At 45.8% G+C, this 72,089-nt stretch overlaps 1 long non-coding RNA gene and 2 other non-coding genes across 3 annotated transcripts; 2 read left to right on the forward strand and 1 right to left on the reverse strand.

The window, feature by feature from the left end:
• Nucleotides 1-5,228: 5,228 nt before the first annotated feature.
• Nucleotides 5,229-5,313, forward strand: trnaq-uug (transfer RNA glutamine (anticodon UUG)). Its single transcript is given in 2 exon segments — nucleotides 5,229-5,265; nucleotides 5,278-5,313. It is a non-coding gene; the product is annotated as a tRNA-Gln (tRNA).
• A 6,191-nt stretch (nucleotides 5,314-11,504) lies between these two features.
• trnak-uuu (transfer RNA lysine (anticodon UUU)) lies at nucleotides 11,505-11,577 on the forward strand. Its single transcript has one exon. It is a non-coding gene; the product is annotated as a tRNA-Lys (tRNA).
• Nucleotides 11,578-39,777: 28,200 nt separating this feature from the next.
• LOC137306273 (uncharacterized) lies at nucleotides 39,778-56,210 on the reverse strand. The gene is made up of 3 exons (XR_010958853.1): nucleotides 55,974-56,210; nucleotides 49,943-50,100; nucleotides 39,778-39,829 (listed from the first exon to the last, which is right to left on the reverse strand). It is a non-coding gene; the product is annotated as an uncharacterized lncRNA (long non-coding RNA).
• Between the last annotated feature and the right edge of the window lie 15,879 nt (nucleotides 56,211-72,089).

The following is a 72,089-nucleotide window of genomic DNA, read 5'->3' on the forward strand; positions in this document are numbered from 1 at the left end:
GTCCACCTGCAGCTACTGACCGATCGTATCTCGGAGCTGGAGCTGCGGGTGGACTCACTGTGGAGCATCCGCGATGCAGAGAAACTCGTGGATAGCACGTTTAGCGAGTTGGTCACACCGCAGGTAAAGGGTATACAGGCAGGAAGTGAATGGGTGACCACCAGGAAGAGTAAGAGATGCAGGCAGGTAGTGCAGGGGTCCCCTGTGTCCATCCCCCTCTCAAACAGATATGCCACTTTGGATGCTGTTGGGGGGGATGACTTATCAGGGGAAGGCAGCAGCAGCCAACTTCCTGGCACCACGGGTAGCTCTGCTGCACAGGCTGGGAGGAAAAAGAGTGGCAGAGCTATAGTGATAGGGGGACTCAATTGTAAGGGGAATAGACAGGCGTTTCTGCGGCCGCAACCGAGACTCCAGGATGGTGTGTTGCCTCCCTGGTGCAAGGATCAAGGATGTCTCGGAGCAGCTACAGAACATTTTGGAGGGGGAGGGCGAACAGCCAGCTGTCGTGGTGCACATAGGCACCAACGATATAGGTAAAAAAGGGGATGAGGTCCTAAAAGCAGAATATAGGGAGTTAGGAGGTAAATTAAAAAATAGGACCTCAAAGGTAGTAATCTCAGGATTGCTGCCAGTGCCACGTGCTAGTCAGAGTAGAAATAGGAGGATATTTCAAATGAATACGTGGCTAGAGGAATGGTGCAAGGGGGAGGGATTCAAATTCCTGGGACACTGGAAACGGTTCTGGGGGAGGTGGGACCAGTACAAACCGGACGGTCTGCACCTGGGCAGGGCCGGGACCGCTGTCCTAGGAGGAGTGTTTGCTAGTGCTGTTGGGGAGGGTTTAAACTAAAGTGGCAGGGGGTTGGGAACCTGAGCAGGGAGAGAGAGGAAAGCGTAACAGGAAGGGACAGAAGGTATGGAGTAATAGGTAAAGTGTTAAAAAAGGAAAAAGCAGGAACTAAGCGTCACAAAACAGATTTGAAAGTTCTTTATCTGAATGCACGTAGCATTCGTAATAAAATGGACGAGTTAACGGCACAAATAACTACGTATGGGTATGATCTTGTGGCCATTACAGAAACATGGCTGCAGGGTGACAACGACTGGGAATTAAATATGCCAGGGTATTTAACAATCAGGAAGGACAGGCAGGAAGGAAGGGGAGGTGGGGTGGCTATGTTAATAAAGGAAGGAATCACTGTAATACAGAGAAATGATATTGGGACAAAGCATCAAGATAATGAAACAGTTTGGGTGGAGATAAGGAATAATAAGGGAAAAAAAAACATTAGTGGGCGTAGTATATAGGCCTCCTAATAGTTGCAACTCTGCTGGAAGAAGTATTAATCAGGAGATAGTCGGGGCATGTAATAAGGGAACAGCCATAATTATGGGGGATTTTAATTATCATATTAACTGGACAAATCAAATTGGGCAGAGCAGCCTTGAGGACGAGTTCATTGAGTGCATCAGGGATGGATTTCTTGAGCAGTATGTAACTGATCCTACAAGGGGGCAGGCAACCTTGGACCTGGTCCTGTGTAATGAGTCAGGATTAATTAATAATGTCCTAGTTAAGGATCCCCTTGGAACGAGCGACCACAACATGGTTGAATTCCATATCCAATTAGAGGGTGAGAAGGTTGATTCTCAAACAAGCGTACTGAGCTTGAATAAAGGAGACTATGATGGTATGAGAGCGGAATTGATTAAAGTGGACTGGGAAAATAGATTAAAGGGTAAGACGGTACATGAGCAGTGGTGTTCATTTAGGGAGTTATTTTACAACTTTCAAAATAAATATATTCCACTGAGGAAAAAAGGGTGTAAAAGAAATGACAGCCACCCGTGGCTAAGTAAAGAAATCAAGGATAGTATCCGACTAAAAACAAGGACATATAAGGTAGCCAAACTTAGTGGGAGGAGAGAAGATTGGGAATTCTTCAAAAGACAGCAAAAAGTAACTAAAGGATTGATTAAGAAAGGGAAGTTAGATAATGAAAAGAAATTAGCAAAAAATATAAAAACAGATAGCAAGAGTTTCTATAGTTATATAAAAAGAAAAAGGGTGGCTAAGGCAAACATAGGTCCCTTAGAGGATGAGACCGGGAAATTAATGGTGGGAAACATGGAGATTGCAAAAATGCTGAACAAATATTTTGTTTCAGTCTTTACAGTAGAGGACACTAAGAATATCCCAACACTGGACAAACAGGGGACTCTCGGGGGGGGAGGAGCTAAATACGATTAAAATCACTCAAGAGATGGTACTCAGTAAAATAATGGGACTCAAGGCGGATAAATCCCCTGGACCTGATGGCTTCCATCCTAGGGTCTTGAGGGAAGTGGCAGTAGGGATTGTGGATGCTTTGGTGATAGTTTTCCAAAATTCCCTGGACTCAGGAGAGGTCCCGGCAGATTGGAAAACTGCTAATGTAACACCGTTATTTAAAAAGGGTAGGAGGCAGAAGGCTGGAAATTATAGGCCAGTTAGCTTAACATCTGTGGTGGGTAAAATTTTGGAGTCTATTATTAAGGAGACAGTAACGGAACATTTAGATAAGCATAATTTAATAGGACAAAGTCAGCATGGCTTTATGAAGGGGAAGTCATGTCTGACAAATTTGCTTGAGTTCTTCGAGGATATAACGTATAGGGTGGATAAAGGGGAACCAGTGGACGTAGTGTATTTAGACTTCCAGAAGGCATTCGACAAGGTGCCACATAAAAGATTATTACTTAAGATAAAAAATCACGGGATTGGGGGTAATATTCTGGCATGGGTGGAGGATTGGTTATCAAACAGGAAGCAGAGAGTTGGGATAAATGGTTCATTTTCGGACTGGCAACCAGTAACCAGTGGTGTTCCACAGGGGTCGGTGCTGGGTCCCCAACTCTTTACAATCTATATTAACGATTTGGAGGAGGGGACCGAGTGCAACATATCAAAATTTGCAGATGATACAAAGATGGGAGGGAAAGTAGAGAGTGAGGAGGACATAAAAAACCTGCAAGGGGATATAGACAGGCTGGGTGAGTGGGCGGAGATTTGGCAGATGCAATATAATATTGGAAAATGTGAGGTTATGCACTTTGGCAGGAAAAATCAGAGAGCAAGTTATTTTCTTAATGGCGAGAGACTGGAAAGTACTGCAGTACAAAGGGATCTGGGGGTCCTAGTGCAAGAAAATCAAAAAGTTGGTATGCAGGTGCAGCAGGTGATCAAGAAAGCCAACGGAATGTTGGCTTTTATTGCTAGGGGGATAGAATATAAAAACAAGGAGGTATTGCTGCAGTTATATAAGGTATTGGTGAGACCGCACCTGGAATACTGCATACAGTTTTGGTCTCCATACTTAAGAAAAGACATACTTGCTCTCGAGACAGAACAAAGAAGGTTCACTCGGTTAATCCCGGGGATGAGGGGGCGGACATATGAGGAGAGGTTGAGTAGATTGGGACTCTACTCATTGGAGTTCAGAAGAATGAGAGGCGATCTTATTGAAACATATAAGATTGTGAAGGGTCTTGATCAGGTGGATGCAGTAAGGATGTTCCCAAAGATGGGTGAAACTAGAACTAGGGGGCATAATCTTAGAATAAGGGGCTGCTCTTTCAAAACTGAGATGAGGAGAAACTTCATCACTCAGAGGGTGGTAGGTCTGTGGAATTTGCTGCCCCAGGAAGCTGTGGAAGCTACATCATTAGATAAATTTAAAACAGAAATAGACAGTTTCCTAGAAGTAAAGGGAATTAGGGGTTATGGGGAGCGGGCAGGAAATTGGACATGAAGCTGAGTTCGGATCGGTCAATGCCCTGTGGGTGGCGGAGAGGGCCCAGGGGCTATGTGGCCGGGTCCTGCTCCGACTTCTTGTGTTCTTTAGATTTGTGGTTGGGATCAGATCAGCCATGATCTTATTGAATGGCGGAGCAGGCTCGAGGGGCCGATTGGCCTACTCCTGCTCCAATTTCTTATGTTCTTATGTTCTTATGTAATCTGTACCTGCCCTTTGGTTCCCATCCCCCTCCCCAACACAACTAGCAAATGCCCCCGCGAGGATATTGGTCCCAGTTCTGCTTGGGTGCAACCCGTCCAGCTTGTACAGGTCCCGCCTTTCCCAGAATCGGTCCCAATGCCTCAGGAATTTAAACCCCTCCCTCCGACACCATCTCTCAAGCCACGCATTCATGTGGTCTATTCTCCTATTTCTGCTCTCGCTAGCACATGGCACTGGGAGTAATCCTGAGATTACTCCCTTAGAGGTCCTGCTTTTAAATTTATTTCCTAACTCCATATATTCTGCTTGCAGGACCTCATCCTTTTTTTTAACCAATGTCATTGATACTAATATGGACCACGACCTCTGGCGGTTCACCCTCCCCCTTCAGAATGTCCTGCAGCCGTTCCGTGACATCCTTGACCCAAGCACCAGGGAGGCAACATACCATCCTGAAGTCATGTCTGCAGCTGCAGAAACGCCTATCTGTTCCCCTTACGATGGAATCCCCTATCACTATTACCCTCCCATTCTTTTTCCTGCCCTCCTGTGCAGCTGAGTCACTCGTGGTGCCACGGTCTTGGTTCTTGCTGCATTCCCCCGATAAACCATCTCCCCCAACAATATTCAATGAGTAATATCTGTTGAGAGGGAGATGGCCCCAGGGGACTCCTGCTCCACCTGCCTGTTCTTTTTACTCTGCCTGGCGGTCACGCATTTCCTTTCTGCCTGCGTAATCTTTACCTGCGGTGTGACCACCTCACTGAACGTGCTCTCCACGATAGTCTCAGCATCGCGGATGCTCCACAGTGAATCCGCCCGCAGCTCCAGCTCCGAAATGCGGTTAGCCAGTAGCTGCAGCTGGACACACTTCCTGCACACATGGTCACCAGGGACACTGGTAGTGTCGATGACTTCCCACATCGTGCAGGAGGAGCATATCACGGGTGCGAGCTCCGCTGCCATGACTTGCCTTCGATTAAGCTCGTTAGTGACTCCCTTCAAGGAGTTTACTCCTTTAAATTACTCTTAAGATCGAGAATGTGAACTACACTGGGGAGAGTTCACTGTCCATGTTTCTTACATCATGTTCAACAGAAACAAGAATTCTCCTCAACACGTTCCTGAGAATTTTATAAAAGGGACCCTCATCCGAACTCGATGTTAACTGTGGATAATTCAGAGTCTTACCATGAATATGTATAATGGAACACTAGCGCGCAGTGAGCCTGGGTAGCTTAGTCGGTATAGCATCAGACTTTGAAAGCCGGTAGTGATCTGAGGGTCCAGAGTTCAAATCCCTGTTCAGGCTCTAAATTTTGAAACAGCTGGCAAGTTCTGACTTTGCAGCAGAGCAACAGCTGCGGGACAGACGATGTGTTGTGAAAGCTGAAGTGGGATCTTGATCCCCAGTCATGCGCTGTCTGAGGCTGCTTTCCACCAGCAATGTGTGATTGGAGAGCGCGGGGCCAGAATATTGTTGCTGTCGTGGCCTCACTCACTCCTGGAGCTGGGGAACATCGAAAAACTGATGTGTTTGTTGCCACGGCCGCAATGCGGGTGAGAACTCTGTTTATTAACCGAGGCAGCGCTGCAGGATCCTGAAATGATCTCTCACAAATCAACTGAAACCAGTCGCAATGTGCAGCTTTGAGAGATGCTTTCTGCACCGTCAGGGCAGGAAACGGGAGTGAGGGACAGACACTGTCGGAGTCTGTGTCGTGTTTGAGTGTGAGCAGAACTGGACAGAGAAAATAAATTCTACCGCTTCTGTGAGCTGGTGTATTTTATTCATATTTAAACACAGATTAACCGCCTCAACGGCACTTGCGTTTTTATTTTTATTGGATAACGTTTTCAAAATGTTTCCTTGCAGCAATAAGACGAACGTGACAATCACAACACGACTGAAACTCGACTTTAGACACCGTTACAGGAAAAACTCAGAAGGCAGCTGCCGTCTACAAATGCTCTCAGTGCCGGAGACGGGTCCGATTCCCATTCAGGGAAAGAACTTTTACAAAATGGTTTACTGTCTTAATTACGCAAAACTCATTAAACTGTAAAATGATGACTACTTGCTCTAATCGCCATTAATCAATCAAACTTTCTGTTTCAAACTGAAGGAATTCCTCATTTTTTTAATTCATTCATGGGACGTGGGTGTCGCTGGCGAGGCTGGCATTTATTAACCATCCCTACTTGCCCTTGAGAAGGTGGTGGTGAGCCGCCTTCTTGAACCGCTGCAGTCCGTGTGGTGAAGGTTCTCCCACAGTGCTGTTAGGAAGGGAGTTCCAGGATTTTGACCCAGTGACAATGAAGAAACGGCGATATATTTCCAAGTCGGGATGGTGTGTGACTTGGAGGGGCACGTGCAGGTGGTGTTGTTCCCATGTGCCTGCTGCCCTTGTCCTTCGAGGTGGCAGAGGTCGCGGGTTTGGGAGGTGCTGGCGAAGAAGCCTTGGCGAGTTGCTGCAGTGCATCCTGTGGATGGTACACACTGCAGCCATGGTGCGCCCATGGTGAAGGGAGTGAATGATTCGGGCGGTGGATGGGGTGCCAATCAAGCGGGCTGCTTTGTCCTGGATGGTGTCGAGCTTCTTGAGTGTTGTTGGAGCTGCACTCATCCAGGCAAGTGGAGAGTATTCCATCACACTCCTGACTTGTGCCTTGTAGATGGTGGAAGTTTCTTTTCCCTGGCGCTAGGTGAGATTTCAGAAATTGGATAAGACCCAGACCTACCCCAACCTCATCACTGACACTCCATCAGATACAATGCGGCCACACTCTGCTTCAGTGAGATGAAAGCCGAGGGCAATTTCACGGTCGAGTGAAAGGGAAAAGCGTAGAGCAGCAGAAAGAAAGTGTACTTTAGGCACTACAGATAGAGTGAAAACTAGAAGGCGTAAGGCGATTAACCCAGCATCAAAGCTAAAGGTCAGACTAGGGCGTGTGGCCCAACTAAGAGTTCGATATACAAATACACGGAGTATAAGGAATAAATTAAATGCACGACAGGTTCAAATTCAAATTGGAAGGGATGACATGATAGCTATTACTGAGACATGGCTGCAGGATGGTCAGGATTGGGAACTAAATATACCGGGTTATAAGGTCTACAGGAGAGAGAGGGAAAATGGAAGAGGGGGAGGAGTAGCCTTAGTGATTAGAGATGAAATCACTTCAATGATAAAGGGGGATATAACGAGAGGTAAGCAACCAACAGAGACCTTATGGGTTGAATTGAGAAATAGGAAAGGATCTAAGACTATAGTGGGAATTGTGCATAGGACACCTGGCAGCAGTTCTGAAGTGCTACATTGTATAAATGCAGAGATTAGACAAGCGTGTAAGAAAGGCATAGTGGACTTAATGGGGGACATTAACCTTCACATAGATTGGGAAAAGCGGACTCGCAACTGTCAGAAAGGTAGTGAATTTCTTGAGTGTGTCCGGGATAGTTTTCTACAGCAGTATGTCCAAGAGGCAACAAGGAGGCAAGCCACACTAGATTCAGTAATGAGTAATGAACCAGATTTAGTTAACAGCTTAACTGTACGTGAACATCTATCCAATAGCGATCATAACATGATCGAGTTCAATGTAGTGGTTCGAAAGGGAAAAAAGTGAGTCAGCTGCTAAGATTCCAGCTGCAAAGATTCCAGACCGACTTCAATGGGATGAGACAGAGACTGTCCACAGTGAACTGGGCAAATCTGTTAATGGGTAAAACGACTGATGATCAGTGGGAAATGTTTAAAGAAACATTTAACGAGATACAGAATCGGTTTATACCCCTGAGGGGCAAGAACTCTACTTGCCAAAAAAACAGCCATGGACAACTAAAGAGGGAAGGGACAGTATAAGACAGAAGGAAAGGGCATACAAAAAGACAAAAAATGGCACAGATCCTGGCGAATGGGAAAGATACAAAGATCAACAAAGGGTCACAAAACAGATAGTAAGAGCGACAAAAAGAGAGTATGAAAAGAAACTTGCAAGGGATATCAAAACCAATACAAAGAACTTTTATAGTTATATCAGGAAAAAGGGGGTGGTCAGGAGCAGTGTTGGCCCCTTAAAAACTGAAAGTGGGGATATTGTCATTGACAATGGGGAAATGGCGGACATGTTGAAGAATTACTTTGCGTCAGTATTTACAGTAGAAAAAGAGGACAGCATGCCGGAAATCCCAAGAAAACTAATATTAAATCGGGGACGGATACTCGATAAAATTAACATAAGTAAAGCAACAGTAATGAAGAAAATAATAGCACTAAAAAGTGACAAATCCCCAGGACCAGATGGTTTCCATCCCAGGGTTTTAAAGAAAGTCGGTGAGCACAGTGCAGATGCCCTAACTATAATCTTTCAAAGTTCTCTAGATTCAGGAACTGTCCCCCTAGATTGGAAAATTGCACATGTCACTCCGCTTTTTAAGAAAGGGGAGAGAGGGAAACCAGGGAATTATAGACCAGTTAGCCTAACATCTGTTGTGGGGAAATTGCTGGAGTCTATAATTAAGGATAGGGTGACTGAACACCTCGAGAATTTTCAGTTAATCAAGGAGAGCCAGCATGGAATTGTGAAAGGTAGGTAGTGCCTGACAAACCTGATTGAATTTTTTGAAGAGGTGACTAAAGTAGTGGACAGGGGAATGTCAATGGATGTTATTTATATGGACTTCCAGAAGGCATTTCATAAGGTCCCACATAAGAGACTGTTAGCTAAGTTAGAAGCCCATGGAATCGAGGGAAAAGTACGGACTTGGTTAGGAAATTGGCTGAGCGAAAGGCGACAGAGTGTAGGGATGATGGGTAGGTGCTCACATTGGCAGGATGCGACTAGTGGAGTCCCGCAGGGCCTCAATTATTCACAATATTTATTAACGACTTAGATGAAGGCATAGAATGTCTCATATCTAAGTTTGCCGATGACACAAAGATTGGTGGCATTGTAAGCAGTGTAGATGAAAACATAAAATTACAAATGGATATTGTTGGATTAGGTGAATGGGCAAAACTGTGGCAAATGGAATTCAATGTAGACAAATGTGAGGTCATCCACTTTGGATCAAAAAAGGACAGAACAAGGTACTTTCTAAATGGTAAAATGTTAAAAACAGTGGATGTCCAAAGGGACTGAGGGGTTCAGGTGCATAGATCATTGAAGTGTCATGAACAGGTGCAGAAAATAATCAATAAGGCGAATGGAAAGCTGGCCTTTATATCAAGAGGACTGGAGTACAAGGGGGCAGAAGTAATGCTGCAGCTGTACAAAGCCCTGGTTAGACCGCACCTGGAGCACTGCGAGCAGTTCTGGGCACCGCACCTTCGGAAAGACATATTGGCCTTGGAGGGAGTGCAGCGTAGGTTTACTCGAATGATACCCGGACTTCAAGGGTTAAGTTACGAGGAGAGATTACACAAATTTAGGTTGTATTCTCTCGCGTTGAGAAGGTTAAGGGGTGATCTGATCGAAGTTTATCAGATATTAAGCGGAACGGATAGGGTGGATGGAGAGAAACTATTTCCGCTGGTTGGGGATTCTTGGAGTCGGGGGCACAGTATAAAAATTAAAGCCAGACCTTTCAGGAGCGAGATTAGAAAACATTTCTCCACACAAAGGGTGGTCGAAGTTTGGAACTCTCTTCCGCAAACAGCAACTGATACTAGCTCAATTGCTAAATTTAAATCTGAGATAGATAGCTTTTTGGCAACCAAAGGTATTAAGGGATATGGGCCAAAGGCAGGTATATGGAGTAAGATCACAGATCAGCCATGATCTTATCAAATGGCGGAGCAGGCACGAGGGGCTGAATGGCCGACTCCTCTTCCTATATTGTTTGGATAAGAAGCGTCTAAATGGGTTAGAGGAGCAAAGGGATCTCGGGATAGAGATACACAAATCACTGAACGTAGCGACACAGGTTAATAAGGCCATAAAAAAGGTAAATCAAGCACTGGGTTTCATTTCTAGGGGGATAGAATTGAAGAGCAGAGAAGTTATATTCAACTTAGTTGGACCACATTTGGAGTATTGTGCACAGTTCTGGTCTCCATATTATAGAAAGGGTGTAGAGGCATTGGAGAGGGTGCAAAATATATTTCCCAGGATGATACCAGAACTGAAAGGATGCATTTATCAGGAAAGACTAAACAGGCTGAAGCTCTTTTTTACCTAGAAAAGAGAAGGCTGAAGGGTGACCTGATAGAGGTCTTTAAGATAATGTTAGGGGTTTGATAGGGTAAACGTAGAGAAAATGTTTCCACTGATGGGGGAGACCAGAACTAGAGCTCATAAATATAAAAATAGAAGCTAATAAATCCAATTTGCATTTCAGGAGAAACTTCTTTACAGAAAGAGTGGTAAGAATGTGGAACTCACTACCACAAGGCGTAGTTGAGGCAAATGGCATAGATGCATTTCAGGGGAAGCTCGATAAGCATATGCGGGGGAAAGGAATAGAAGGATATGCTGATAGGGTGAGATGAAATCGTGGGGAAGAGGCTCGTGTGGAGATAAACGCCGGCAGACTCCAGCTCGGCCGAATGCTCTTTTTCTGTGCTGTATTTTCGGCATAACTCGAGAAGTGAGTGAGAGAGGGAGCAGCAATGTGGGCAATGGGATTTTGGGAGAATCTGGCCATGAACCTGGTTAAAAGTGGCCAACCACAAGATAATGTTAAGATATCATCAGCAGAACACGAACCTAAACTGAGCTCCGAGATCGAGTGTTGGAACATTTCTGGTTCAGTTCAGTGTTTCTTCAGTGTCATTTTCACGGACAGAATCAGAGTGGAAATTATTCGCTCCTGACCAGCGTATCTCGGGTCACTGGTTTGATTCCTCACTGACTCAAATGTTTATAATAACAAAACTTCAGCTTGCTTCTCTCAGTAATATTTTAAACGAAATGTTTATAATGAAAAGCACGAGGAACATTTTTAAAAGAGAGAAATAAATCCTGAGCAAAATGGATTGTAATGTTGGGAAGTATAAAGAGTGAGAGGTCTGAGTTTTATGAAAGAGCAATGAGTGGAATCCATCCCTCTGTCTGGGGACTCAATCTTAAAATTGGAGCAAAATCATTCCTTGAAGAAAACAGTGAGCACTTCAGCGCACAAAGAACGGCAGAAATTTAGAACTCTCTCCGACAAATGCCGTGGATTCTGAGTTCGTTCAAATTTTCAAGAGAGATATTCATAGATTTTTTTTAAAAATTACCAAGGGATCTGTGTCCAAGACGGGTAAATAGAGTTGAGGTACAGGTCACAAATAATCTAACTCAATGGCGCAGCAGGTTCGAGGGGCTGAATGGTCTTCTCCTGTCCCTGTGTTCCTGCAATGCTCAGCGCACGACTGGATGACAGGGAAAGGCATCAGACTCACTCCCAGACTGAAAATCGAAGGAGTTCCCCGAGGATTGTCGGCCAAACTGAGCCTCTGAAGCAAAGCTAACAGCTCCCTCTCTCCCAGTAGATCCGGAATGGATTCGTACAAAGCCCGGCTAGCTCAGTCGGGAGACCATGAGAGTTTTAATCTCAGGGCCGTGGGTTCGAGCCCCACGTTGGGCGGTTTGTGTTTTATTTCTCACAAAGGGCTCCAGGTGCAAACTCTCATCAATTGATAAAATCCAATGAAATCATCGAACACTCCACTGAGCTGTGGAAGAAAAATCATGAGCACGGTCAAACATCCAGGCCCGTCCCGATTCTAACTATCCATTCCCTCCCGGTGGGTTATAACCCTCCAGATTATCTCTTCAATTCGGGTTCATTTTTTGCTGTTAATAAATATGTTGATATTTAGAAAATGTTATGTTCAGAAAATGACAATTCTGAATCCATTGGCCTCTCTGATCCCTCCCGACCTCCCCTCACCCTCTGATTCTCCCTGAGTTCCTGATCTTCTCTGATAGACTTTGTCTCTTTCCTTCTCTGATACCCTCAGGGAGTCCATTGTCCTCTTGGATACCTTGTCAGCGCCCCTCACACTCTCTGATACCCTCTGAGTGTCCCTTTCACACTGATATGCCCGGAGCCCACTTACTCTCTGATACCGTCTGACACTCCCTTCCCCTCTCTGGGATCCCCTTACACTCTCTGATACTCTCTGACACTCCCTTCCACTCTCCGAGCCCCCTCACACTCTCTGATACTCTCTGACACTCCCTTCCACTCTCTGAGCGCCCTAACACTCTCTGATACCCTCAGATACTCCCTTCCCATCTCTGGTATCCCCTTACACTCTCTGATACCCTCTGACACTCCCTTCCCCTCTCTGAGCCCCCTCACACTCTCTGATACCCTCTGACACTCCCTTCCCCTCTCTGAGCCCCCTCACACTCTCTGATACCATCTGACACTCCCTTCCCCTCTCTGAGCCCCATCACACTCTCTGATGCTCTCTGATACTCCCTTCCCCTCTCTGAGCCCCCTCACACTCTCTGATACCCTCTGACACTCCCTTCCCCTCTCTGAGATCCCTGACACTCTCTGATAAACTCTGACACTCCCTTCCCCTCTCTGAGATCCCTGACACGCTCTGATAGCCTCTGACACTCGCATCCCCTCGCTGAGATCCCCTTACACTCTCTGATAGCCTCTGACACCCCTTCCCCTCTCTGAGATCCCTCCCCTCTGTGAGATCCCCTTACTCTCTCTGATACCCTCTGACACTCCCTTCCCCTCTCTGAGCCCCCTTACACTCTCTGATACCCTCTGACACTCCCTTCCCCTCTCTGAGATCCCCTTACACTCTCTGATACCCTCTGACACTCCCTTCCCCTCTCTGAGCCTCGTTACACTCTCTGATACCCTCTGACACTCGCTTCCCCTCTCTGAGATCCCCTTACTCTCTCTGATACCCTCTGACACTCCCTTCCCCTCTCTGAGCCCCCTTACTCTCTATGATACCCTCTGACACTCCCTTCCCCTCTCTGAGATCCCCTTCCCCTACTCCGGATCTCCTTTAAACTCCCTGATACATCCTCAGAAGATTTACAGATCTATCGTTCAATCTCGGGTTTCGGCAGCTCTCTCTGTTGGGAGAATCCAGAATGAGAGGGCTTAATCTTCGAAGTCGTGTGAAACCACTCAGACGATAAATCAGGAAGCACTTTATCACAGAAAGTGTAGTAGAAATCTGGAACTGTTTTCAACAAAAAGCTGTAGAAGTTGGGCCAATTCATACTTTCAAGACTGAGATCGATAGGCCTTTCCCAGAGAGGGTATCAAGGGATCTGTGTCACAGGCGGGTAAATAGAATCGATGGACAGACCACCCCTGATCTAATTAAATGGAACCGCAGGTTCGAGGGGCTGGATAATCTTCTCCTGTCTCTTTGTTCCCAAATTTCTCAGCGCGGGGCTCGATGGCCAGTTTTTTTCATCAAGTCTTAAAGGGTTCAGAAAACCCATTAATCTCCTTCTTGCCCAATGCAAAAGCGCTGGACTCAGATGATAAAGAGCAAGAAAGCCACATTTCAATCTCCAGTCAGGTATTTCAGTGCTGAAAACTCGTTTGTATGGTAATATGGCCGAGCAGTTTAAAGCACGATATTTAGGTTGTATTTGTCTGCGAAGGCAAGAGTTCAAATCCCAGCATTTTTGGCAATGCTTATTTTAATCTATTCTACTGATTGGTGTTGCCATGTGGTTCCTTCGACATGTGGTTCCAAGAGCACATGAGACGTTTAAAGCAGCACTTTATTAGCAGGAGGGAGGTTGTGGTTTTGGAGTCACAAGCTATGATTTTGATCCATCTACAAATTGTGGGATTTAACTGGAGCTTTAAACCAGCCCCTCAGGCCACTCAGACACCATACTTCCCATCCTGCACACCAAGGGCTAGTTTTACAGGAATAGAATTACCGCAAGCCAGAAAAGTACCCCTGAAGCACCAATGCTCGGACGGCATTGATGTGGTCGACATGGATTTTAGCAAGGCTTTTGACAAGGTCCTGCATGGCAGACTGGTCAGAAAAGTAAAAGCCCATGGGATCCAAGGGAAAGTGGCAAGTTGGATCCAAAATTGGCTCAGTGGCAGGAAGCAAAGGGTAATGGTCAACGGGTGTTTTGGTGTCTGGAATTCTGTTTCCAGTGGGGTTCCCCAGGGCTCGGTACTACGTTCCTTGCTTTTTGTGGTATATTTCAATGATTTAGACTTAAATGTAGGGGACGTGATTAAGAAGTTTGCAGATGATACAAAAATTGGCCGTGGGGTTGATAGTGAGGAGGAAAGCTGTGGTCTGCAGGAAGATATCAATGTGGGTTGGAAAAGTGGCAAATGGAATTCAATCCGGAGAAATGTGAGGTAATGCTTTTGGGGAGGACAAACAAGGCAAGGGAATACACAATAAATGGGAGGATACTGAGAGGTTTTGATGAAATGAGGGACCTTGGAGTGCATGTCCACAGATCCCTGAAGGTCACAGGACAGGTAGATAAGGTGGTTAAAAAGGCATATGGGATACTTTCCTTTATTAGCTGAGGCATAGAATATAGGAACAGGGAGGTTATGCTGGAACTGTATAAAACACGAGTTAGGCCACAATTGAGTCCGATGTACAGTTCTGGTCACCACATTACAGGAAAGATGTGATTGCACTAGAGAGGGTACAGAGGAGATTTATGAGGATGTTGGCAGGTCTGAAGAATTTTAGCTCTGAGGAATGATTGGATAGGCTTGAACAGGGGAGGCGGAGGGGAGATTTAATTGAGGTGTATAAAACTATGAGGGGCGGAGATAGAGTGGATAGGAAGGACCTATTTCCCTTAGCAGAGAGGTTAAAAACTGGGGGGGAGGGGGGCTATATATTTATGGTGATTGGTAGAAGGATGAGAGGGGAGCTGAGGAGATGGATTCAGCTCAGTGATCGATAATAAAACTCACATGTTCTGCAAATTTTACCTTCCAACCATTCACATCCATTTGGCTCAGTATTTATTTCTCTGCATCATATTCTGTTCGTGTTTCTCCTGATCATAGTAGGTATACAACAGCAGGAGGCCTTTCAGCCCATTGTGCCTGTGCTGGGCCTTTGAAAGAGCTGTCCAATTAGTCCCATTCCCATGCTCTTTCCCCGTAGCCCTGTAAATGTTTCCCTTGAAGTATTTATCCAAATTCCTGTTGGAAGTTACGATTGAATTTGCCTCCAATGTCCTTTCAGTCAATGCATTCCAGAACACTACAAACCGTTGCATAAAACGTTTCCTCGTGTTGCCTCTGGCTCTTTTGCCGATCACCTTATTTCCGTGTCCTCCAGTTACCGAGATTTCTGCCAATGGGAACAGTTTATCTTTATTTATTTTGTCAAAAGCCTTCATGATTTTGAACACCTCTATCAAATCTCCCCTTAACCTTCTCTGTTCTAAGGAGAACAATCCCAGCTTCTCCAGTCTCTCCACATAACTCAAGTCCCTCATCCCTGGGACCATTGTAGCAAATCTCCTCTGCACCCTCTCTAAGGCCTTGACATCCTTCCTAAAGTGTGGTGCTCAGAATTGGACACAATACTCCAGCTGAGGCCTAACCAGTGTTTTATAAAGGTTTATCATAACTTCCTTGCTTTTGAACTCTATGCCTCTGTTAATAAAGCCCAGGATCCCATATTCTTCTTTAACAGCCTTCTCAACTTTCAAATATTTGTGTACATAAGAACATAAGAAATAGGAGCAGGAGTAGGCCAATCGGCCCCTCGAGCCTGCTCCGCCATTCAATAAGATCGTGGCTGATCTGATCCTAACCTCAAATTGAAATTCATGTCCAATTTCCTGCCAGCTCCCCATAACCCCTAATTGCCTTTACTTCTGGGAAACTGTCTATTTCTGTTTTAAATTTATTTAATGATGTAGCTTCCACAGCTTCCTGGGACAGCAAATTCCACAGACCTACTACCCTGTGAGTGAAGAAGTTTCTCCTCTTCTCAGTTTTGAAAGTGCAGCCCCTTATTCTAAGATTATGCCCCCTAGTTCTAGTTTCACCCATCCTTGGGAACATCCTGACCGCATCCACCCGATCAAGCCCCTTCATAACCTTATATGTTTCAATAAGATCGCCTCTCATTCTTCTGAACTCCAATGAGTAGAGTCCCAATCTACTCAACCTCTCCTCATATGTCCACCCCCTCATCCCCGGGATTAACGGAGTGAACCTTCTTTGTACTGTCTCGAGAGCAAGTATGTCTTTTCTTAAGTATGGACACCAAAACTGAATGCAGTATTCCAGGTGCGATCTCACCAATACCTTATATAACTGCAACAATACCTCCCTGTTTTTATATTCTATCCCCCTAGCAATAAAAGCCAACATTTCGTTGGCCTTCTTGATCACCTGCTGCACCTGCATACTAACTTTTTGATGTTCTTGCACAAGGACCCCCAGATCCCTTTGTACTGCAGTACTTTCCAGTTTCACGATATTAAGATAATAACTTGCTCTCTGATTTTTCCCGCCAAAGTGCATAACCTCACATTTTCCAATATTGTATTGCATCTGCCAAATCTCTGCCCACTCACCCAGCCTGTCTATATCCCTTTGTAGGTTTTTTTTATCTCCTCCTCACCCTCCACATTCCCTCCCATCTTTGTATCATCTACAGATCATCGACATATACCCCCAGTTCTCTCTGTTCCTGCACCCCCTTTTAAATTGTACCATTTAGTTTATATTGCCTCGCCTCATTCTTCCTACCAAAATGCATCACTTCACACCTCTCAGTATTAAATTTCATCTGCCATGTGTCTGCCCATTTCACCATTCTGTCTCTGTCCTCCTGAAGTCTGTTACTATCCTCCTCATTGTTTACTACATTTCTAAGTTTTGTGCCATCAACAAACTTTGATATTATACTCTGTGCCCAAGTCTAGATCATTAATATATATCAAAAAGAGCAGTGGTCCGAATACTGACCCCTGGGGGACACCACTGTATACTTTCCTCCAGTCTGAAAAACAACCGTTCACCACTGCTCTCTGCTTTCTGTCCTTAAGCCTATTTTGTATCCACACTGCCACTGTCCCTTTCATTCCATGGGCTTTAATTTTTCTAACTAATCTATTATGTGGTACTTTGTCAAATGCCTTTTGAAAGTCCATATGCACAACATCAACCGCACTCCCCTATCGATCTCAATCTTAAATATACTCAACGACTGAGCATCCACAGCCCTCTGGGGTAGAGAATTCCAAAGAATCACAACCCTCTGAGTGGGATGTGAATGGCATGTTGGCCTTTATTGCAAGGGGGTTGGAGTGTAAGAGTAAGGAAGTCTTACTACAATTGTCCAGGGCTTTCGTGAGACCACACCTGGAGTACTGTATACAGTTTTGGTCTCCTTATCTGAGAAAGGATATACTTGCCTTAGAGGCGGTGCAATGATGGTTCACTAGATTGATTCCTGGGATGAGAGGTTTGTCCTTTGAGGAGAGATTGAGTAAAATGGGCTTATACTCTCTGGAGTTTAGAAGAATGAGAGGTGATCTCATTGAAAAATATAAAATTCCGCGAGGGCTTGACAGGGTAGATGCTGAGAGGTTGTTTCCCCTGGCTGGAGAGTCCAGAACTCGGGGGCATAGTCTCAGGATAAGGGGTCGGCCATTTAAGACTGAGATGAGGAGGAATTTCTTAACACAGAGGGTTGTGAATCTTTGGAATTCTCTACCCCAGAGGACTGTGGATGCTCAGTCGTTGAATATGTTCCAGGCTGAGATAGATTTTTGGACTCGAGGGGAATCAAGGGATATAGGGATCAGGCGGAAAGTGGAGTTGAGGTCGAAAATCAGCCATGATCAGATTGAATGGCGGAGCAGGCTCGAGAGATCGTATGGCCGACTCCTGCTCCTATTTCTAATGTTCTTATATTCTTATGTTCTAGGACACCCAGAGGCATTGATAAACACACCTGACCTATCAGAGCGCTCGGTAAACATGTTGGGACCTATCAGAGGGATGGTATACATATTGGAACTTCTCAATGGGGTGACTGAACACAGTGGAACCTATCAGGGGAATTGAGAAACACTCTGGGAGCTCGCAGAGTGATCGATCAGCTCACAGGGACCGATCACACCTTTTAATAAACACCCTGGGATCTATCGAAGGTTGCAAAATCACACTGGGTCCTCTCAGATGAATTGATGAACACACTGGGACATATCAGAAGGACGGTTAAATATACTGGGACATTTTGGAGGGTTGTTAAAGCTTATTGGGACTTACCCAAGTCATGGTTCAACTCACTGGGACCTATCAGAGGGATAGATAAACATACAGGGGCCGATCAGCATTGATAAAAACACTGGGACCTATCAGAGGGATTGATAAACACACTGGGACCTATCAGAGGGATTGATAAACACAATGGGACTTTTCACAATGATTGACAAACACACTGTGAACAATCAGAGATTGACAAATATTTTGGGAAGTATCAGGGGGATTGATAAACACACTGGGACCTATCAGAGGGATTGAAAAGCTCACGGGGACCGATCAGGGGAACTGAAAAATACAATAGGTCCTATCATGGATTGTTTCAACCGGTCCGGATGGGACGCATCCGAGGTTGCTGAGGGAAGTTAGGGTGGAAATTGCAGAGGTGCTGGCCATAATCTTCCAAACATCCGTAGATACGGGGGTGGTGCCAGAGGACTGGAGAATTGCAAATGTTACACCCTTGTTCAAAAAGGGTGTAAGGATAAACCCAGCAACTGTAGGCCAGTCAATTTATCTCGGTGGTGGGGAAACTTTTAGAAATGATAATCCAGGACAAAATTAACAGTCACTTGGACAAATGTGGATTAATTTAGGAAAGCCAGCACGGATTTGTTAAAGGCAAATCGTGTTCAACCAATTTAATTCAGTTTTTTGATGAGGTAACAGAGAGTGTTGATGAGGGCAATGCGGTTGATGTTGCATATGGACTTTCAACAGGCATTTGATAAAGTGCCACAAAATAGGCCTGTCAATAAAATTGAAGCCCATGGAATAAAAGTGGCAGTGGCAGCATGGATACAAAATTTGCTCAGTGACAGGAAACAGATTAGTGGTGAACAGTTGTTTGTCAGACTGGAGGGAGGTGTACAGTGGTGTTCCACAGGGCTCGGTGCTGGGACCACTGCTCTTCTTGATATGTATTAATGACTTGGACTTGGGTGTACAGGGCACAATTTCAAAATTTGCAGATGACACGAAACTTGGAAGTGTAGTGAACAGTGAGGAGGATAGTGATAGACTTCAAGAGGACAAAGACAGGCTGGTGGAATGGGCGGACACATGGCGAAGTGATGCATTTTGGCAGGAAGAATGAGGAGAGGCAATATAAACTAAATGGTGCAATTCTAAAATGGGTGCAGGAACAGAGACATCTGGGTGGACAAATCTTTGATGGTGGCAGGACAGGTTCAGAAGGCTGTTACAAAAGCAGACTGGATCCTGGGCTTTATAAATAGAGGCATAGAGTTATGATGAACCTTTATAAAACACAGTTATGGACACAACTGGAGTATTGTTTCCAGTTCTGGGCACCGCACTTTAGGAAGGATGTGAAGGCCTGAGAGAGGGAGCAGAAAAGATTTACTAGAATGGTTCCAGGGATGAGGGACTTCAGTTACGTGGACAGACTGTAAAAGCTGGGATTGTTCTCCTTGGAGCAGAGAAGGTTGAGAGGAGATTTGACAGAAATGTTCAAAATAATGAAGGGTTTAGATAAAATAAATAAAGTGAGACTATTCCCATTGGCAGATGGTTCAAGAACCAGAGAACAGAGATTTAAGGTGATTGGCAAAAGAACCAAAGGCGACATGAGGAAAAACTTTTTTATTCAGCGAGTAGTTATGATCTGGAGTGCGCTGACTGAAAGGGCGGTGGAGGCAGATTCAATCATGGCTTTCAAACATGAATTGGATAAATACTTGAAGGGAAAAAATTGAAGGGCTACGGGGAAAGAGCGGGGGAGTGAGACTAACTGGATGGCTCTTACAAAGAGCTGGCACAGGCTCGATGGGCTGAATGACCTCCTTCTGGGCTGTAACAACTCTATGATTCTATGGTTCAATGATAATCTCACTGAGACCTCTCAGACTGATTGATAAACACACTGGGACCTATCAGAGTGATTGATAAACACACTGGGACCTGTCAGACTGATTGATAAACACACTGGGACTTATCAGAGTGATTCATAAACACACTGGGACCTATCAGAGTGATTGATAAACACACTGGAACCTATCAGAGTGATTGATAAACACACTGGGACCGATCAGACTGATTGATAAACACACAGGGACCTATCAGAGAGATTGATAAACACACTGGGACCTATCAGAGTGATTGATAAACACACTGGGACCTATCAGAGTGATTGATAAACACACTGGGACCTATCAGAGAGATTGATTAACACACAGGGAAAGAGAGGAACACTGGGACCTATCAAAGGGATGGTTAAACACAGTGGAACCTATCAGAGGGATGGTTAAACATACTGGGACGTTTCACAGAGATGCTAAAGCATGTTGGGTTATTGATAGTGTGGGTGAGATAAATACTTGACAGTGTTTCTGAGATCAGTATTGTGTGTGGGTTTGATATTGCGAGTGAAGGTGAGGTCAGTAAAATGACTCTGTTGGATATTGATAATATGGATGCGGTCAGTGATGTGCCTGGGTTGGATATGTACAGTGTCGGTGAGATCAGTGAGATATGGGGGTTGGATATTAGCAGTGTAGGTAATAGACTCATAGAATTATCGAAATTTAAGGCACAGAAGGAGGCCAATTGGCCCATCGTGAATGTGCTGACCGATAAAAGCTACCGTGCCTAATTCCACTTGCGAGCACTTCAAGTGCACATCCAGGTACTTTTTAAATGAGTTGAGGATTTCTGCCTCTCCCACCCTTTCAGGCAGTGAGTTCCAGACCCCCACCACACTCTGGGTGATTTATTTTTCCTCAGCTCCCCTCTAATCCTTCTACCGATCACTTTAAATCTATGACCCCTGGATATTGATCTCTCTGCTATGGAAAATAGATCCTTCCTATCCACCCTGTCTAGGCCCCTCAGAATTTTATACACCTCAATTAAATCACCCCTCAACCTCCTCTGATCCAAAGAGAACAACCCCAGCCTATCCAATCATTCCCCACAGCTAAAATTCTCCAGTCCTGGCAACGTCCTCATTAATCTCCCCTGTACCCTCTCCAGTGCATTCACATCTTTCCTGTAATGTGGTGACCAGAACTGTGCGCAATACTCAAGCTGTGGCCTAACTAGTGTTTTATACAGTTCCAGCATAACCTCCCTGCTCTTATATTCTAAGCCTCGGCTAATAAAGGAAAGTATTCCATATGCCTTCTTAACCACCTTATCTATCTGTCCTGCTACCTTCAGGGATCTGTGGACATGCACTCCAAGGTCCCTCATTTCCTCTACACCTTTCAGTATCCTCCCATTTATTGTGTATTCCCTTGTCTTGTTTGCCCTCCCCAAATGCATTACCTCACACTTCTCTGGATTGAATTCCATTTGCCACTTTTCTGCCCATCTGACCAGTCCATTGATATCTTCCTGCAGTCGACAGCTTTCCTCCTCACTATCAATCACACAGCCAATTTTTGTATCATCTACAAACTTGTTTATCATGCCCCCTACATTCAAGTCCAAATCATTGATATATATCACAAAAAGCAAGGGACCTGGTACAGAGCCCTGCGGAACCCCACTGGAAACAGCCTTCCAGTCACAAAAACACCTGTCGACCATTACCCTTTACTCCCTTTGAGCCAATTTGGGATCCAACTCGTCACTCTCTATTGGATCCTATGGGCTTTTACTTTTTTGACCAGTCTGCCATGTGGGACCTTGTCAAAAGCCTTGCTAAAATCCACGTACAATAGATCAAATGTGCTACCCTCATCGACCCTCCTTGTTACCTCCTCAAAAAATCTAATCAAGTTAGTCAGACACGACCTTCCCTTAACAAATCCATGTTTACTGTCTTTGATTAATCCGACCAATAGATGAGATCAGTTATGTGTCCGGGCTGGATATTGACAGTGTAGGTGAGGTCAGTGATGGGTCTGTGTTGGATATTGACAGTGTAGGTGAGGTCAGTGATGTGTCGGTGTTGGACATTGACAGTGCAGGTGAGGTCAGTGATGGGTCTGTGTTGGATATTGACAGTGTCGTTGAGGTCAGTGATGGGTCTGTGTTGGATATTGACAGTGCAGGTCCGGTCAGTGATGGGTCTGTGTTGGATATTGACAGTGTTGGTGAGGTCAGTGATGGGTCTGTGTTGTATATTGACAGTGTAGGTGAGGCCAGTGGTGGGTCTGGATTGGATATTGACAGTGTAGGTGGGGTCAGTGATGGGTCTGGATTGGATATTGACAGTGTCGTTGAGGTCAGTGATATGACCGGGCTCGATATTGACAGTGCAGGTGAGGTCAGTGATGTGTCTGTGTTGGATATTGACAATGTAGGTGAGGTCAGTGATATGTCTAAATTGAATATTGACAGTGTAGGTGAGGTCAGTGATGTGTCCGGGCTGGATATTGACAGTGTCGGTGAGGTCAGTGATGTGTGTGTTGGATATTGATAATGTAGGTGAGGTCAGTGATAGGTCGGTGTTGGATATTGACAGTGTCGGTGAGGTCAGTGATGTGAGTGTTGGAAATTGACAGTGTCGGTGAGGTCAGTAATGTGTCCGTTTTGGATATTGACAGTGTAGGTGAGGTCAGTGATGTGTGTGTGTTGGATATTGACAGGGTCGAGGCTGATGGGATGTTTCCCCTGACTGGAGAGTCCAGAACTTGGGGGCATCGTCTCAGGATAAGGGGTCGGTCATTTAAGACTGTGATGAGCAGGAATTTCTTCACTCAGAGGGTTGTGAATCTTTGGAATTCTCTCCCCCAGAGGACTGTGGATGCTCACTCACTGAGGCTGAGATCGATAAATTTCTGGACTCTTAGGGAATCAAGGGATATGGGGATTGGGCGGGAAAGTGGAGTTGAGGTCGAAGAATGGTGGAGCAGGCTCGAGGGGCCGAATGGCCTACTCCTGCTTCGATTCCTTTTGTTCTTGTGTCAGCGTTATGACTGAGTTGGATGAAAGTGCAGGTGAGGTCAGTGTTACGGACTCTCTCTGTCTGTTCCTCTCTGTCTCTCTTTCTATCTGACTGTCTCTCTTTGTCCCTCTGTCCCCTTTATTTCCCTTTCTCTTTTTATCTCTCTCTCTCTCTCCCTTTCTCTGTCTTTCTCTTTGTCTCTCTCATTCTCCATCTCACTGTTTCTGTCTCTCTCTCTGTCTGTCTCTATCCCCCTCTCTCTATCCCTCTCTCTCTATCCCTCTCTCTCACTGTCTCTGTCTCACTTTCTCTCTGTCTGTCTGTCTCTATCCCTCACTGTCTCTCTATCCCTCTCACCCTCTCTGTGTCTGTGTCTCTGTCTCTCTCTCTGTCTGTCTCTATCCCCCTCTCTCTGTCTCTATCCCTCATTCTCTCTCTCTCTCTGTCTATCCCCCCTCACTCTCTCTCTCTCTCTGGTGTATCGGTACCTTTATGTGGTCCAGCAGCTCCTGTCCTTTTGCTGGCGATTCCCTATTTTACCGCAGCAGTTCTACACTGCCCAATCTCTCTCTCTCCGAGACTCTATCCCTCACTCTCTCTGTCTCAGTCTCTCTCTCTCCCCGCCCCCCCGTCTCTCTCTGTCACGATCCCTCTCTCTCTGTATCGCTATCCCTCTCTCTCTCTGTACCGCTCTCCCTCTCTCTCTCTGTCTCTATCCCTCTTTCTCTATCCCTCTCTCTCTCTCTGTCTCTATCCCTCTCTCTGTCTCAGTCTCTCTCTGTCTCTATCCCTCACTCTCTCTGTCTCTATCCCTCTTTCTTTATCCCTCTATCTCTCTGTGTCTCTATCCCTCTCTCTCTGTCACGATCACTCTCTCGCACTCTCTCTGTCTCAGTCTCTCTCTGTCTCTATCCCTCTCTCTCACTCTCTCTGTCTCAGTCTCTCTCCGTCTCTATCCCTCTCTCTGTCTCAGTTTCTCTCTCTCCATCCACCCTCTCTCACTCTCTCTGTTTCAGTCTCTCTGTCTCTATCCCTCTCTCTCTGTCTCAGTCTCTCTCTGTCTCTATCCCTCTCTCTCTCTCTCTGTCTCTATCCCTCTCTCTCTCTCTTTATCCCCCTCTCTCTTTGTCTCTATCCCTCACTCTCTCTGTCTCAGTTTCGCTCTCTCTATCCCTCTCTCTCTGTCTCAGTCCCTCTCTGTCTCTATCCCTCTCTCTCTCTATCCCTCTCTCTCTCTGTCTCCATCCCTCTCTCTCTCTCTGTATCTCTATCCCTCTCTCTCTCTCTCTCTATCCCCCTCTCTCTCTCAAACCACCCTCTCTCTCTCTCTCTATCCCCCCCCCCCCCTCTCTCTCTATCCCCCTCTCTCTCTCTCTCTATCTCTCTCTCTCTCTCTCTCTCTGGTTTGTAATGGTCCCTGTGTGCTGGCAGTGTGTTTCAGTGTCTCTGTTAATGTTACCCTATCTTGCCGCTGTTTTCTGTCTTTTCACCGATGAGCCCTGACTGTGGACTTTCCAACAGATGCTGCCAACATCTGCTTGTAGATTTCAGGAGCCGGGCTGTGTTCAAACATCATGTTTTTGTGATCCAGTCACCAATCCCCGTGTAATTCTTACCGCTTCGCATTTCCACCTTTAATGGTGCAATTTAAAATAAATTTGTTGGACTATAACTTGGTGTTGTAAAATTGTTTACAATGGTGAAACGGGCAGTTAAACGAGTCGGTTAATCAGCTGAATGTACAAGATTAGCAGGCGGTGTTTAATTGACAGGAATTTAATGACTGGATTTCGCAAGATTCCCCATCTGTTGTACACTCATTGAAACAGAATGTTATACAATGCTGTTGACAGCACTTACCAATCTGCTGTGTGCAACTGACTGTAAGGAACATGATGTAACCGCCCCTCCTCGCGGGGGTTTCATCCTCTCTAGAAATAGGAGCTCTCCTCAATGCATCGTGTGAGAGGGGCTGGGACTGGGAGTGACTGGGACTGGGAGTGGGAGTGACTGGGAGTGGGACTGGGACTGGGAACGGGAGCGAGAGGCTGCAGCACAACCGACTCACGCCATGGACTATGGACTGTTAATGAGGATTGCCTATCCCATAATTGCTGCTGTTTCTATCCCAGGTAAGTGACTGTGTGTTGCTGCTGTTGCTGATAATGTAAGATTGTGCTCTTCACCTGCTTGTCCTATTTGTGATATCAGTTCAACCAATGTCACATTTCCCATCTTCACTCAACTCCTTCACACAAAGGATACTAATGGGAATCTCCAGTGTAAGTGCCGCTGCCCCGCGGATCTGTCTGACAAACTCTGATCCGGACCGCGCCCTCGCTCCAGATGACAGGTTTGTGACAGGGTCTGAGCTCCGCACTGACTGCAGAAAATCGGATCCTCACACATGCACTTTCGGTTCAGTCTGTGCCGGTCACTTGTTCCACCTGTTTCAGCTTCGCGCTTCCTGCTTTCCCGCTCTGTTCGAGTTTAATGCAATAACTGGAAGACACAGATTGCAATAACACCAGCCAGATTCGATTATATCGCCAGTCATTGCTTTCAAACTGTTTAATATTGTGATTAACGGGCGTTGCTCGGGTTATATTGAGCAGTGCAGATTGACTGAGCTCCCCCCGTCTCTCGCTGTCTGTCTCTGTCTGACTCTCTCTCCTTCTGTGTGTGTGTGTGTGTGTGTGTGTGTGTGTCTCTGTCTCTCTCTGTCTCCCTGCCTCTGGCTGTCTCTCTGTCTCCCTTTCTATGTTTCACTCTCTATCTCTCTCTTTGTCTGTCTGTCTGTCTCGCTCTCTGCTTCTCTTTTTCTCTCTCTCTCCATTTCACTCTGTCTCTCTCTCTCTTTTCTCTCTCTCTCACTCTCCATTTCAATTTGTCTCTCTCTCTCTCTTTTCTCTCTCTCTCTCATTCTCTCCATTTCACTCTCTCTGAATCGCTCTCTGTCTCTCTTTCTATTTTTCCCTCTCTCCTCTGAGTTCACTGCCCTCCTATCCTCCCCTAATCTCTCCCTCCATATAAACTCCTTTACCCATATTCACAGTCACCCTCTCGACCTTGCCATCTCACGTGGCCTCTCTACTCCCATCACGGATGAGGCAATCTCTGATAACTTATTTGTAGCCCTCTCCACCCACATCCCCTTTCACCCTCCCAACCCCACTCCCTTCAGTGTTTCCCCCGGAAAAAAACTCTCCCTCAAATCACTTACAACGGCACTTTCAAATTCCCAACTCTTTCACCCTTTGGCTCCCCATTCACCACCACATTTCTGCAACGACCGATCTGCTCAATCACACCCTCACCTCCACCTTTGGTGCCCTTGTCCCCATTAAAACCATTATTCTGTCTCACCCTGGTCGTACCCCCGCGCCCCCCCCCCCCCCCCGCCCGGTACGGCTCCCATCTCCAGTACCTTAAGTCCAAGGGACGCAGGCATGAACGTTTATGGTGGGCGACTGGTTTCACCATTTATCGCCAGATCGCTCTGTTCTAATATTCCTTTTAGAATTGTGCCCTCTCGTTTATTTTGCCTCTCCTCGTTCTTCCTACTGAAATGTATCACTTCGCATTTTACTGCATTAAATTTCATGCACTGCCTCGTGTCGATCTGTGCCCTCAGATCATCTGCCTTATTCACTATACTTCTTGCATTGATGTATATACTTTTCCCCTGATGTCCTATAACTGCATGGTACAAAATAAAGGGAGTGTAGCAACAGAGAGACCTTTGGGTGAACGTGCACGAATCTTTTCAGGAGGCAAGACAAGTTTATAAGGCTGTTAAAAAAGAATACGGGATCCTTGGCTTTATAAACAGGGACATAAGATATAAAAGCAAGGAAGTTAAGCTAAACCTTTCCAAAACACTGGTTAGGCTTCAACTGGAGTATTGTGTCCAATTCTGGGCACCACACTTTAGGAAGGATGTCAAGGCCTGAGAGAGGGTGCAGAGGAGATTTACTAGAATGGTCCCAGGGATGAGGGACTTCAGTTATGTGGAGAGACTGGAGAAGCTGGGATTGTTCTCCTTAGAACAGAGAAGCTTGAGGGGAGATTTGATAGAGGTGTTCAAAATCACAAAGGGTTTAGATGAAGTAAATAAAGAGAAACTGTTCCCATTGGCAGAAGGGTTAAGAACCAGAGGTCATAGATTTAAGGTGATTGGCAAAAGAACCAAAGGTGACATGAGGAAAAACCCAAAAATGTTTTATAAATACATAAAGAGCAAAAGGATAATTAAGGAAAGAGTAGGGCCGATTGGAGACCAAAAAAGTAACATGTCTGGAGGCAGAAGATGTGGGGATGGTTCTTGATGAATACTTTGCATCTGTCTTCACAAAGAGGTGGACGATGCAGAGATTGTAGTTGAGGAGGAGTGTGAAATATTGAATGGGATAAACTTAATGAGGGAGGAAGTATTAAGGGATTTAGCATCTTTGAAAGTAGATAAATCGCCATTTGATCGCACTGTCCATTTCCAGAGATGTGTCTCCATTTCATATTACTGTCCTTCTCCAGAGATCAGTGCTGCACAGGTCAAGAGGTCACTGTCCATTCGATAGCACTGTCTAGGTCCAGAGATCAGTCTCCATTTTATCGCACTGCCCATGACTGAAAATCAGTCACCACTTGACAGCACTGTCCAGGTCAAGAGTTCAGTCTCCATTTGACAGCACTGTGCCTATCCAGAGATCAGTCTCCATTTGTTTGCAGTGTCCAGGTCTGGGAAACAGTGCGCAATTGATAGCAGGGTCCAGGTCAGGATATAATTAAATATATAAAATAATGGGAGGACAGAGAGATGTGTTGCTGCTGCAATATGTGGGAGCTTGTGGACATTTTTGTCCAGGACGACGACATCTGCAGTAAGTGTCAGCGACTCGAGGAACTTCGGCTCCGAATTGAGGAGCTAGAGTCCGAGCTGCGGACATTGCGAGACATCAGGGAGGGAGAAAGCGACATGGACCTTTTGCTCCAGGAGGCAGCCACACCCCTTAGGTTAAACACTTTCGAATTGACAGGTGGTGTGGGACAGGATGGAGTGACTGCGAGTGAGGCAGGTACGGGGATCCAGGAGGTAGTATTGCAGGAGCCTCAGTCCCTGCGCTTGTCCAATAGCTTTGAGGTTCTTGCAACCCTTGTGGACAAGTGCGGGGACTGCGGGGAGGACGAGCAAACTGACCATGGCACCGCAGTACAGGAAGCCGTTCAAGTGGGGGGAGTAAAAAGGAAGGTGTTTGTAGTAGGCGACAGTATAGTTAGGGGGTTAGACACTGTTCTCTACAGCCAGGAGCGTGAGCCCCGAAGGCTATGTTGCCTTCCCGGTGCCAGGCTGAAGGACACCTCCTCCGGGCTGGAGAAGAACTTGGAGTGGGAGGGGGAGGATCCAGTTGTCGTGGTCCACGTAGGGACCAACAACATAGGTCGGGCTAAGAAAAAGGCTCTTCTGAGAGTGTGAGCAGTTGGGGACTAAATTAAAAAGCAGAACCACAAAGGTGATAATCTCTGGATTATTACCTGAGCCACGAGCAAATTGGCATAGGGCCAATAGGATCAGGGAGATGAATGCGTGGCTCACAGATTGGAGTGGGAGAAGTGGGTTTTGTTTCGTGGGCCACTGGCACCAGTACTGGGGAAAGAGAGAGCTGTTCCGTTGGGACGGACTACACCTGAACCATGCTGGGACCAGAGTTCGAGCGAATCAAATTTCCAGGGAGGTAGACAGGGCTTTAAACTAAATAAGCGTGGGCGGGGGGGGGGGAGAGTCCTGGTGGAGAGAAATCGAGAATGCTTAAGAGAAAAGACAAAGAAGCAGTGCAGGAAAGTGATTGGGGTAAGGATAACCAGATTGTGTCAGGAAGGGACAGAGCGTACAAACAATAGTGCACTGACAAATAGGGTCCAGGTGAGAAAAAATGGTAATAAGACAAATGGGGCCACAGTGCAAAAAATGTTAAGATGTCTAAAAATGTTGAAAAGACAAATCTAAAGGCACTGTATCTGAATGCAATGCACGAAGCATTCGTAATAAGGTAGATGAATTAACAGCGCAAATAGATGTTAACGGATACGATAGAATTGCAATTACACAGACATGGCCTCAGGGTGACCAAGGCTGGGAGCTGAATATCCAAGGGTATTCGATATTTATGAAGGAAAGGCAAAAAGGAAAAGGAGGTGGGGTGGCGTTGTTAGTAAAGGATGAAATCAGAGCAATAGTGAGAGGATATTGGGTCAGAAAATCAAGATGTAGAATCAGTCTGGGTGGAGTTAAGAAGCACCAAGGGGCAGAAAACAATGGTGGGAGTTGTCTATAGGCCTCCAAACAATAGTGGTAATGTAGGGGATGGGATCAAACAGGAAATTAGAGATGCATGTAACAAGAGTACTACAGTAATCATGGGTGACTTTAATCTGCATATAGACTGGCCAAACCAAATTAGCAATAATACTGTGGAGGATGAATTCCTGGAGTGTGTACGAGATGGTTTTTTAGACCAATACATTGAGGAGCCAACCAGGGAACAGGCTATCCTAGATTGGGTATTGTGCAATGAGAAGGGGTTCATTAATAATCTTGTTGTGTGAGGTCCTTTCGGGAAGAGTGACCATAACATGATAGAATTCTTCATTAAGATGGAAAGTGAAGTCCAATCCGAAACTAGGGTCCAAAATCTAAACAAAGAAAACTACGAAGGTATGAGGAGTGAGTTGGCTCTGATAGATTGGGAGGCTGCATTAAAAGGCATCACGTTGGATAAGTTATACATTCCTTTCTGGTGCAAAAATACAAAAGGAAAAGCGGCCCAACCGTGGCTAACAAAAGAAATTAAGGGTAGTATTAGATCCTAAGAGGAGTCATATAAAGTTGCCAGAAAAAATAACAACTCTGAGGATTGGGAGCAGTTTAGAATTCAGCAAAAAAGGACCAAGAGATTGATTCAGAGGGGGAAATAGAGTATGAGAGTAAACTTGCAAGGAACATAAAAGTGGACTGTAAAAGCTTCTACAAGTATGTAAAAAGAAAAAGATTAGTGAAGACAAATGTAGATCCCTTACAGTCAGAAACAGGAGAATTTATAATGGGGAACAAGGAAATGGCAGAGTAATTAAACAAATACTTTGGTTCTGTCTTCACGGAAGAGGACACAAATAACTTCCCAGAAATGCCAGGGAACCAAGGGTCTAGTGAGAAGGAGGAATTAAAGGAAACTAATATTCGTAAAAAAAAATGCTGGAGAAATTAATGGGACTGAAAGCCGATAAATCCCCAGGGCCTGATAATCTGCATCCCAGAATAGGAAAAGAGGTAGCCATGGAAATAGTGGATGCATTAGTTGTCATCTTCCAAAATTCGATAGATTATGGAACAGTTCCTGCAGATTGGAGGATGGCAAATGTAACCCCACTATTTAAAAAAGGAGGGAGAGAAAACAGGGAACTGCAGACCGGTTAACCTAACATCAGTCGTGGGGAAAATGCTAGAGTCTATTGTAAAGGATGTGATAACAGGACATTTAGAAAATATCAACGGGATTAGACAAAGTCAATATGGATTTATGAAAGGGAAATCATGTTTGACAAACCTACTGGAGTTTTTTTGAGGATGTAACTAGTAGAATAGATAAGGGAAAACCAGTGAAAGTGATATATTTGGATTTTCAGAAGGCCTTTGATAAAATCCCACATAAGAGGTTCGTGTGCAAAATTAAAGCACATGGGATTGGTGGTAATATACTGGCATGGATTGAAAATTGGTTAACAGACAGGAAACAGAGAATAGGAATAAATGGGTGTTTTTCAGGGTGGCAGGCGGTTACTAGTGGGGTACCGCAGGGATCAGTGCTTGGGCCCCAGCTATTCACAATATATATCAATGATTTGGATGATGAGTGGGATCATCAGTTGTGAGGAAGATGCAAAGAGGCTTCTAGGCGATTTGGACAAGTTGAGTGAGTGGGCAAATACAAGGCAGATGCAGTATAACGTGGATAAATGTGAAGTTATCCATTTCAGAAGGAAAACAGAAAGGCAGAATATCATTTAAATGGTGATAGATTGGGAATGTTGATGTACAAAGGGAACTGGGTGTCCTTGTACACCAGTCACTGAAAACAAACATGCAGGTGCAGCAAGCAGTTAGGAAGGTAAATGGTATGTTGGCCATCACTGCAAGAGAATATGAGTACAGGAGCAAGGATGTCTTACTGCAAATATGCAGGGCCTTGGTGAGACCACACCTGGAGTATTGTGTGCAGTTTTGGTCTCCTGACCTAAGAAAGGATATACTTGCCATAGAGGGAGTGCAGCGAAGGTTCACCAGACTGATGCCTGGGATGGCAGGACTGTCGTATGAGGAGAGATTGGGTCGTCTCGGTCTGTATTCTCTCGAATTTAGATGAATGAGGGGGGATCTCATTGAAACATATAAAATTCTGACAGGGCTGGACAGACTGGATGCAGGGAGGATGTTTCCCCTGGCTGGGGGGTTCAGAACGAGGGGTCACAGTCTCAGGATATAGGGTAGGACATTTAGGACTGAGATGAGGAGAAATTTCTTCACTCAGAGGGTGGTGAACCTGTGGAATTCTCTACCACAGAAGGCTGTGGAGGCCAAGTCACTGAATATATTTAAGAAGGAGACAGATAGATTTCTAGACACAAAAGGCATCAAGGGATATGGGGAGAGAGCGCAGGAATATGGTTTTGAGATAGAGGATCAGCCATGATCATATTGAATGGCGGAGCAGGCTCGAAGGGCCGAATGGCCTACTCCTGCTCCTATTTTCTATGTTTCTATTTGTTCGCATTGTCCAGATCTGTGGATCAGTATCCATTTGATAGCACTGCCAAAGTCCACAGATCAGTCATTGCTTGATAGCACTGGCCTGGACATAGAATCATCAAAAATTTAAGGCACAGAAGGAGGCCATTCGGCCCATCATGCCTGGCCAGCTGAGAAACGAGCCATCCAGCCCAATCCCACTTTCCTGCATTTGGTCCGTAGCCCTGCAGGTCACGGCTCTTCAGGTGCACATCCAGTTATTTTTAAAAATGAGTTGAGGGTTTCTGCCTCTACCACCCTCCCAGGCAGTGAGTTCCAGACCCCCACCACCCTCTGATAGAAGGATTCGAGCAGAAATGAGGGAAAACATTTTCACCCAATCACTTTAAATCTATGCCCCCTAGTTATTGACCCCTCCGCTAAGGGAAATGGGTCCTTCCTATCCACTCTATCTAGGCAACTCATAATTTTATACACATCAATCAAATCTCCCCTCAGCCTCCTCTGTTCCAAGGAAAATAACCCCAGCTTATCCAATCTGTCATCATGGCTAAAATTCTCCAGTCCTGGCAACATCCTCTTAAATCTCCTCTGCAACCTCTCTGGTGCAATTACATCCTTCCTGTAATGTGGTGACCAGAACTGTGCGCAGTACTCAAGCTGTGACCTAACCAGTGTTTATAGAGTTCTAGCATAACATTTCTGCTTCTACATTCTATGCCTCGGCTAATAAAGGAAAGTATTCCATATGCCTTCTCAACCACCTTATCAACCTGTCTTGCTGCCTTCAGGGATCTGTAGCCCTGCACTCCAAGGTCCCTCACTTCCTCTACACCTCTCAGTATCCTCCCATTTATTGTGTATTCCCTTGCCTTGTTTGCCCTCCCCAAATGCAGTACCTCACACTTCTCCGGATTGAATTCCATTTGCCAATTTTCTGCCCATCTGACCAGTCCTTGCTATCAGCCACATCGCCTATCTTTGTGTCGTCTGCAAATTTCTTAATCACGCCCCCTACGTTTCAGTCCAAATCGTTAATGTATACCACAAAAAGCAAAGGCCCTATTACCGAGCCCTGCGGTACTCCACTGGAAACAGTCTTCCAGTCGCAAAAACACGAGTCAGCCATTACCATTTGCTGACTGTCACTGAGCTAATTTTGGATCCAATTTGCCACATTCTCTTGGATCCCATGGGCTTTTACTTTTTTGACCAATCTGCCATGTGGGACATTAGATGAGTCTCCATTTGATAGCACGTCCAGGCCGGGAGTTCAGTGTCCATTTCAAATCACTGTCCAGGTCCGATCAGTGTCCATTTGATAGACTTCCCGGTCTGAAGGTCGGACAGGTTGCACCTCAACAGAGCTGGGACCAATGTCCTCTCAGGGAAATTCACAAGTGCTGGGGGGAGAGGGTTTAAACTAATGTGGCAGAGGGATGGGCACCAGATGGAATACGAGGAGGTCTAAGACTGGTTTGCAGTGCATGTGTGTAAACGCACGAAGAGTGGTACATAAGGTCGGTGAGCTTCAGGCACAAATAACCACATTGGGAATATGGTGTAGTGGCGATAACGGAGACCAGGCTCATAAAAGGGCAGGATTGGGTGCTAAATATTCCTGGATACAAGGTGTTCAGGAAAGATAGGGAAGGAATGAAAGGAGGTGGTGGCAATTTTACACATTGTTGGGTGGATGCCAGTGTTGTAGGTGCACTGGAACAGTTTGGCTCGAGGCGTGGCTAGTTCTGGAGCACGATCTTCAGCACGACAGTCGGGATGTTGTCGGGGCCCATAGCCTTTGCTGTATCCAGTGCACTCAGCCATTTCTTGGTATCACGTGGAGTGAATCGAATTGGCCGAAGACTGGCATCTGTGATGGTGGGGATATCCGGAGGAGGCCGAGCTGGATCATCCACTCGGCACCTCTGACTGAAGATGGTTGAAACGCCTTGTCTTTTGCATTCACATGGTGGACTCTGCCATCGTTGAGGATGGGGATGTTCACGGTGCCTCCTCCTCCCGTTTGTTGTTTAAATGTCCACCACCATTCACAACTGGATGTGGCAGAACTGCAGGGCTATGATCTGATCTGTTGGTTGTGGGATCGCTTAGCTCTGTCTATAGCATGCTGGTTCCGCTGCTTAGCATGCATGTAGTCCTGTGTTGTACCTTCACCAGGGAGGCCCCTCATTTTTAGATACCCTGGTGCTGCTCCTGGCATGCTCTTCTACACTCCTCATTGAACCAGGGTTGATCCCCTGGCTTGTTGGTAATGGTAGAGTGAGGAATATGCCGGGCCATGAGGTTACAGATTGTGCTGGAATACAATTCTCCTGCTGCTGATGGCCCACAGCGCCTCATGGATGCCCAGTTTTGAGCTGCTAGATCGGTTCTGAATCTATCCCATTCAGCACAGTGATGGTGTCCTCAGTGTGAAGACGGGACTTCGCCTCCATGAGGACTGTGCAGTGGTCAATCCGACCAATACTGTCATGGACAGATGCATCTGCGACCGGTAGATCTCTGTTTCCACCTTTACCTCCCACAGCAACCATGATTCACCCCATGATCTTCATCTATTTCTATCCTATACAATTTATCTGATGCCTCCTCCTTTTCTTTAGTGAAGATAGAAGCAAAGTGCTCATTGACCAGAAACTGAACTGGACCAGACATACAAATACTGTGGCTACAAGGGCAGGTCAGAGGCTGGGTATTCTGCGGCGAGTGACTCACCTCCTGACTCCCCAAAGCCTTTCCGCAATCTTCAAGGCACAAGTCAGGAGTGTGATGGAATACTCTCCACTTGCCTGGATGAGTGCATCTCCAACATCTTTCAAGAAGCTCGACACCATCCAGGACAAAGCAGCCCGCTTGATTGGCACCCCATCCACCACCCTAAACATTCACTGCCTTCACCACCGTCGCACTGTGGCTGCAGTGTGTACCATCCACAGGATGCACTGCAGCAACTCGCCAAGGCTTCTTCGACAGCACCTCCCAAACCTGCGTCCTCTACCACCTAGAACGACAAGAGCAGCAGGCACATGGGAACAACACCACCTGCACGTTCCCCTCCAATTCACACACCATCCCGACTTGGAAATATATCGCCGTTCCTTCATCGTCGCTGGGTCAAAATCCTGGAACTCCCTTCCTAACAGCACTGTGGGAGAACCTTCACCACACGGACTGCAGCAGTTCAAGAAGGCGGCTCACAACCACCTTCTCAAGGGCAATTAGGGATGGGCAATAAATGCCGGCCTCGCCAGCAACGCCCACATCCCATGAACGAATAATTTTTTTAAAATTGATGGCACTGCCCAGGTCTGGGGTTCAGTCTCCATTTGCGAAACACAGTAAGCTCAGTGTAAATTCCTCACAAACTCCTGTCCAATCTTTGTTGTCAATCTGATGAGTGATTTTCCTGATCTGTTTTGTTCCGATTTCTCCCAGTTAACCTGCTGGTGATCCTGATCTTATCCCGGGGAAAGTGTGGTCTGTCTCGATGCATCTCCTGTTACCTGGTGTCCATGGCAGCGGCTGATCTCACCGTTATCCTCACTGCTGTGATACTGGACCGTATTGTCATCCTTTATTTCATTGATATATTCACAGAGAGCGTTACGATGTGTGGTCTCGGCGACTGCCTCACTCATGCAGCCACAGACTGTTCTGTCTGGTTCACCGTGGCTTTCACCTTTGATCGATTTGTGGCCATTTGTTGCCAGAAGCTGAAAACGAAATATTGCACGGCGAGAACAGCGGCTGTGGTTCTGGGAACAGTGAGTGTGTTGAGCTGTTTGAAGAACATCCCTTGGTATTTTCGATATGAAGTTTTCTATCTTTTTTCCATGCCGGTATTTTGCTGGGTGAGGTTGAGCTACTACACCTCACCCCTGTGGAAAGCATTCGACTACTTTCATCGTGCGTTAACCCCACTGCTCCCGTTCGTGCTGATTCTGCTCCTCAACGCTCTGACGGTCAGACACATTTTACTGGCGAGTCGAGTACGCAGGGGGCTCCAGGGGAAGCGTGATCGGGAGAATCACAAGGACACAGAGATGGAGAACCGCAGGAGGTCCATTGTTCTGCTCTTCAGCATATCTGCAAGCTTCACACTGCTGTGGATGATACAAGCTGTGTCCACCATCCACGAACGGATTGTGTTAAATGACATCACTGATATAATCTTCGGCAACTACCTTCCAGACTTACGATACATCGGGCCGATACTGCAACTCCTCAGTTCCTGCAGTAACACCTGCATCTACGTCTTGACTCAGACCAAAGTCAGACAGGAGTTTAAGACAGTGCTCACTTATCCCTTTGTTCTGATTCTCCAGTTGGTTAAATAAACCCAAGAGCTGACCGCTCTCCTGCACGAGAAGCGAGATTGTTTCACATTCCATCCCATAAATTCCATCCCATAAATCCCATCCCATAAATCCCATCCCAGCTCCTGTCACTGGACACACAAAACATCACAGAAACTATTGGAATCATGTGGCATTTTAAAGCAAAGCCAACAATACCTGGCTTTGAGCTCACTTGACGCTGACTGACAGAATTGTGAACAATTGTTGAGCAGGTTTCTCAGCTTGAATGGAAATTTTAATCTTTGATGAGAAACAATTATACAAAAAGAGACACGTAAAATTTACACTCAGTGTCATCACAAGTGAGACTTCTCCATGGCCTCCAGTTTGACCCGCCCCTCACATGCCCCCTCCGACCCTCCTCCCCCTCACATGCCCCCTCCGACCATCCTCCCCCTCCCGTGCCCCCTCCGACCCGCCACTCCCCCCTTCACATGCCCCCTCCGACCCGCCTCCCCCTCACTTGCCCCCTCCGACCCGCCTCCCCCTCACGTGCCCCCTCCTACACGCCCCTCCCCCTCACGTGCCCCATCCGACACGCCCCTCCCCCTCACGTGCCCCATCCGACACGCCCCTCCCCCTCACGTGCCCCCTCGGACCCCCCTCCGACCCGCGCCTCCCCCTCACGTGCCCGCTCCGACACGCCCCTCCCCCTCACGTGCCCCATCCGACACGCCCCTCCCCCTCACGTGCCCCCTCGGACCCCCCTCCGACCCGCGCCTCCCCCTCACGTGCCCGCTCCGACACGCCCCTCCCCCTCCGACCCGAGCACCCTCCGACACATCCCTCCCCCTCCGACCCGCGCCCCCTCCGACACACCCCTCCCCCTCCGACCCGCGCCTCCCCCTCCTGTGCCCCCTCCGACCCGCCCCTCCCCCTCCCATGCCCCCTCCGACACGCCCCTCCCCCTCACATGCCCCCTCCGACCCGCCCCTCCACCCTCCCCCGCCCCCTCCGACACGCCCCTCCCCCTCACATGCCCCCTCCGACACGCCCCTCCCCCTCACATGCCCCCTCGACCCACCCTTTCCGCCCCCCACCCCACAGTCCCACCTCACATGGCCCCCAACCGACCGCGCCCCGTGGAGGGTCACTAGATAATGAACCACGTCCATGTCTGGTTGGAAACAATGAACGAAGAAATTGTTCAGGAAAATCCCTGTGTTAATTTTTATTCCACACCAGTTAATTTGCAGCTGGAATAATATGTACAGAAAAACATCCTTTGTTCCCATGAACACAATTCATTTTGGCAATCGGGCCGTTCATTTGAGATCTACAAACAGAACAAAATCCTAAAACCGAGACTGTCGATCCTGTAACTCCCACTATCAATACCATATGTGCATATCCTATCCAATAGGGCTCACAACAGATTGGTTCTAGTCAATAGGTCACACTGTTCAGATCCATCAGGTCCCCTGAGATATCCAATGAAATTATCCTCCAGCTCCAGGAATGCCACTGATCTTTTCGTGCCTGTCCAATCACATTTTCTGATCGTATAATTACAAATGTAAAAGGGAACCAATTCAGTCAGTGAATTGCACAGAGCATCACATCACAGTCGGACACTCCATCTCCTCTCAAGTCCCCCGGTTGTAGGAGTCACTATGCTGTGCTCCAGTTCCGTTTTGGGAGACATTGTACAGAAACGGTTTTGCTCTGTGGTATCACTGTGTTTACCTTTTGGATGATTGGTTCGTGAAGCAAGATGGCACAGAGGGAAATGAAGCTTCAGGGAAATGCAGGGGTGAGATGGAACGGTGACCCAGAACCCAGGTAATACCCCACATTGTGACCTCCTGCACTCAGCTATACCATCAGATTGAACCTTGTTATACTTTGTAAACTTCCTTTGACCTCATGATGAGGCACCTGATGTCGAGCAGGGGCTGATGGTGAGTCGCCTCAATTAAACTCCGTCAAGCAACAGTGAGATTGGGAGTTTGATATTATGTTGGTTTTATATTGGTTTGTTCGTGCAGTTTCTTTCTCTCCCTTGCCTATTCTGGTTCCTATTTTATACTCCAAATGTAGCCTGACCTGGGGAGGACAGCAGGCAGTCCCAGCTGGCCCTGAATCCAGAAACCACATCGAACCCTCTTCCAATCAGTAGAGTTTCATTCTGGGGAAATCCCACACCTCTGGACTTGTACTTCCCCAAGTGCGTCTCTGAGGAACATCCCACCAACTTGGCAAAGGTGATTCACTCCACTCTAAGGTGTCTGATGGGGGGTAATAGAGTGAGAGAGGGATTGGCCAAGCTTTTGGTTGAGGGTAATCCAATGAAACTGGCAGGTGCTCATTATCGCCATTCCAGTTCAAATAAGACTTGTGATCCAAGGCCTCCTCAAACAATTCACTGGTGCCTTTCACTGACAGATATCCAGTCTCCAGCACAGGGCAGGCCCATCTATTATTCACACCAGGCCAGCCCTGAGCTGCTTTCTCTCAGGCCTGTGACTGAGTGTAATCATGGCCATAATTTTCTTTGTACACTTCACTGTTGCTGAGTAAATTGGATTGCTTGATCAAATCTCTGTCCCATCGATCTGCAGCCTCCTTGCAGGTGAAATGCGAGGGTGAAACACTTAGATTGTCAAGTTCTAATGGGTGGAGCAGTCCCTCATATTGTCCTGGACAGACTTTTTGGAGACCATTTTCCTGAAGTGATGAACAATGATGAATGTTTAGGGGATGCTGCACCACATGGTGTTCTTTGGGCGTCTGCTCAGAATCTAACTTTGTGCCTTCAAATAAAATATCCTGGGTTTTTGGCGGGAGTTTGGAATGATTATATCTGGCACCAACCTTCCCACCCACATCCCCTCCCTCAGGGAGATCATCCTGACATTCCCATATTGTCCCACAGCTGACTGCTTTTGCTTGTTTACCCAAGATGTTTATGCCAATATTTCTCAACTTGTGTTGGGAAACATTAAAAATGTCTTCTAAAGGCTGTCCCTTGTTTTTCCATTCCTTGGTCTCTCTCACTGGATTCAAACCCATTGGACTCTGCATTTCTCTGGAGCAGCTCTCCCAGTGGGCCACACACGGAGAATCTTGGTCGGCCTCCCAAATCTTTGCGAGGGAGTTGCTGGTCTTGTGCAGCTGGACGGGAGGAGTGTGGCTGTAAAACTGAGGTGAAGCAGCATTTGGAATCATGTGTTTTTGTGGCACTAGAACCTGCGTAAGATTCTTAGACTGGTTCAAGTCCTGATTCAGCATCTTCACTGATCCTGTTCTGAGATTCCACTCCGTCTCTGATGGTCTCTTTCCAACAGGAGGACTTTTAAAGATGTTTGTATTCACTTTTGCCATTTCTAAACTGCTTGCATTTTTCCACATCCATGGGTGCTGGTGGCTGGTATGTTTGAATGAAGTGTCCTCATCAGTTTGGACCCTGTCCGTTACTGAAGAGGGACCACCTTGTAGTTCATCAAACAAATAACTCCTGTCTGTGACTTTCTGTGGCCAGACTTCTGATAACCCTGGACCGACTGGCAAACACCCTGAAATCCTCAGTCCAGGACATCCGTTCGCATCCTGCTTTCTGCAAGAAAGTCGATTCACCTGGTCATAAAACAAAACATTGGGTGAGTGATTAACAGAATTTATAACAAACCGCAGATAAATGGAAGGAAGGACGTGACAGGCAAAAAGCTACAGATTGTAGTTAAATCCTGATAACCACAACGCTGATATTTCCAGAGATACCAAACACACGTAGAATAAGATGTGTTGGCGTCTGGGCACAGAAGGAGATGACTGTGCCAACCCTGATATAATAAGGACTGATACAGAATGATGCAGGCGGTCTATGGGCTAATGGAGCACTGCAATGCTGTAGGGGTGAGGAGGGAGTGCAGTACACGACCTATCCTTCACTGTCCCTTTACAAAGAGTTAACAGACAGTTGGACAAATTTTCCAATCGATTGGATCAATGCTGAACTGGAACCAAGGCTGTGCTTCTGCTCGTTACTGTTCTCAAAACCTGCCCAACTCTCCTGTGTCCAAACTTTTCCTATCCTGCACGGTCCCCTCGCACCCTCGCACCCACCCCCACACGCCATCCTCCAGTCCTGCATGCCACCCCCACCCCCGCCCCATTCCACCCCCGCTCTCACATCCCATCCCATCCCATTCCGTACAGACCCCCCCGTCCCGGCCCTCTCCGGCATCACTACAGTGCATCCGGGATTTGAGAGTTTCGTGGAAAGCACGTTTCAGGAGGTGGTCACCCCACAACTACAGAGGCTTCAGGGGGAGAGGGAGTGGGTGACCACCAGACAGATGAGGAGGAACAGGCAGGCAGTGCAGGAGTCCCGTGGGAGTGTGGCACTCACAAACCAGTGAGGGTGTTGACACCTCGGGAGTAGAGTCAGGAGCAAATCCACAGCAACGTGTTAGACTCGGCTGCACAGGGGGCCAAAGGAAATGCAGTTGTTACAGGGGATTCGATAGTCAGGGAGATAGACAGGCGTTTCTGCAATCACCGACATGAGTTCCGCACGGTGTGTTACCTCCCTGGTGCCAGGCAGGGTAAACGATATCACCAAGAGGGTGCAGAGTATTTTGAGGGGGGTTGGGGAACTGCCAGAAGTCGTGGCTGATTTGGGAACCAATGACATAGGATGGAAAAGGGTCGAGCTCCTGTCGTCAGAGTTTCAGGGGCTAAGGAAGAAGTTTAAAAAGCAGGAGCTCAAAGGTCGTAATCTCTGGATTACTCCCAGTGCCACACACTAGTGAGTCTAGGAATAGTTGGATCAGACAGGTCCATGCATGACTGGAGAGATGGTGCAGGAGGGAGGGTTTCAGATTCCTGGGGCATTGAGACCAGTTCTGGGCAGGTGGGATCAAAAGGCATTAAATAAGGTGCCACATTCAAGGTTGTTATTCTTATGGGGTTGGGGGTGATACATTAGCATGGATAGAGTATTGGTTAATGGACAGGAAACAGAGGGGAGGGAGAAACGGGTCATTCTCAGGTTGGCCGGCTGTAACTGGTGGGGTGCCGCAAGGATCGGTGCTTGGGCCTCAGCTGTTTACAATCTATATTAATGACTTAGATGAAGGGACAGAGTATAATGTATCCAAGTTTGCTGATGATACAAAGCTCGGTGGGAAAGTAAGCTGAGAGGAGGACACAAAGCAACAGGAAAGGGATATAGACAGGTTAAGTGAGTGGGCAAGAAGGTGGCAGATGGAGTATAATGTGGGTAAATGTGAGGTTATTCACGTCTGTATGAAGAATAGAAAAACAGAATATTTTTTAAATGGTGAGAAACTATTAAATGTTGATGTCCAGAGAGATCTGGGTGTCTTCGTACAAGAAGCACAACGTTAACATGCAGGTACAACAAACAATTAGGAAAGCAAATGGCACGTTGGCCTTTATTGCAAGGAAGTTGGAGTACAAGAGTAAGGAAGTCTTGCTACAAATGTACAGGGCTTTGGTGAGATCACACCTGTAGTAATGTGTACAGTTTTGGTCTCCTTATCGAAGGAAGGATATACTTGCCTTCGAGGGGGTGCAACGAAGGTTCACTAGATTGATTCCTGGGATGAGAGGGTTGTCCTGTGAGGAGAGATTGAGGAGAATGGGCCGATACTCTCGAGTTTAGAAGAATGAGAGGTGATCTCACTGAAACATATAAGCTTCTGAAGGGTCTTGACAGGGTAGATGCTGAGAGGTTCTTTCCCCTGGCTGAAGAGTCTCGAACTTGGGAGCATAGTCTCAGGATAAGGGGTCGGCCATTTAGGACTGAGATGAGGAGGCATTTTTTCCCACTCAGAGCGTTGTGAATCTTTGGAATTCTCTACCCCAGAGGGCTGTGGATGCTGAATCATTGAGTATATTCAAGACTGAGATCGATAGATTTTTGGATACGAGAGGAATCAAGGGATATGGGGATCGGACGGGAAAGTGGAGTTGAGGTCGAAGATCAGCCATGATCTGATTGAATGACGGAGCAGGCTCAAGGGGCTTTATGGCCTCCGCCTGCTCCTATTTCTTATGTTCAGAATCTGTTCAACACGGGCGTGTTGCCCCACAGAACTGGGACCAATATCCTTACGGGGAGGTTCATTAGTGCTGTGGGGGAAGGTTTAAACCAATTTTACGGGGTGGGGGAGGGGGTCATGGTGGGCACCAGGATGAAACATCAGAGAGGAGAAACAAGGTGCACAGAGGACTGGAAGGGACAAGCAGCACTAGAGTACAGAATAGTTCAGAAATAGGAGGGATCAGACAGGTGGGGAATGCGAGGCAGTCTAAGTTGCGTCTCGAGTGCATATGTGTAAATGCACGTAGCATGGTAAATAAGGTTGGTGAGCTGCAGGCTTAAGTTGTCACATGGGAATATGATATAGAGGCTATAACAGAGACCTGGCTCAAAGAAGGGGAGGACTGGGTCCGAAATATTCCTGGCTACAAGGTATTCAGGAAAGATATAGAAGGAAAGAAAGGAGGGAGGGAGGTGGCAGTATTGATCAAAGAAACTATTATAGCACTGGAAAGGGATGATGGAGTTGAGGGGTCAAAGTCAGAATCTATTTGGTTAGAATTAAGGATCAATAGAGGAGCTGTTACACTACTGGGTGTAGACTATAGGCCACCAAACAGTTGGAAGATAGAGGAGCAAATTTGCAGGGAAATTACAGAAAGATGCAAGAACTATAGAGTAGTGATAATGGGGAACTTCAATTATCCCAATATAGACTGGGATAGTAACAGTGTAAAGGGCAAAGTGGGAGAGGAATTCCTCAAATGTGTATGAGAGAACTTTCCGGAACAGTGTGCTTCCAGCCCAACCAGGAAGGAAACAGTGCTGGATCTAATTCTGGGGAATGAAGTGGGGCAGATGGAGCATATTTCAGTGGGGGAGCATTTGGGGAACAGTGATCATAATATCATCAGGTTTAGAAAAGTTATGGAAAAGGACAAGGAACAATCAAATGTGAAAATGCTGAACTGGAGGAGGGAAAATTTCAGTGAGTTAAAAAGGGATCTTGCCCAGGTGGATTGGAATCAAAAATTGGCAGGCAAAACGGAAATTGAACAATGAGAGGCCTTCAAGGAGGAGATGGTCCGGATGCAGAGTCGACACATCTCTCCGATCGGGAAAGGAAGGGCATCCAAATCTAGAGCTCCCTGGATGACTAAAGATATAGAGATTAAAATGAAGCAGAAAGAGACTTATGACGCATTTAAGCTTCATAATTCAGCAGAGAACCAGACTGAATATAGAAAGTACAGAGGAGATCAACAAAAGGGAATGAGAGGGGCAAAGAGAAAGTTTGATAATAGATTAGCGGCTAACATAAAAGGGAACCCAAAATAATAAAAAGGGCAGTCAAAGGAAGGGTGGGACCGATTAGAAACGAAAAAGGAGATCTTCTTGTGGAGGCAGAGGGCATGTCTGAGGTACTGAATGAATACATCACATCGGTCTTCACTGGAGAAGAGGATGCTGCCACTGTAGCAGTACAGGAGGAGGTAGTAGTGATATTGGATAGAATAAAAATAGATAAAGAGGAGGTACTTAAAAGATTGGCAGAACTCAAAGTAGAAAAGTCACCCCGGTCCAGATGGGATGCATCCTGGGTGACTGAGGGAAGTAAGGGTGGCAATTGCAGAGGCTCTGGCCACAATCTTCCAATCCTCCTTAGATACGGGGATGGTGCCAGAGGACTGTAGAATTGAAATGTTACACCCCTGTTCAAAAAAGGAGAGAGGGATAAACCCGGCAATTACAGGCCAGTCAGTCTAACGACAGTGGTGGAAAAACTTTCGAGGCATTAATTCAGGACAAAATTAATTGACACTTGGAAAAGTCTGGGCTAATAAATGAAAGTCAGCACGGATTTGTTAAAGGCAAATCGTGTTTGAATAACTTGATTGAGTTCTTTGATGATGTGGAGATGCCGGTGATGGACTGGGGTTGACAATTGTAAACAATTTCACAACACCAAGTTATAGTCCAACAAATTTATTTTAAATTCCACAAGCTTTCGGAGGCTTCCTCCTTCCTCAGGTGAACGGTGTGGAAATGTAACAGATTTAATGGCAATTGATACTAGCTCAATTGCTGAATTTAAATGTGAGATCGATAGCTTTTTGGCAACCAAAGGTATTAGGGGATATGGGCCAAAGGCAGGTATATGGAGGTTGATCACAGATCAGCCATGATCTTATCAAATGGCGGATCAGGCACGAGGGGCTGAATGGCCTACTCCTGTTCCTATGTTCTTAACAGAGCAATAGCATTCGATAAGGTGCCACATAAAAAGTTGTAATGCAAAATAAGGGTTCATGAGGTTGGGTGTAATATTAGCATGGATAAAGGATTGGTTCACGGACAGAAAACGGGTCATTCTCAGGTTGGCAGGCTGTAACTAGTGGGGTGATGCAAGGATTGGTGCTTGGGCCTCAGCTATTTACAATCTATATTAGAACATAAGAACATAAGAAATTGGAGCAGGAGTAGGCCAATCGGCCCCTCGAGCCTGCTCCGCCATTCAATAAGATCATGGCTGATCTGATCCCAACCACAAATCTAAAGAACACAAGAAGTCGGAGCAGGACCCGGCCACATAGCCCCTGGGCCCTCTCCGCCACACACAGGGCATTGACCGATCCGAACTCAGCTTCATGTCCAATTTCCTGCCCGCTCCCCATAACCCCTAATTCCCTTTACTTCTAGGAAACTGTCTATTTCTGTTTTAAATTTATCTAATGATGTAGCTTCCACAGCTTCCTGGGGCAGGAAATTCCACAGACCTACCACCCTCTGAGTGAAGAAGTTTCTCCTCATCTCAGTTTTGAAAGAGCAGCCCCTTATTCTAAGATTATGCCCCCTAGTTCTAGTTTCACCCATCTTTGGGAACATCCTTACTGCATCCACCCGATCAAGACCCTTCACAATCTTATATGTTTCAATAAGATCGCCTCTTATTCTTCTGAACTCCAATGAGTAGAGTCCCAATCTACTCAACCTCTCCTCATATGTCCGCCCCCTCATCCCCGGGATTAACCGCGTGAACCTTCTTTGTACTGCCTCGAGAGCAAGTATGTTTTTTCTTAAGTATGGAGACCAAAACTGTATGCAGTATTCCAGGTGCGGTCTCACCAATACCTTATATAACTGCAGCAATACCTCCTTGTTTTTATATTCTATCCCCCTAGCAATAAAAGCCAACATTCCGTTGGCTTTCTTGATCACCTGCTGCACCTGCATACCAACTTTTTGATTTTCTTGCACTGGGACCCCCAGATCCCTTTGTACTGCAGTACTTTCCAGTCTCTCGCCATTAAGAAAATAACTTGCTCTCTGATTTTTCCTGCCAAAGTGCATAACCTCACATTTTCCAATATTATATTGCATCTGCTAAATCTCCGCCCACTCACCCAGCCTGTCTATATCCCCTTGCAGGTCTTTTATGTCCTCCTCACTCTCTACTTTCCCTCCCATCTTTGTATCATCTGCAAATTTTGATATGTTGCACTCGGTCCCCTCCTCCAAATCGTTAATATAGATTGTAAAGAGTTGGGGACCCAGCACCGACCCCTGTGGAACACCACTGGTTACTGGTTGCCAGTCCGAAAATGAACCATTTATCCCAACTCTCTGCTTCCTGTTTGATAACCAATCCTCCACCCATGCCAGAATATTACCCCCAATCCCGTGATTTTTTATCTTAAGTAATAATCTTTTATGTGGCACCTTGTCGAATGCCTTCTGGAAGTCTAAATACACTTCGTCCACTGGTTCCCCTTTATCCACCCTATACGTTATATCCTCGAAGAACTCAAGCAAATTTGTCAGACATGACTTCCCCTTCATAAAGCCATGCTGACTTTGTCCTATTAAATTATGCTTATCTAAATGTTCCGTTACTGTCTCCTTAATAATAGACTCCAAAATTTTACCCACCACAGATGTTAAGCTAACTGGCCTATAATTTCCAGCCTTCTGCCTCCTACCCTTTTTAAATAACGGTGTTACATTAGCAGTTTTCCAATCTGCCGGGACCTCTCCTGAGTCCAGGGAATTTTGGAAAACTATCACCAAAGCATCCACAATCCCTACTGCCACTTCCCTCAAGACCCTAGGATGGAAGCCATCAGGTCCAGGGGATTTATCCGCCTTGAGTCCCATTATTTTACTGAGTACCATCTCTTGAGTGATTTTAATCGTATTTAGCTCCTCCCCCCCGAGAGTCCCCTGTTTGTCCAGTGTTGGGATATTCTTAGTGTCCTCTACTGTAAAGACTGAAACAAAATATTTGTTCAGCATTTTTGCCATCTCCATGTTTCCCACCATTAATTTCCCGGTCTCATCCTCTAAGGGACCTATGTTTGCCTTAGCCACCCTTTTTCTTTTTATATAACTATAGAAACTCTTGCTATCTGTTTTTATATTTTTTGCTAATTTCTTTTCATAATCTAACTTCCCTTTCTTAATCAATCCTTTAGTTACTTTTTGCTGTCTTTTGAAGAATTCCCAATCATCTATCCTCCCACTAAGTTTGGCTACCTTATATATCCTTGTTTTTAGTCGGATACTATCCTTGATTTCTTTACTTAGCCACGGGTGGCTGTCATTTCTTTTACACCCTTTTTTCCTCAGTGGAATATATTTATTTTGAAAGTTGTAAAATAACTCCCTAAATGAACACCACTGCTCATGTACCGTCTTACCCTTTAATCTATTTTCCCAGTCCACTTTAATCAATTCCGCTCTCATACCATCATAGTCTCCTTTATTCAAGCTCAGTACGCTTGTTTGAGAATCAACCTTCTCACCCTCTAATTGGATATGGAATTCAACCATGTTGTGGTCGCTCGTTCCAAGGGGATCCTTAACTAGGACATTATTAATTAATCCTGACTCATTACACAGGACCAGGTCCAAGGTTGCCTGCCCCCTTGTAGGATCAGTTACATACTGCTCAAGAAATCCATCCCTGATGCACTCAATGAACTCGTCCTCAAGGCTGCTCTGCCCAATTTGATTTGTCCAGTTAATATGATAATTAAAATCCCCCATAATTATGGCTGTTCCCTTATTACATGCCCCGACTATCTCCTGATTAATACTTCTTCCAGCAGAGTTGCAACTATTAGGAGGCCTATATACTACGCCCACTAATGTTTTTTTCCCTTATTATTCCTTATCTCCACCCAAACTGTTTCATTATCTTGATGCTTTGTCCCAATATCATTTCTCTGTATTACAGTGATTCCTTCCTTTATTAACATAGCCACCCCACCTCCCCTTCCTTCCTGCCTGTCCTTCCTGATTGTAAAATACCCTGGCATATTTAATTCCCAGTCGTTGTCACCCTGCAGCTATGTTTCTGTAATGGCCACAAGATCATACCCATACGTAGTTATTTGTGCCGTTAACTCGTCCATTTTATTACGAATGCTACGTGCATTCAGATAAAGAACTTTCAAATCTGTTTTGTGACGCTTAGTTCCTGCTTTCTCCTTTTTTAACACTTTACCTATTACTCCATACCTTCTGTCCCTTCCTGTTACGCTTTCCTCTCTCTCCCTGCTCAGGTTCCAAACCCCCTGCCACTTTAGTTTAAACCCTCCCCATGACTTAGATGAGGGACCGAGTGTAATGTATCCAAGTTTGCTGACGATACAAAACTAGGTGGTAAAGTAAGCTGTGAGGAGGCCACAAAGAGTCTGCAAATGGATATAGACAGGTCAGTGCGCAAGTCAGTGGCAAATGGAATATAATGTGGGGAAATGTGAGGTTATTCACTTCGGGAGGAAGAATGGAAAAACAGAATATTTTTTAAATGGTGAGAAACAAGTAAATGTTGGTGTTCAGAGGGATTTGGGTGTCCTCGTAAAAGAAACACAAAGTTAGTGTGCAGGTCCAGCAAGCAATTCGGAAGGCAAATGGCATCTTGGCCTTTATTACAAGGAAGTCTTGCTACAATTGTACAGGGCTTTGGTAAGACCTCACCTGGAGTACTGTGCACAGTTTTGGTCTCCATATCTAAGGAAGGATATACTTGCCTTAGAGGGGGTGCAACGAAGGTTCACGACATTGATTCCTGGGATGAGAGGATTGTCCTATGAGGAGAGATTAAGTAGAATGGGCCTATACTCTCTGGAGTATGGAAGAATGAGAGGTGATCTCATTGAAACATATGAGATTCTGAGGGGGCTTGACAGGGTAGATGCTGAGAGGTTGATTCCCCTGGTTCGAGAGTCTAGAACTAGGGGGCATAGTCTCAGGATAAGGGGTCGGCCATTTAGGACTGAGTTGAGGAGGAATTTCTTCACTCAGAGGGTTGTGAATCTTTGGAATTCTCTACCCAGAGAGCTGTGGATGCTCAGTCATTGAGTATATTGAAAGCTGAGATCGATAGATAGATTTTTGGATTCTGGGGGAATCAAGGGATATGGGGATCGGGCGGGAAAGTGGAGTTGAGGTCGAAGATCAGCCATGATCTTATTGAATGGCGGAGCAGGCTCGAGGGACCCTATGGCCTACTCCTGCTTATATTTCTTATGTTTTTCGGAGGACAGAGACAGACTGGTGAAATGGGCAGACACGTGGCAGGTGAAATTTAACGCAGAGAAGAGTGAAGTGATGCATTTTGGTAGGAAAAGTGAGAGGCAATATAAACTAAATGGTACAATTTTAAAGGGGGTGCAGGAAGAGAGAGACATGGGAGTGTATGTACACAGATCTTTGAAGGTGGCAGAATATGTTGAGAAGGCAGTTTAAAAAGCATATAGAATCCTGAGCTTTATCAAGAGAGGAATAGAGTATAAAGGCAAGGAAGTTATGCCAAACCTTAATAAATCACTGGTTAGGCCTCAGCTGGAGTATTGTGTCCAATTCTGGGCACCGCACTTTAGGAAGGATGTCAAGGCCTTAGAGAGGGTGCAGAGGAGATTTACTAGAATGGTCCCAGGGATGAGGGACTTGAGTTATGTGGAGAGACTGGAGAAGCTGGGATTGTTCTCCTCAGAGCAGAGAAGGTTAAGGGGAGATTTGATAGAGGTGTTCAAAATAATGACCGGTTTTGACAGAGTAAATAAGGAGAAACTGTTTCCAGTGGCAGAAGGGTCGGCAACCAGAGGACACAGGTTTAAGGTGATCGGCAAAAGAACCGGAGGGGAGATGAGGAAACATTTTTTTTTTATGCAGTGAGTTGTGATGATCTGGAATGTGCTGCCTGAAAGGGCGGTGGAAGCAGAGTCAATTGTAACTTTCAAAAGGGAATTGGATAAATGCTTGAGGGGAAATAATTTTACAGGTCTATGGGGAAAGAGCAGGGGAGTGGGACTAATTGGATAGTTCTTTCAAAGAACCAGCACAGTCATGATGGGCAGAATGGCCTCCTCCTGTGCTACACCTATTATGATACTGTGAGTGGGCCCAGATGATGGACATCAGTGGGAGATTGGGGAATGTGACAGTGAGCCTAAGTCTGTCCTCACCAGATGTTTAGACAGGGACTGGCCAGCACCAATGTGGCAGTGTTTGGAGAAAGGTCATATTCAGGGTTACACGTCAGTCTCTTGTGTTGGGAGTGCCTTGATTATCACAATCACTGGGTCACCACACACAAAACGACAGGCTCCCAAACACCACCACTTCATCTCAGAGCTCTCAAAATATCATTCAAAAATAAATGATTGGTTTACCATCACTGGAGATGAATGGATCGGAAATCCACAAGCCATGCTGTCTTTCTGGGATATAAATGTCTCATCAATCAGCTGATCCCTTGGAGCCGACCGTTTACTGACAGCGGTGTTTTCAGAACGTGATTCGATACAGGAACTGGAGGGTCGGCTCAGCCCTGAAGAAATTCAGAAGAGATTCATTAGCTGCAATCAGTTATCCAACAAGAGCACGCACGGAAAGTTGAGAAGTTAATAGGGAAAGATTCCCTCTCGGGGTCAAGTGTAATCATAGACTCTTACAGCACTGGAGGCCATTCGACCCATCGTGCCTGTGCCGGCTCTTTGAACGAGCTATCCTATTCGTCCCCTTCCCCTGCTCTTTCACAGTCATCGGAAGGTTACAGCATGGAATGAAGCCACTCGGCCCATCAAGTCCGTGCCGGCTCGACGCAAGAGCAACCAAGCGAGTCACACTCCCACATCCAATCCCCGCATCCCTGCACATTTTTTTCCTTTCAAGTACTTATCCAGTTCCATTTTGAAGGCCATGATTCAATCTGCATCCACCACCCCCTCGGGCAGTGTATCCCAGATCCTAACATCTCGCAGTGTAGAAAAGTTTTTCACTCATCTCCCCTCTGGATCTTTTGCCAATCACCTTAAATCTGTCCTCTCTGGTTACTGACCCTTCTACCAGTGGAAACAATTGCTCCTTGTTTACTTCATGATTTTGAACACCTCCTATGAAATCTCCCCTTAACCTTCTCTGTTCGAAGGAGAACAACCCCAGCGTCTCCAGTCTCTCCACATAACTGAAGTCCCTCATCCCTGGGACCATTCTAGTAAATCTCCTCTGCACCCTCTCTAAGGACTTGACATCCTTCCTAAAGTGTTGTGCCCAGAATTGGACACAATACTCCAGCTGAGGCCTAACCAGTGTTTTATAAATGTTTACCCTAACTTCCTTGCTTTTGTACTCTATGCCTCTATTAATGAGGCCCAGAATCCCATATGCTTTTTTAACAGCCTTCTCAACTTTCAAATATTTGTGCACATACACCCCCAGGTCTCGCTGTTCCTGCACTCTCTTTAAAATTGTACCATTTAGTTTATATTGCCTTTCCTCATTCTTCCTGCCAAAATGCATAATTTCACACTTCTCTGCGTTAAATTTCATCTGCCATGTGTCTGCCCATTTCACCAGTCTGCCTCTGTCCCCCTAAAGTCTGTTGCTATCCTCCACATTGTTTCCGATATTTCCAAGTTACGTGTCATCTGCAAACTTTGAAATTATAAACTCTCTGTTCCTGCACCCCCTTTAAAATTGTACCATTTAGTTTATATTGCCTCTCCCCATTCTTCCTACCAAAATGTATCACTTCACTGCCGAAGCGAGTCTTGCATGGTGTGTTGCCTCCCTGGTGCCTGGGTGAAGGACATCACCAAGATGGTGCAGAACATTTTTTTTGGGGGGCGGGGGACGGGAACAGCCGGAAGTTGTGGTCCATGTGGAAACCAATGACATCGGAAGGAAAATGGTCGCAGTCCTACAGACAGAGTTCCAGGAGCTAGGGAGGAAGTTAGCGAGTAAGAATTCAAAGGTGACAATCTCTGGATTACTCCCAGTGCAACGCGCGAGTGAGTATAGGAATAATTGGATAAGACAGGTTAATGCGTTGCTGGAGCAAAGATGCAGGAGGGAGGGCTTCAGATTCCTGGGGTATTGGGACCAGTTCTGGGGCAGGAGGGACCTGTCCAGGCCGGAGTAGGTTGCAGCTCAACAGAGCTGGGACCAATGTCCTCGGGGGGAGGTTCACTAGTGCTGTGGGGGAGGGTTTAAACTAATTTGGCAGGGGGATGGGCACCAGGATGAAACATTAGGGATGGAGAAACAAGATGTACAGAGGACTGGGAGAGATAAACAGCATTGGAATAAAGAGTAGTTCAGAAATAGGAGGGATCAGACAGGGGGGAAATGCGAGGCAGTCTGAGATGGGTTTGGAGTGCCTGTGCGTAAACGCACGGAGCGTGGTAAATAAGGGTGGTGGAGCAAGTCGTCACATGGGACTATGATATAGTGACAATAACTGGCTGGCTGAGAGCTGGCTCAAAGAAGGGGAGGATTGGGCACTTAATATTCCTGGCTACAAGATATTCATGAATGACAGAGAAGGAAAAAGCGGATTGAGGTGGCAGTATTGATCAAAGATACTGTTGCAGCACGAGAAAGGGATGATGTAGTTGAGGAGTCAAAGACAGAATCTATTTGGTCAGAATTAAGGATCAATAGAGGAGCTATTACACTACTGGGTGTAGACCATAGGCCACCAAATAGTGGGAAAGAGATAGGAGTAAATTTGCAGTCAAATTACAGAAAGATGCAAGAACTACAGAGTGGTGATAATGGGGGACTTCAATTATCCCAATATAGACTGGGACAGTAACAGGGCAAAGGGCAAAGAGAGCGATGAATTTCTGAAATGTGTTCAAGAGAACTTTCTGGAACAGTGTTTTTCCAGCCCAGTGAGGAAGGAAACAGTCATTGTAGCAGTAAAGGAGGGGGGAGTAACGATATTGGAGAGGATAAAAGTAGATAAAGAGGAGGTACTTAAAAGATTAGCAGAACTCAAAGTAGAAAAGTCACCCGGTCCAGATGGGATGGATTCTCGGTGACTGAGGGAAGTAAGGGTGGAGATTGCGGAGGCTCTGGCCACAATCTTCCAATCCTCCTTAGGTATGGGGACGGTGCCGGAGGACTGGAGGATTGCAAGTGTTACACCCCCGTTCAAAAAAGGAGTGGGATAAACCCGGCAATTACCGGCCAGTCAGCATAACATCGGTGACGTGGAAACTTTGAGAGACAATAATCCAGGACAAAATTAATTGGCACTTGGAAAAATATGGGTCAATAAATGAAAGCCAGCATGGATTTGTTAAAGGCAAATCGTGTTTGAGTAACTTGATTGAGTTCTTTCATACAATCTTACAGCACAGGAGGCCGCCATTCGGCCCATCATGCCTGTGCCAGATCTTTGAAAGAGCTGTCAAATTTACTCCCACACCCCAGCTTTTTCCCCATAAACCTGCAAATTGGTCCTCTTGAAGTACATGTCCAATTGCCTCTTGAAAGTTCCTTTGGAACCTGCTTCCACCGCCCTTTCAGGGAGTGCATTCCAGATCTTAACAACCCTCTGTATGAAAAAATCTCTCCTCATTTCCCCTCAAGTTCTTTTGCCAATTATTTTAAATCTATGACGTCTGGTTACCGACCCACTTGCCAGGGGAAACAGTTTCTCCCTACTTGCCCTATCAAACCCCCCCCTAATTTTGAACACCTCTATTCGATCTCCCCTTAACCTACACTGCTCTGAGAACAACCCCAGCTATTCCAATCTTTCCTCATCCCTGGTGCCATTCCAGTAAATCTCTTCTGCACCCTCTCTGAGGCCTTGACATCCTTGCTAAAGTGTGGTGCCCAGAATTGTACACAATACTCCAACTGAGGCCTAAGCGTTGATTTGTAAAGGTTTAGCATGACTTCCTTTCTATTCAATGCCCCCGTTTACAAAGCCAAATATCCCATACGCTATCATAACCACCTTATCGACTTGCCCTGCCACCTTCAAAGATTTGTGAATATACCCCCCACCCCAGGTCCCCCTGCTCTTGCACACCCTCAAGATAGTACCATTTAGATTATACTGTCTCTCCATGTTGTTCCTCCCAAAGTGCATCACTTCACACCTATCCACATCAAATTTCATCTGCCATGTGTCTGCCTATTTCACCAGTCTGTCTCTGCCCTCCTGAAGTCTGCTACTATCCTCCTCACTATTTACTACGTTGCCAAGTTTTGTATCATCTGCAAACTTTGAAATTGTACTCCCTTTACTCATGTCCAGGTCATTTATATTTAACAAGAGATGAAATGGTCCTAATACCGACCCCTGGGTGACCCCACTGTATACTTCTCTCCGGTAAGAAAAACATTCGTTCACCATTACTCTCTGCCTCCGATCGCTCAGCCAATTTAGTACCCAAGTTACCACCATCTTTGATGAAGTAATGGAAAGGGTTGATCAGGGCAGTGTGGTTGATGTATATATCGACTTTCAAAAGGCTTTTGATAAAGTACCACACAGTAGACCTGTCAGCAAAATCGAAGCCCCTGGGATTAAAGGGGCAGTGACAGCGTGGAGACGTAATTGGCAAAAGACAGAAAGCAGAGAGTGGTGGTGAACGATTGTTTTTCAGACTGGAGGGAAGTATATAGTGATGACTTACTAGAATGGTACTAGGGATGAGGGACTTCAGTTATGTACAGCCAATTTTGTATACACACTGCTACTGCCCTTCTCATCCCATGGAGTTCAATTTTGCGAACAAGTCTATTATGTGGTATTCCACCTTCCTTTTGAAAGTCCATATACAGACATCAACCGCACTACCCTCATCAACCCTCTCCGTTACTTCCTCAAAAAACTCAATCAAGTTTGTCAGACACGATTTGCCTTTAACAAATCTGTGTTAGCTTTCATTTATTAACTCACGTTCTTCCAAGTGTCAATTCATTTTGTCCCGGATTATGATCTCCAGGAGTTTACCCACCGCCGACATTAGGCTGACTGGCCTGTAATTGCCGGGTTTATCCCTCACATCTTTTTTCAAACAGGGGTGTAACATTTGCAATCCTCCAGTCCTCTGGCACCAATCCTATATCTAAGGAGGATTGGAAGATTGTGGCCAGAGCCTCTGCAATTTCTATCCTTACTTTCCTCAGCAACCCAGGATGCATCCCATCTGGGCTGGGTGACTTTTCTACTTTGAGTACTGCCAACTGTTTCAGTACCTCCTCTTTATCTATTTCTATCCTATCCAATATCACTACTACCTCCTCCTTTACTGTGGCTTTGGCATCATCCTCTTCTCTAGTGAAGACAGATTTAAAATACTCATTTAGTCGCTCAACCATGCCCACTGCCTCCACAAGACTTCCTTTTAGGTCCTTAATCAGCCTCTCCCTTCCTTTGACTATCCTTTTACTCTTTATATGTTTATAAAAGACTTTAGCATTCCCTTTTATGTTACCAGCTGATTTTTTCTCATATATTCTCTCTGCCCCTCATTTCCTTTTCTCGGTTCCCCTCTGCACTCTCTGTATTCAGCTTGATTCTCTACCGTATTATGAACCTGGCATTTATCATAAGTCTCCTTTATCTGTTTCAGTTTAATCTCAATTTCATTAGTCATCCAGGGAGCTCTAGGTTTAGATGCCCTTCCTTTCCACCTCATAGGAATGTGTCTGGAAGGTTTGAAGGCCTCCCATTGCTCATGTACTGTTTTACCTGCCAATCTTTGATTCCAATCTACCTGGGCCAAATCCCTTTTCAATTCACTGAAATTAACCTCTTCCAGTTGAGTATCTTCACCTTTGATTGTTCCGTGTCCTTTTGCATAACTGCTCTAAACCTAATGATATTGTGATCACTGTTTCCCAAATGCTCCCTCTCTGAAATATGCTCCATTTGCCCAACTTCATTCCCCAGAACGAGATCCAGCATTGCTTCCGTCCTCGTTGGGCTGGAAACACACTGATTAAAAAAGTTCTCCTGTACACATTTTAGGAATTATTCACCCTCCATGGCCTTTACACTGTTTTTTTCCCCAGCCTATACTGGGATAATTGAAGTCCCTACTGTCACTAATTTATGGAATGGCATCAGACAAAATGACCACAAAAGATGGTTGGAAACACACTACTAGTTCACTAATGTCCTTCAGGAAAGGGAACTGCCCCGACCCAGCTCTGGCCTATGCATGACGCCAATCCCACACCATGTGGTTGTTGAATCGCTGAAGTGGCCAAGCAAGCCGCTCAGTTCTACAATCGCTATGAAGTAAGAAGACAAGTCCCACCTACTCAGGGCAACGAGAGATGGGAAATAAATGCAGCCTTGCCAGCGTCACACACATCACAGGAAGAAAACTGCACGGGGAACGTCCCTCCACCATTTCCCACTCCCTCATGCAATTGAAGGGCAGCTCTTACCTGTAACACCCATAGTGCTGGGAACAATATCACTTTCCTGTTTTCTCCTCACTGCCGTGACCAAGGTGTCTGGCAGTCCTCCGTGCCTTTCCACAAGAATATTCAGTAAGTGTTGTTGAGTGTGATGCGCTCGATTTTGGCCAGGAAACACGACGTGGGTGTTCAGGGTTTTGATGAGCTTCTGGGCTAGATCTGCGACGGGGGCTGCTGGTCCCGTTATAGCGCTGGCAACTTGGATTCTAGTCTCCACTTGGTGGTCGGGAGGAACCAGAGTGGTGGGAGCCTGGCCCCCACAGCCATTCTTGGTTGCAGGCCGTGGGCCATTATCCTTTGGCTCGGGAGTTGAGGAGCTGGGCTGTTCGACAAAAGTCACGGATTCTGCTTGCTTTCCTTGCAGAGGTGTACAACTTGTGACCTCCATTGCATCCTCAGTGACCTTGGTTGTCGGCTCCTTGGTGTTACTTTGCCAGCAGTGATTACTTTTGTCCTCCTTCAAAAGTCTCTCGATATCGATAGATTTGACCTCCTTGTTGAATATCCCCAGGTGGTGAGTGAGTCTGTTTTGGGTTATAACCCAGTTAGGATTAAGGGACAGTTTAGGAACTGGCCGCTCTGCTGCCCAAGAGTTGCCACCACTTTGCAGTGATATTTACTTGGGTGATGGACTTTCTGAACCACACGGCCTGGCTTGCATTTTGACAACTGTTCAACAATCACTTTACCGAATTTAGCACGGTTCAGCTCCCTCCTGGTCTTTTTACGCTGAACTTTAAGGACCATGTTACGTGCTTTAACGGTCACCGAGGTGTCCTGTGCAGGGTGTGAGGTCGCTGCTACGACGAGGGGACTGTGATTTTCTTGAGGTTCCCCCAGTGCAGGATGAAAGTAGTTTAGGATGCTCGCTCTGCTTCCCTTCTGTTTGCACTGGTGGCTCATGATGATCACTGTCCCATTACCTGAAACATTGAATATTACAGTAAGTGCCTAATCATTCAGAACCACTGAAAAACCAGGAGCTCCTGCTGGGCAGCAGTCTGTAATTCAGTCTGAGGGGCTGTACTTCAGTAGGCCTGCAGAGATCAAATAACAGTCTATAGCCCCACCATGTGGATTTTAAATTTAAAAGCATTAAAATGGCAACACCACAGCTTCACAGAAAGAATGCTGCAGGTTGTTATGGAGCCCAAGTGAAGGATTGGTTTAATGGTTTTCAAACGTAGAAACAAACAGATAATAACGGAGAGAGCTGATGAGGCTGTAAAAGTTGATGTTCACAGTATCATAGTTGGTACAGCACAAGAGGAGGCCATTCAACCCATCGTGCCTGTGCCAGCTCATTGAAAGAGCTATCCAATTAGTCCCACTCCCCCGCTCTTTTCCCATACCCCTGTAATTTTCTCCCTTCCAGTATTTATCCAATTCCCTTTTGAAAGTTACCATTGAACCTGCTTCATTCCAGATCAGAACAACTCGCTGCGTAAAAAAATGTTTTCCTCATGTCGCCTCTGGCTCTTTTGCCGATCACTCAAATCTGTGTTATCTGGTTACGAACCTTTCTTTCACTGGAAACGGTTTCTCCTTATTTACTCTATCAAAAGCCTTCATGATTTTGAACACCTCTATCAAATCTCCCCTTAACCTTCTCTGTTCTGAGGAGAACAATCCCAGCTTCTCCAGTCTCTCCATGTAACTGAAGTCCCTCATCCCGGGTACCATTGTCGTAAATCTCTTCTCCACACTCTCTAAGGCCTTGACATCCTTCCTAAAGTGTGGTGCCCAGAATTGGACACAATACTCCATCTGAGGCCTAACCAGTGTTTTATAAAGGTTTGGCATAACTTCCTTGCTTTTGTACTCTGTGCCTCTATTAATAAAGCCCAGGATCCCATATACCTTTTTAACAGCCTTCTCAACTTGTCCTGCCACCTTCAAAGATCTGTGTATGTGCACTTCCAGGTCTCTCTGATCCTGCGCCCCCTTTAAAATTGTGCCATTTAGTTTATATTGCCTCTCCTCATTCTTCCTACCAAAATGTATCACTTCACACGTCTCTAATTTAAATTGCATCTGCCATGTGTCTGCCCATTTCACCAGTCTGTCTCTGTCCTTCTAAAGTCTGTTCCGATCCTTATTTTTTACTCTGCTTTCTATCCCGTAGCCAATTTTGTATCCAGGCTGCCACCGTCCCTTTAATCTTGCTAACAAGTCTATTATGTGGTACTTTATCAAACATCATTTTAAAGTCCATATACACAACATCAACCGCACTCCCCTCATCAACCCTCTCCGTTACTTCCTCAAAGAACTCAATCAAGTTCGTCAAACACAATTTTCCTTTCATTTATTTGCCCAAACTTTTCCAAGTGCCAATGAATTTTGTCCCGGATTATTGTCTCTAAAAGTTTCCCCACCACCGATGTTGGACTGTAATTGCTGGGTTTCTTTTCACCTGTTTTTTTAAAAAGAGGGATGTAACATTTGCAATCCTCCAGTTCTCTGGCACAGTCCCTATGTCTAAGGAGGATTGGAAGATTGTGGCCAGAGCCTCCACAATTTCCACCCTTACTTCCCTCAGTAACCCAGGATGCATCCCATCTGGACCGGTTGACTTTTCTGCTTTGTTCAATGCCAATCTTTTAAAAACCTCCTCTTTATCTATTTTTATCCTCTCCAATATCATTACTACCTCCTCCTTTACTGCTACAATGGCAGCATCCTCTTCTCCAGTGAAGACCGATGCGATGTATTCATTTAATACCTCAGCAACACCCTCTGCCTTCACAAGATCATCTTTTTTGTCCCCAAAACGATCCCAGCACTCCTTTGACTAACATCTTACTATTTCTATGTTTATAAAAGACACTTGTGTTCCCTTGTTTGCGAGCCACTAATCTATTCTCATGCACTGTTGTGTATATGCATTTTCAAAAGGTGTTTGATAAAGTACCACATAACTTGAGTTGTTCGCAAAATTGAAGCCCATGGGATTAAAGGGACAGTGGCAGCGTGGATAAAAAAATGGCAAAAGGACAGAAAGCAGAGAGTAGTGGTGAACGGTTGTTTTTCAGACTGGAGGGAAGCATACAGTTCCCCAGGGGTCAGTTCGGACCACTGCTCTATTTGATGTATATTAATGACCTGGACTTGGGCATACAGGATATAATTTCAAAGTCTGCAGATGAGACAAAGCTTGAGGAAGATAGTAACAGACTTCAGGAGGACAGAGACAGACTGGTGAAATGGGCAGACACATGGCAGGTTTCCATCCAACGAACACAATCCAACAAATGCCTCCAACAGTTCATTTCTGTGGTTATTGGTGTCAGGGAACCCGTGTTGGGTATAAAATATGTTCAATAAATTTACTTTCTACATTCAATTAAAATTAAATTGCAAATTATAAATTAAATCTACCTCGTTGTTTCTTGAATTCAGTCGAGCTTCAAAAATACACTCTGCTAATAATTCATTATGATCAAGAAATTACTGATTCTAATCTGAAAGTCAATTATAATTATGTTTAGTGTTAATCTGGAAAATAAGGAACATTCACGAAAACAGACTGAGGACCTGACACGGATATAAACACAAGGAGCGAGTCCCACAATAAAAACTCACCCAATCTGACCAACTCATATTAACACATTCAATCACATTTTCCATCTTTAATTGGACTGGAAGTTTCAGCATTCCATTCTGATGAATTATTCACACCACCGCCTCTCGCTTTCCCTCTCACTCACTCTACTCTCTTTCTCAAATCCATTTTCATATCCGATTAAATCCTATCATCCTGCGCCTGCATTCTGTTCACCAGCCCCGTGTTCCATCGATCCTGTTCTCAATGTCAGTTTGTTAAAAAGTGAAGCTTCAGTGAATAGTTTAATATTTCTACAGATTATCCAATTCTCCATTTTTCACCCAGACAGTTCACTTCATCTACAAATCATGGAATCAACAGAATCGAATGCCTCTTCCAGACCGATCTCACAATAATTGAAATTCCTTCTCCTGTAATTATAAAGTAAAGTGAGAGATGGCGGGTCTGTTCAATTAACGAAACGCAAAAATCATACTTAGAGTCATAGAGTCATGGAGTTACACAGCACGAATAGAGGCCCTTCGGCCCATCGTGTCCGCGCCGGCCATCAAGCCCAGTCTTATCTCATCCCATATTCCAGCATTTGGTCCGTAGCCTTGTATGCTATGGCATTTCAAGTGCTCATCCAAATGCCTCTTGAATGTTGTGAGGGTTCCTGCCTACACAACCCTTTCAGGCAGTGAGTTCCAGACTCCAACCACCCTCTGGGTGAAAAAGTTCTTTCTCAAATCCCCTCTAAACCTCCCGCCTTTTACCTTGAATCTATGCCCCCTTGTTATAGAACTCTCAAGGAAGGGAAAAAGCTCCTTAGTATCCATCCTATCTATGACCATCATAATTTTGTACACCTCAATCATGTCCCCCCTCAGCCTCCTCTGCTCCAAGGAAAACAAACCCAATCTTCCCAGTCTCTCTTCATAGCTGAAGCGCTCCAGCCCTGGTAACATCCTGGTGAATCTCCTCTGCACCCTCTCCAAAGCGATCACATCCTTCCTGTAGTGCGGCGACCAGAACTGCACACAGTACTCCAGCTGTGGCCTAACCAGTGTTTTATACAGCTCCATCATAACCTCCTTGCTCTTATATTCTATGCCTCGGCTAATAAAGGCAAGTATCCCATATGCCTTCTTTACCACCTTATCAACCTGTTCCGCCGCCTTCAGGGATCTGTGAACTTGCACACCAAGATCCCTCTGACCCTCTGTCTTGCCTCGGGTCTTCCCATTCATTGCATATTCCCTTGCCTTGTTAGTCCCTCCAAAGTGCATCACCTCGCATTTTTCCGGGTTAAATTCCATTTGCCACTGTTCCGCCCATCAGACCAACCCATCTATATCGTCCTGCAGACTGAGGCTATCCTCCTCGCTATTTATCACCCTACCAATTCTTGTATCATCAGCGAACTTACTGATCATACCTTTTACATTCATATCCAAGTAATTAATGTAGACCACAAACAGCAAGGGACCCAGCACCGATCCCTGTGGTACCCCACTGGCCACAGGCTTCCAGTCACAAAAACAACCTTCGACCATCACCCTCTGCCTTCTGCCACCAAGCAAGTTTTGTATCCAAAGTGCCAAGGCACCCTGGATTCCATGGGCTCGTACCTTCTTGACCAGTCTCCTGTGGGGGACTTTATCGAAGGCCTTACTGAAATCCATGTATACCACATCCACTGCGTTACCCTCATCCACGCGCCGAGTCACCCCCTCAAAAAATTCAATCAAATTAATCAGACATGATCTTCCCTTGACAAAGCCATGTTCACTATCCCTGATTAATCCTTGCTTCTCCAAGTGGAGACTAATTTTGTCCTTCAGAATTTTTTCCAATAATTTTCCTACCACTGATGTTAGGCTCACTGGCCTGTCGTTCCCCGGTTTTTCCCTACTCCCCTTCTTGAATAATGGTACTACATTAGCGGTTCTCCAGTCCTCTGGCACATCCCCTGTGGCCAGAGAGGTTCTATTGCTTAATAGAAGGGTTCCTGATTCCAACAGATACAGTGCAAACTGATACAACATCAAATCAAACATTTCATTTCCAATGAAGTCCAGTTACAGTCAGTGAATTCATCCACAGTGAAGCAGAGAATGAGATGTGAAAGATTCAGCAGCAAACTCAGTTAAGTGGCCAGAAATATGAAGCGGCATCAGATTCACACATAATGAAATAATATTTCATAACAGTGATAACCAATAAACACATCGAAATCCCAGTTACAGAGGAGCATGTTAATGGGGAGGGAGGACATTGCGCTGTCTCCTTGTAACACTGAGACCGTGAGCTGTCTCATTATCAATCACTGAAAACACATTTATAAAAAAAATATTCCAGGACAGGTGAGTTCCACAACATGAAACTGTTCACAGATCCTGTTGGCCTGACACCAGCTCATAGCCCAGACACCTGACTCCACTACGTTCAGTGCAGAGAATAATCCAGTAACACTGCCAGGTTTGGATATGCAAACCTCACTACAGATATAATGTATCTCTTACAAGACCGAAAGTTTAGAAGTTAAAGAGATGCCATTATTCAACAATACATTCAGTACAGGGAATAACCCGGTAACAATCCCAGGATTGGATACAAAAAGGTACTTATGGATAAAAAGCAGCTCCGACAAGACCGAAAGTGCAGAGTCTTAACACATTCCATCAACCGATAGAACAGAACAGGCGGCTGTGTGAAACATGAGGGAGAAAAAATGATTTGCCAAGTGCAGCAGCAGAGTTAACATCGATTTACACCATTAACAGATGAGATAACGGCTCACCCAAAACTCCAACGGCTGCAAGAACAGGGTAGTAAACGCTTTCTATCTGAATGATTACTGGATAATGCATTTCAGTCAGAAGCAGTGACTTCTGTTTGTCTGAAAACCATAACTCGAGCAGACACTCTGAGCTGATCCATTCCGACAAGCCCTGGTTGATACAGGGGATAAGTCTCCACTGACACGGTTACACTCCTGATCATTGCTATTAGCTACAGTGACTTTAACAAACACATCACATCAGCAGCTTTAACTCCGATGTAAATAATGTGCTGGATAAAACACAAACTCCTCAAAAGCCAGGACATTATCTGTTCTCACACTGGACTGATCCAACAATAATGAATGGCTTCGTTTACAGTTTCCATATAATTGTATTGACCATGCTCACTCCTGAAGATTGATTTATAATTTATACCGATTTCTGCGCAGTGTCGACTGAATCCAGGGACACAAGCAAATCCGTTTCACTCCGTTCCTAGTTTCACTGGTAAAATATGAATTTTGAGTCTCTGACACGGAGACAGTTAAAGGGCAGGGTGAGGATTGCAGCCTCGATATCACTGTGGGTGATATTAGGGGACGGACACTGAACGTGCCCCATTGACATTCCTCTCTCCGCTATTTTACTTCAGGTGTTTACCCGTTTATTCGACATTGGTTAACGGCTCCAGTAAAATTGCTCCCGTGTAACACCGAGCTGAGCTCATGACCCGATTTGACCTCCATCACAATGGCCCAGTGATTCCGGCACCGCCCCCCCGCCCCATTCCTTCCTCAGCCCATTGCCATTGAAACCCTCATCAATGCCTATGCCCCTCCAGACTCCATTCCTCCAATGCACTCCTGGCCGGCCAACCAACCTCCACCTTCTTTAAACGTGAGCTCGTCCAAATCTCTGTTTTCCGTGTCCAACCAACAGCAGGTCCTGCTCGGCCTGGCTGACCCTCACTGGCTCCCAGTTCCATATTCCTGAAATTTAAAGTTCTCATCCTTGGGTTTAAATCCCTCCATGGTCCACCCCTCTCCATCTCCACACCTGCTGCAAACCCACCCCCGATCTCCTCATTCATCGGACTATGGCCTCTTTTGGTGGGACGACCCTCTCTTGGTTCCACTCACTGATCTGATCATAGCCAGGAGAAGCTTCTCTTCCCACCCTATCACCGTTATCTCTGATGTTTCTAAAGGTTCAATCCTTCGCACTCTCCTCTTCCTCACCTACATTCTGCCCTTTGGTGACATGGTCCACAGACATGGACCAGTTTTCAGATCTACGCTGAGAAATCCACCGCCCCTCTTGACCCTTCCAATGTCGTTGTGTTGTCAGGCTGACCTTCTGCTTTCGACGAGCCCCAATTTCCTCCAGTTAAAAAATGGGAAGTCGTGATCTTTGACCCCACAATCTCCACATGCTTGCCTCTGATTCCGACCACACCCAAGGCTTTTTGATTGGTGAGTTGCTCACCAATCATTCAAGCCCTCACTGACCTGCATTGAATTCCAGTCTCCTCAGCCTGCAGTTCAATTCTATTCACTCTTACACTTTAATCCGTCAGGGCTTCACCCCTCCCTATCTCTGCAACCTCCTCCAGTCCCACAGACCCTCCCAAACAGTCTGCTCTGTCCGCTTCTACATCCGCAGTCAATTTCCCCGACTTTTGACAACAGTGCTTTGCGCCATATCCACGCTCCAGAATGCCCTCCCTGAGCAACCCCCATCACCCTCTCCCCCTTTTAGGTGTCAGACGTAGCTCAGAGGTAACAGTCTCGCCTCTGAGTCAGAAGGTTGTGAGTTCAAATCACACTCCAGAGACGTAAACACATAACCTAGGCTGACACTCCAGTGCAGTACTGAGGGAGCGCTGCACTGTCGGAGGGTCAGTAATGAGGGAGCGCTGCACTGTCGGAGGGTCAGTACTGAGGGAGCGCTGCACTATCGGAGGGTCAGCACTGAGGGAGCGCTGCACTGTTGGAGGGTCAGTACTCAGGGAGCGCTGCACTGTCTGAGGGTCAGTACTGAGGGAGCGCTGCACTGTCGGAGGGTCAGTACTGAGGGAGTGCAGTAATGTCGGAGGTTCAGGACTGACCAAAGACTCGTTAAAACGAGTGTCCCATCTGCCATCTCAGGTAGATGTAAAAGATCCACCGGCAATATTCCAAAAAGTGCAGGGGAGTTCTGGGCAATATTTATCCCTCAAACAACATTACTAAAAGCGATTTTCTGGTCATTTATCTCATTGCAGTTTGTGGGAGCTTGCTGTGCGCAAAACGGCTGCCGCGTTTCCGACATGACCACAGCGACTACTCTTCAGTATGTACTTCACTGACTGTTTTGAAATGTCTTGAGGTTTTGAAAGGCTCCATATCAATGCAAGTTCTTTCCTTCTTTTAGAATTTCCATGAAACGCATCTCTTGCTTCAAACTTTTGTCATTAATCCTATTACCTCCTTCTTTGGCCGGGCGTCCATTTTTGCCCTTCAGATATCTAAATTCTACACTTGAAAACTAATCTTATCGCCTCTGTCTCTCCATTTACTTCTCCTCCTTTTAAACCCTCCTTGAACCCACTCTTTGGCCAAGGTTATCGCCAGTCCTCCTGATATCTTCTGATTCCTTTCATGCTTGTTTTTACTCGCTCCTCCATTAATCCCCTTGGGGATGTTTATTATATTGAAGGCGGTCAGTGAATGCAAGTTGTTGTTGACTTTCATTTGAATGTGTTCATTCGGTGTCCACTGTAGGAACAAAATTATTTCTGGGCTAATATTATTGTGCCAGACAGACATTTATATCACAGACGGCCTTGCTGATATGAATCAACATTGGCAACTCCTCGTGGACACTGCTTTGTTAGAACAACATAACTTGGTTTATGTATAGACATCGCATTGAAATAGGTTTGTACAACTGTGAGGCAGCCTTTAGGAAGTCCTCTATCCAATATGAGACCAGCTACAGTGACTAGGATGAAGCTTTATCAGGTTATTCTTTTCGTTTAAAGCCCGTAGTCCCAGAGTATGGTGTGCGGTTTCAGTGTCCCATTATAGAAAGAACATTAAAGCCATAGAGAGAGCACAATGCAGATTGACTCGAATGAGACCAGGGAAGGGAAACTTATTCGGAAATATTTGAGTCAGCGGGATTACTTCCACGGAAATGGAGAATAGGAGGCTTGAATTTTAAATTATAAAGATGTTTGCTTGAATAATGGAAAATTACTGTATCCTCTTGTTGTGAGGATCAGTGACAACGTGTCATGAATTTCAGATGATTATGAAATAATTTAAATGTAAATTCACCACGCAGGGGTTTTTTGGAGCATGAAGTGTGTTCCCACAAGGAATGGATAAAACAGAAAAGAGACAATTGCATTTTTACCATTTAAGAGAATGTTGAATAAATATTTTAAATTGATCAAGGCAAAGTGCATTTGGAAGAAAGTTTGCCATGGCAGATATTTTCAATTGCTTTAACCATGAACTGGCACTGACACGATGGGCCAAATGGCCACCCCCTGTTCTGCAGATTGCGATTTGTGATGTGCTTGAATGATCTTGGAGGCCGGTATGCGACACTGCCCCATATCTAACAATACAACAGTGTCACCCAGGGGTCTAACGGAATTCCCCCTTATAATCTGAACTGAATGTTGGTGTTTCTGCGCTGCCCCACCTCTACAGATTCGATAGTGTAACTCAGGGATGTAACAATAAATAGATTTTACATCGAATTTACAGCAAAGAAACAGTCCATTCGGCCCAACTGGACAATGCTGGTGTTTATGCTCCACACAAGATTCCTCCCACCCCATATCATCTAAACCTATCAGCATGTCTTTCCATTCCTTTCTCCCTCATGTGTATATTTAGCTTCCCCTTAAATGCATCGATGCTATTCGGCTCAACTACTCCTTGTGGTAGCGAGTTCCACTTTCGCACCAATCACTTGGTGTTGATTTCTCCTGATTCTTATTGGATTTATCAGTGACTATTTTATATTTATGACACCAAGTTTTGGACTTCCCCACGAGTGGAAACATCTTCTCCAACTCTCCCGTATCCAGCCCCTTCATAATTGTGAAGACCTCTATGAGGTCACTCTTCAGCCTTCTTTCTTCCAGAGAAAAATGCCCCAGCTTGCTTTCTTTCCTGATATTTATAACCTATCAGATCTGGTATCATTCTTGTGAATCTTTTTTTGCACCTTCTCCAGTGCCTCTTTACTCTTTTTATAATAGGGAGACCAGAAGTGTGCACAGACCTGAAACGTTAACTCTGTTTCTCTCTCCACAGTTGCTGCCTGACCAGCTGAGTGACTTTCTGTTTTTATAACAGTATTCCAAATGTGGTCTAATCAAGGTTCAATACAAGTTTAACATAACTTCTCGGCTTTTCAATTCTATCCCTCCAGAAATGAACACGAGTGCTTTGTTTGCATTTTTGAGGCCTTATTAACCTGCGTTGCTAATTTGAATGATTTGTGTATCTGTTCCCCGAGATCGCTTTGCTCCTCTACCCCATTTACACTCTTATTTTCCAGAATATGTGGCCTCCTTATTACTAATACCAAAGTGTAGCACATCTAACTTATCTATATTGAAATTCACGTGCCAATTATATGCCCATTCTGAAAGTTTATTAATGTCCACTTGCATTTTGTCGCAGTCATCCTCAATATTATTGATGCCAATTAATTTTGAGTTGCCTGCAAATTTTTTAAATGTACATCCGATTCCCGAGTCCAATAGTTCCCCTTATAACCTGATCTGGATATTTGTCTCCCTGCACTGCCCCAATATCTAGCAATACAATAGAGTAACCCTGGATGTAATAATAGTTCCCCCTCATAACCTGAACTGGGATTTTGTGTTTCTGCACTGCCCAATATCTAACGATATGACATCAAAACAGAAAATGCTGGCAATACTCAGCAAATCAGGCAACATCTGTGGAGAAAGAAAGAGAGTTAACTTTTCAGGTCGCTCCTAATATTGACCTCTCGTGAGTAGATACAATTCATAATCTTAACTCAAATGCTGCCTCTCCGATTGTTAACTGGAGAGGTACAGTCATCTCAGCCGAGATGCTGCTTCCTCCGACCCCCGGAACGTGGAGACGCCGCCCACTGGGTGGAAGGTCTTTCTGGTGAGAGATGGAGCAATCGGCACCGTGTCGACTAAAAGGTGTCTTGGCGGCCTCGGACCAAGATGGGGACACAGAGTCTGTCCTCTTCATCAAAATTGAACCGACTCGCAGTGGCGACCGAGGCCACACTCCGTCACTGGGGTTTGAAGGGGTTAATGGGATCTTCCATACCCTGCTTCGTCAGATTCATCATCCCGGGAAGACTTCCCACATCTTCTGGCTGTCCTTCACAGGTGGGGCTAAGGAGGTGGTGAGATTCTGTTGCCCGGGTCCCTGCCCGTAGGCCCCACCTCCCTTCGCCCAGCACTGTCCTTTTGAGTGGCCTGGTTTACCACAATTATCACAGATCTTTTGCTGCCATCAATGCTTGGAGAAATGCCCGGATTTATCATGATTGTAGCAATCCCTTTGTTGCTCCTTTGTTGGTAAGAATTGGGGCTGCCTTTTTTGTGGCACCTCCTTTCGACGGCGGGAGGTCCTGCTTGGCCTCATACCAGGCCAAAAGGGAGGCTTGAATGTCCTGGTGTCTGTCGGGCCGAGTTTGGGTGGCGGTCAAATCGATCGCATATTATCGAAGCGAATGGCCACAGGCATCACTAACCTTCTGCTTATCATTATTAATAACCAGACCCCAGAACGTGGGATCATTTTCATTAAGAGCAGCCCATGGGTTGTCTCCCCTATTACGATTATATACCTCCAAGAAGGTCCTGAGGTATTGAGGGGGGTGCTTGTCTTTTGGCTTATTATCTATTATCTTCCCCATGTCGGCCACCACACGATAGCCCACCGCCTCACAGACTGACCACATTCGTACGTCATGATCCAACCAATGCGGACCGGCCGTTAATCACATGTAAGGCCACCTCAATCAACCGGCGTGCATTCATATTAATCAAGGCATGGGACTGTTGCAGTCCCTGTCCCTGATTAAACATCTGGGTCGGATGTCCTGTACTCTCGTGCTTGGGTACTCGCTCCCCAAGTGCACATAGCTCAGTAAGGGTCAAGTCCCGATCGACCCGCTGATCCTCATAATAGTATGTCGTTCGTCCTGTTGGCGTATCCGTGTCCCCTCTAACTTGGACTCACTTCGTTACAATAGGAGCATTCGCACGTCCCCCGCTGTTTGAGACTGGGTGCGGCCAGACACATGATTTAGATTCCTTGTGCCAGTAACACTGGCAATACTACTGGACAGAGAGCTTGTCACTTTACCATTACCACTCTCTTCCTCCCGTTACTGCCTGATGGTCTCCCTTTGATCCCCTATCTCCCTTCTCTGAATGGGATCACCCCCATTGGAACCTGAACTGGACTCTGCTTCTTCCCCTGTTCGAGGGATGGGGTCCTCCCCTCTGGAACCTGAAATGGACTTTGCTTCTTCCCCGTGTTCCAGAGACAAAGCGACGACCTATTTGATTCCCGGTCACTTTTCCTGACTCCTTTCCTCCTGTAATTTGCACATTACTTCCCTGTCATTGTTATCGGGGTGAATCCCCCACAACTCTTGAGAGGAAGTTTTATCATTAGCAACAAAACAAACAACCCTCATTAAAAATCTGCAGAAAAGTGCCAGGAAAGAAACAAAACAGAAGCCCCGCCCACTCTTTGTTTCGTGCCACGGGGACCCTGAAGCCCCGCCCACCCTTTGTTCCTGATCACATGGAACCTGAAGCCCCGCCCACCCTTTGTTCCTGATCACTGGGAGCCTGAAGCCCCGCCCACTCTTTGTTCCTGGTCACGAGCACCCTGAAGCCCCGCCCACACGGTCCCTCTCACAAGATCGCTGCTTGACCTCTGACCATGATGGCGGCCAGTTTCCCCTCTCACCCGGACGGGCCTGTCACCGAGGTGCAAACACGGGGCCTGTGGGCTCTTATCCGGAGCCTCAGGCCTACACCCGGTGTTTCTGAAGCTTCCCTGCCCACCCACGAGTCCAATTCCTCCCCTGCTCCCTCCTCCCGTTCATGCTCAGTCTCTCGCCACTACACGCACTGCGCATGCTCAGAGCACACTCCGGCCCCCGCGCCTGCGCACTAGGCTGCTGTGGTCGTTGTTGGGGCGTATTCTGCCCCGCGGGGAATTCTGGGTAAACGCCCCGCCATTGGAACCCGAATTGTTGAATGGAAAATTCATCGTTTTTAATCCCACCGAGATTAAGGCCGGAGGGGCAATAAACAAGATTAATATGTGGATTATACAGAAACCCGAGTGCCCGGGCCCTCAGCCCCTTGTTGCGAAGTAAACTGGCCGCAACTTTTCCGATATTACCGCGTATCTCAGGCCCGCTCTGCCCGGTCTGGTTCAATTGCTAACTGTTTTAAAATTGCTTTCGAACTCGGGTTCAGCCCTGTCCTTCTGAGGGAAACTGAGGAGGCTTCGTTTTCTCTCTGAGAGGCTGTTGAAGGGTTTAATAAGCCCACAACAAGTTTTTTTTCAAGTGGAAAGAGATGAAAAACGCCATTAGCGATGCCTGCTGACGCACTCTGTCTCCCATATTTCCCGTCCACTGGATGTTGAATATCAGGCCGTGTGGAGTGAAGGGCCAGGCAGCAGAATGGATGGAAAGATGGCTACAAAACAGAAATCAGAGGTTAGGAGTTAAGGGACATTTTTCGTACTGGCAGAAGGTGAGAAGTTGGATTCCGCAGGGATCCGTGCTGAGTCCACTGATGTTCACCATGATTTGGACTCAGAAATTGGAGGTATGGTCTCACAATTTGCAGGTCACGCCAAATTGTGTGGTATAACTAATAATATTGAGGTCTGAACCAAAATGCAGCAACACAAACAGGCTTGCAGACTGGGCAGATAAATGGGAAATGAAATTCAATACAATGAAATGTGAGGTGGTTCATTTTAGTAGGAGGATTAAAGAGGCCACTTATTCCTCAGAAGGTATGAAACTGAATAGAGTAGAGGAGCAAAGAGATCTGGGTAAACAGACACATCAATCACCAAAAGTAGCAACACACGCTGATAAGGCCATAAGGAGTGCAAAGAAAATTATGAGCTTCATTTCTCGAATAGAATACAAAAGCAGAGAGATAATATTAAATGATATAGAACCTTGGTTAGACCACACTTGGAGTGATGTGTGCAGTTCGGGTCTCCACGTTAGAAAAAGGATATTGAAGTACTGGAGAAAGTGGAGCAAAGATTGATAAAGATGTTACCATAATTGAGAGGATGCAACTAACACGCAAGTTTTTGCAGGCTGGGGCTTTTTGCTCTGGAAAAGAGAAGACTAAAGGAGACCTGATAGAGCCCTTTAAAGTTATGAAGGGATTCGATTGGGTGGATGTGGAAAAACTGTTTCCACTTATGGGTGAGTCAGAACAAGGGGTTAAAAATACAAAATAGTCACTCGCAGATGAAATAAATAATTTAGGAAGAATTTCTTTACACAGAGCCTGGTGAGAATGTGGAACTCGCTGCCACGTGGAATGGTTGAAGCAGAAAGCAATGATGCATTTAAGGGGAGGCTTGGTGCATCCATTAGGGAGAAGGAAATATAGAAAGATAGAAAATAGGAACAGGAGTAGGCCATTCGGCCCTTCGAGCTTGCTCCGCCATTCAATATGATCATGGCTGATCCTCTATCCCGTTGATTTTTTCCATGTGCCCAGTTATCACATCGTTTATAATAGACTCTCGTCTTTTCCCCACTACTGATGTCAGGCTAACTGGTCTGTAGTTCCCTGTTATCTCTCTCCCTCTTTTTTAAATAGTGGGGTTACATTTGCTACCCTCCAATCTGTAGGAACTGTTCCATAATCTATAGAAATTTGGAAGATGACAACTAATGCACCCACTATTTCCATGGCTACCTCTTTTAGGCCGCTTTTCCTTTTATGTTTTTGCACCAGAAAGGAATGTATAATTGTTGCAATAGAGGGATATTGAGGCAGGGTGTGAAGAGGTAATTACAGTGGGTGGAGGATCGTGTGGATAAACGCCAGCAGAGACCAGTTGGGCGAACCAGCCCTTTTCTGGGCTGTATTTCTGTGCATGCACATCAGGGACGGATTAATACTCAGACCTAAGGGACCCAAGAGGTGGATTAATACTCAGGCGTAAGGGGCCCAAGGGATGGATTGTTTCTCGGGCCTACTGGAGCCTTGCCCAGGGGACAGTTTAATTTAAACATAGTATATTGTGATGTGATTGGTTTGAAAAAGGGATAAATATGGACCCATGTAACTATAGGCCCATTAGTTTGACATCAGTAATATGAAAGATGCTTGAGGGAATCATTCGAGATGCAATATATGATTACTTAGATGGAGAAGGACATATTGGGGGCACCCAACATGGCTTCAAAAAAAGGAAGTCATGTCTTCCAAATTTGATTACATATTTTGAAGAAGCCACCAAGATGGTGGATAGGGGCAGCACAGTAGACATTGTATCCTTAGACGTCCAAAGAGGTTTTGATAAGGTACCACACAAGAAGCTTCTCTACAGATTGAAGCCTCCAGTATTAGTGGTAATATATTGAGCTGGATTGAGAACTGGCTGGAAGGCCGTGGACAGAAAATAGTTACAGATGGATTTGGACCTGTTTGGCGACTGGTCACTA

This window comes from Heptranchias perlo, chromosome 42, assembly GCF_035084215.1.
Source record: "Heptranchias perlo isolate sHepPer1 chromosome 42, sHepPer1.hap1, whole genome shotgun sequence".
Lineage (NCBI taxonomy): Eukaryota > Metazoa > Chordata > Chondrichthyes > Hexanchiformes > Hexanchidae > Heptranchias > Heptranchias perlo.